The sequence below is a fragment of the Bos grunniens genome, chromosome 9 (genome assembly GCF_055505025.1).
Source record: "Bos grunniens cultivar Pamir isolate PY7600 chromosome 9, Bosgru_T2T1.0, whole genome shotgun sequence".
In the NCBI taxonomy this organism is placed as follows: Eukaryota; Metazoa; Chordata; class Mammalia; order Artiodactyla; family Bovidae; genus Bos; species Bos grunniens.
Window position 1 is genome coordinate 1,262,680 of NC_141173.1, and position 72,089 is coordinate 1,334,768.

Here is a 72,089-nt window from a genome sequence, read left to right on the forward strand (position 1 = left end):
AAGGAATTATCTTGGTTTGTTTCCAAGGCAAACCATTCAGTATCACAGTAATCCAAGTCTATGCCCCAACCACTAGTGCCAAAAGCTGGAGATGAATGGTTTTATAAAGATATACAAGACCTACTATAACTAACACCACACACACAAAAAAAAGTCCTTTTAATCATAGGGGACTGGAATGCAAAAGTAGGAGATCAAGAGATACCTGGAGTAACAGGCAAGTTTGTCCTTGGAGTACAAAATGAAACAGGGTAAAGGGTAACAGTTTTACCAAGAGAACTCATTGGACTTGTAAGCACCCTCTTTAAACAACACAAAAGATGACTCGAAACACGGACATGACCAGATAGTCAACACCGAAATCAGATTGATTATATTCTTCGCATCCAAAGATGGAGAAGCTCTATACAGTCACAAAAACAACACGTGGAGCTGCCTGTGGCTCAGATCATGAACTCCTTATTGCCAAATTCAGACTTAAGTTGAAGAAAGTAGGGAAAACCACTGGAACATTCAGGTGTGACCTAAATCAAGTCCCTTATGATTATACAGTGGAAGTGACAAATAGATTCAAGGAATTAGATCTGACAGACAGAGTGCCTGAAGAACCATGGACAGAGGTTTGTGACATCATATGGTAGGATATGATCAAAACCATCCCCAGGAAAAAGAAATGCAGCAAGGCAAAATGACTGTCTGAGGAGGCCTTACAAATAGCTGAGAAAAGAAGAGATGTGAAAAGCAGAGGAGAAAAGGAATGATATACCTATCTGAATGCAGAGTTCCAAAGAATAGCAAGGAGAGAAAAGAAAGCCTTCCTAAGTAAGCAATGTAAAGAAATAGAGGAAGACAATAGAATGAAAAAGACTAGAGATCTCTTCAAGAAAATTAGAGATACCAAAGGAACATTCCTTGCAAAGATGAGCACAATAAAGGAGAAAAATGGTATGGACCTAACAGAAACATAAGCTATTAAGAGGTGACAAGAATACACAGAAGAACTATACAAAAAAGATCTTTATGACCAGATAACCACCATGGAATGATCCTTCGCCTAGAGCCAGACATCTTGGAGTGCGAAGTCAAATGGGCCTTAGGAAGCATGAACAAAGCTAGTGACGTTAATGAAATTTCAGCTGAGCTATTTCATATCCTAAAAGTGATTCTGTTAGAGTCCTGCACTCAATGTGATAGCAAATTAGGAAAACTCAGCGGTGGCCACAGGACTGGAAAAGTTCAGTTATCATTCCAATCCCAAAGAAGGGCAATGCCAAAAAAATGTTCAAACTAATGCCCAATTGCACTCATTTCACATGCTAGCAAAGCAATGCTCAAAATTCTTGAAGCTAGGCTTCAACAGTACATGAACTGAGAATTCCAATGTACGAGCTGGATTTAGAAAATGTGGAGGAACCAGAGATCATATTGCCAAAACCCATTGGCTCATATAAAAAGCAAGAGAATTCCAGGAAAACACTTACTGCTGCTTCATTGACTAGACTAAAGCCTTTGACTGTATGGATCACAACAAACTGTGGAAAATTCATCACGAGATGGGAATACCAGACCACCTTACCTGCCTCCTGTGAAACCTGTATGCAGGTCAAGAAGCAACAGTTAGAACTGGATGTAAAACAGTGGACAGATTCCAAATTGGGAAAGGAGTATGTCAAAGCTGTTTATTGTCACCCTGCTTATTTAACTTATTTGCAGCGTACATCATGCAAAATGCTGGGCTGGATGAAGCAGAGCTGTAATCAAGATTCCTGGAGAAATATCAATAACCTCAGATATGCAGATGACACCACCCTTATGGCAGAAAGTGAAGAGGAACTAAAAAGCCTCTTGATAAATGTGAAAGAGGAGAGTGAAACAGCTGACTTAAAACTCAACATTCAAAAAACAAAGATCGTGATATCGGGTCCCATCACTTCATGGCAAATAGATGGGGAAACAATGGAAGCAGTGACAGACTTTATTTTCTTGGGCTCCAAAATCACTGCAGATGGTGACTGCAGCCATGAAATTAAATGACACTTGCTCCTTGGAAGAAAAGCTATGACAAACCAAGACAGCATATTACAAAGCAGAGACATAACTTTGCTGACAAAGATCTGTACAGACAAAGCTATAGTTTTTCCTGTAGTCATGTATAGATGTGATATTTGAACCATAAAAAAGGCTGAGCACCAAAGAATTGATGGTTTTGAACTGTGGTGTTGGAGAAGACTCTTGAGAGTTCCTTGGACTCCAGGGAGATCAAACCAATCCTAAAGGAAATCAGTCCTGAATATTCATTGGAGGGACTCATGCTGAAGCTGAAACTCCAATATTTTGACCACCTGATGTGAAGAGCCGACTCATTGGAAAAGACCCTGATGCTGGGAAAGATTGAAGGCAGGAGGAGAAGGGGATAACAGAGGACGAGATTGTTGAATGGCATCACCGACTCAATGGACATGATCAAGCTCTGGGAGATGGTAAAGGATAGGGAAGCCTGGTGTGCTGCAGTCCATGGGGTTGCAGAGTCAGACACGATTGAGTGACTGAAAAACACCTCAGAAAACCACTTAGCCTTCTTACATTTCTTTTTCTTTGGGATTGTTTTGGTCACCACTTCCTGTACAAAGTTATGAAACAGCAATGCAGTTGAAATCACCTATAAATCTTCCCAGATCCATTCCTCTTCCAACTCCAACTCTAGGAATAATCGATATCCTTCATGTTTACTTGTTATTTTTTATGTTTTTCAGAGAATTTCCACAAATCAACAAGAAACAGGAAATATTTTTTTTAAAGTAGATGAATAGCTGATTTTCAGAAGGAACCCATAAGGTCAGTAAATATATGAAGAAGTGTTCAAACTCATTAATAATCAGGGAGAGAGTGAAGTGGAGGCAGGATAAATATATTAAGAGGTATAAGCTACTGTCCATAAAATAAATCAGCTACAAATCTATATTGTACAGCTCAGGGAAATATAGCCATTATCTGGTAGTAACTTTAAGTGAAATATAGTTTTAAAATTTTGAATCATTTTGTTCTTCACCTTTTCTCATATAATATTATAAATCAACTATATTTCAATCTAAAGATTTTTCAAATTTAAATATAAAATACATCACATTGTATATCTTAAATATATGCAATTTTATTTATACTTCAATAAAGCTGATGCTGGGAAAGATTGAGGGCAGGAGGAGAAGGGGATGACAGAGGATGAGATGGTTGGATGGTATCACTGACTCAATGGACATGGGTTTGGGTGGACTCCAGGAGTTGGTGATGGACAGGGAACCCTACGGAGGTCACAAAGAGTCAGACACGACTGAGTGACTGAACTGAAAGCTGAAATGTTTTTGTCTCATTTAATTACTTTTAAAAAATAACCACATATAGGTAGCCTATATTTATTGCCTTTTAAACCTACTGAATGGATCCAGTGACAAAGGATTCTGCAGACCCCTCTCTAGAATACTATTAAGAGAGGTATGGAAACAAGATAATCCAATCATTGAAAGGTTTATCCACTCCCTGGAGAGTATAAAAGTAGTGAGAGAGGCTGGGAGAGATGCAACCTGAGAGTGAAGCTATAAGAGTGGACCTTTCACAAAAGCACAGGGCCAAATGGCCTCACAGGAGAATTCTATCAAACATTTAGAGAAGAGCTAAAGCCTATCCTTCTAAAACTCTTTCCAAAAATTGCAGAGGAAGCAATACTTCTAAATTCATTCTATGAAGCCACCATTACCCTGATACCAAAACCAGACAAAGACAACACAAAAAAAGAAAACTACAGGCCAATATCACTGATGAACATAGATGCAATAATCCTCAACAAAATTTTAGCAAACAGAGTTCAGCAAAACATCAAAAAGCTCATACACCGTGATCAAGTTGGGTTTATTCCTGGGATGCAAGGATTTTTCAATATATGCAAATCAGTCAATGTGATACACTATATTAACAAATTGAAAGATAAAAACCATATAACAATCTCAATAGATGCAGAAAAAGCCTTTGACAAAATTCAACACCCATTTATGATTAAAAGTCTTCAAAAAATGGGCATAAAAGGAACCTATCTCAACATAATAAAGGCCATATATGATAAGCCTACAGGAAACATTATTCTCAATGGTGAAAAACTGAAAGCATTCCCCCTAAGATCAAGAACAAGACAAGGGTGTCCACTTTCACCACTATTATTCAACATAGTTCTGCAAGTCCTAGCTACAGGAATAAGAGAAGAAAAAGAAATAAAAGGAATCCAGGTCAGGAAAGAGGAAGTAAACTTTCACTGTTTGCAGATGACATGATACTGTACATAGAAAACCCTAAAGATAGTATCAGAAAATTACTAGAGCTAATCAGTGAATTTAGCAAAGTTTGAGGATACAAAATCAATATGCAAAAATCACTTGCATTTCTATATACTAACAATGAAAAATCAGAAAGAGAAATTAAGAAATCAGTCCCATTCACCACTGCAACAAAAAGAATTAAATATCTAGGAATAAACTTAGCTAAGAAGACAAAAGAATTGTACACAGAAAATTATAAGACACTAATGAAAGAAATCAAAGGCTACATAAACAGATGGAGAGATATTGCATGTTCCTGGGTAGGAAGAATCAATATTGTGAAAATGACTATACTACCAAATGCAATTTACAGATTCAATGTCATCCCTATCAAATTACCAATTGAATTTTTCACCGAGCTAGAACAAAAAAATTCACAATTCATATGGAAACACAAAAGACTCTGAATAGCCAAAGCAGTCTTGAGAAAAGAATGGAGCTGGAGGAATCAACCTTCCTGACTTCAGATTATACTCCAAAGCTACGGTAATCAAGATGGTACGTACTGGCACAATAATAGAAATATAGACCAATGGAACAAGAGAGAAAGCCCAGAAATAAACCCATGCACCTATGAGTACTTTATTTTCAACAAAGGAGGCAAGGATATACAATGGTAAAGACAGCCTCTTCAATAAATGGTGCTGGGAAAACTGGACAGCTACAGGTAAAATAATGAAATTAGAACACTTCCTAACACCATACACAAAATGGATTAAAGACCTAAATGTAATACCAGAAACTAGAAAACTCTTAGAGGAAAAACATAGAACACTCAAAGACATAAATCAAAACAAGATCCTCTATGACCCATCTCCTAGGGTAATAGAAATAAAAACAAAAGTACTGATTCAAATGTATTCTTTTTAATGGCTGAGTAATACTCCATTGTGTATATGTACCATAGCTTTCTTATCCATTCATCTTCTGATGGACATCTAGGTTACTTCCATGTCCTGGCTATTATAAACAGTGCTGCGATGAACATTGGGGTACACGTGTCTCTTTCCCTTCTGGTTTCCTCAGTGTGTATGCCCAGCAGTGGGATTGCTGGATCATAAGGCAGTTCTATTTCCAGTTTTTTCAGTTCTAATGAGGTGGATGAAACTGGAGCCTATTATACAGAGTGAAGTAAGCCAGAAGGAAAAACACCAATGCAGTATACTAACACATATATATGGAATTTAGAAAGATGGTAACAATAACCCTGTGTACGAGACAGCAAAAGAGACACTGGTATATAGACCAGTCTTATGGACTCTGTGGGAGAGGGAGAGGGTGGGAAGATTTGGGAGAATGGCATTGAAACATGTAAAATATCATGTATGAAACGAGATGCCAGTCCAGGTTCGATGCACGATACTGGATGCTTGGGGCTAGTACACTGGGACGACCCAGAGGGATGGTATGGGGAGGGAGGAGGGAGGAGGGTTCAGGATGGGGAACACAGGTATACCTGTGGCGGATTCATTTTGATATTTGGCAAAACTAATACAATATTGTAAAGTTTAAAAATAAAATAAAATTTTAAAAAAATTTAAAAAAACAAACAAAAGTAAACAAGTGGGACCTAATTAAATTTAAAAGCTTTTGCACAGAAAAGGAAACTATAAACAAGGTGAAAAGACAACCCTTGGAATGGGAAAAAATAATAACAAACGAAACAACTGACAAAGGATTAATTTCCAAAATATACAAGCAGCTCATACAACTCAATACCAGAAAAACAAACAACCCAATCAAAAAGTAGGGGAAAGACCTAAACAGACATTTCTCCAAAGAAGACATACAGATGGCTAACAAACACATGAAAAGATGCTCAACATCACGCATTACTAGAAAAATGCAAATTAAAACTACAATGAGATATCACCTCACACCAGTCAGAATGGCCATCATCAAAAAGTCTACAAACAATAAATGCTGGAGAGGTTGTGGAGAAAAGGGAACTCTCTTGCACTGTTGGTGGGAATGTAAATTGATACAGACACTATGGAAGATGGTATAGAGATTCCTTTAAAAACTAGGAATAAAAGCACCATATGATCCATCAATCCCACTCCTAGACATATACCCTGAGGAAACCAAAATTGAAAGAGACACATGTATCCCATTGTTCATTGCAGCATTATTTACAATAGCTAGAACATGGAAGCAACCTAGATGTCCATCAACAGATGAAAGGATAAAGAAGTTGTGGTACATATACACAATGGGATATTACTCAGCCATAAAAAGAAATGCATTTGAGTCAGTTCTGATGAGGTGGATGAACCTAGAATGTATTATACAGGGTGAAGTGCGTCAGAAAGAGAAAGATAAATACCGTATTGTAACGCATATATATGGAATCTAGAAAAATGGTACTGAAGAATTTATTTACAGGACAGCAATGGAGAAACAGACATAGAGATTAGACTTATGGACATGGGGTGAGGGAAGGAGAGAGTGAGATGTGTGGAAAGAGTAATATGGAAACCTACATTACCACATGTAAAATAGATAGCCAATGGGAGTTTGCTGTATGACTCAGGAAATTCAAACAGGGGTTCTGTATCAATCTAGAGTGGTGGGATAGGGAGGGAAATGGGAGGTTCAAAAGGGAAGGTATATACGGATACTTATGGCTGATTCATGTTGAGGTTTGACAGAAAACAACAAAAATCTGTAACTCAATTATCCTTCAATTAAAAAGTAAATTTAAAAAAATATTGCACAGGAAAAAAAAAACCTATGATGCAGATGAGTGCATGGTATATAAACCAATACTTTAGATTTGATAGATCTTTAGTCAAAAATTTTAAAAATAAATTAAAAAAAAAAAAAAGAACAGACCTTTCCTGGGATAACCAAACCTGCACCAAGAGAACAGACTGGAGGGAAGGTCAGAAGACCATACCAATCTGTGTGAAAGCATCCTCACATCTTAGAAACTATCAATAACCATTCTCTCCAGGGAGATTTGGGGTGCAGATGTGGATGGTGAGTTTAACAACAAACTGGTTCCAAATAGGAAAAGGAGTACGTCAAGGCTGTATATTGTCACCCTGCTTATTTAACTTATATGCAGAGTACATCATGAGAAACGCTGGGCTGGAAGAAGCACAAGCTGGAATCAAGATTGCTGGGAGAAATATCAATAACCTCAGATATGCAGATGACACCACCCTTATGGCAGAAAGTGAAGAGGAACTCAAAAGCCTCTTGATGGAAGTGAAAGTGGAGAGTGAAAAAGTTGGCTTAAAGCTCAACATTCAGAAACCAAAAATCATGGCATCCTGTCCCATCATTTCATGGGAAATAGATGGGGAAACAGTGTCAGACTTTATTTTTGGGGGCTCCAAAATCACTGCAGATTGTGACTGCAGCCATGAAATTAAAAGACGCTTACTCCTTGGAAGGAAAGTTATGACCAACCTAGATAGCATATTCAAAAGCAGAGACATTACTTTGCCAACAAAGGTCCGTCTAGGCAAGGCTATGGTTTTTCCTGTGGTCATGTATGGATGTGAGAGTTGGACTGTGAAGAAGGCTGAGCGCCGAAGAATTGATGCTTTTGAACTGTGGTGTTGGAGAAGACTCTTGAGAGTCCATTGGACTGCAAGGAGATCCAACCAGTGCATTCTGAAGGAGATCAGCCCTGGGATTTCTTTGGAAGGAATGATGCTAAAGCTGAAACTCCAGTACTTTGGCCACCTCATGCGAAGAGTTGACTCATTGGAAAAGACTCTGATGCTGGGAGGGATTGGGGGCAGGAGGAGAAGGGGACGACAGAGGATGAGATGGCTGGATGGCATCACTGACTCGATGGACGTGAGTCTCAGTGAACTCCGGGAGTTGGTGACGGACGGGGAGGCCTGGCGTGCTGCGATTCATTGGGTCGCAAAGAGTCGGACACGACTAAACGACTGAACTGACTGACTGACTGACAGCATTTGACTATTAGAATTATGTGCATAATTTTTCTGTTAAAAAATGCTTCATTTTGTTAGGAAGTAATCTGAATCCTTCATCACCATATTACACGTGGTCATATTTTTATAGCCCAAATATCAATAGAACAAATATTTGACATCAGACATATTCCATATAATTGGGGGAACTATGGTCACAAAATTTATGTTTTGATTATCAAAGCATTGTCAAAGTTTGAAATCAGGTCCAATAAGAGCTTTGCAGTGCCTGCCCTATCACTCAGTCTTGTCCGACTCCATGGACTATAGCCTGCCAGGCTCCTCTTTCCTTGGGATTTTTCAGGCAAGAATACTGGAGTGGATTTCTGTTTCCTCCTCCAGGGGATCTTCCTGACCTAGGGATCAAACCTGAGTTTCTTGGGCCTCAGATTATTTATCAACTATGCCACCTGAGTTGTAATGTCTGGTCATTGGCAAGTTTAAAAATCAGTACTTCTCATAATTAAAAAAAAATCAATCTGATAATTAAAAGGTGAACCATAATTTATTTTCTTAATAATCTGAAATTATCTTTTCTCCGGGAATATAATTATATTAATACAATACTTGATTATGATTACCTGGGTCTGGTTTGTTCGTTTTTTTTGTTTTGGCCATACTGCTTGACTTATGGAATCTCGGCTCCTTGACCAGGGATTGAACCCCAGCTCACTGGGCCACCAGGCAACTCCCAACCTTAGTCTTTTTTTTTTTTTTTTTTTAACATGTGAATAGAGTTTTTCTCATATATGAAAGCAATAAAAGGCACTGTGGGTAATTTGAAAGATAAAAGTATACAATATAGAAAGTCCAAAATCTATACTACTTCAGAAATAGCCATTATATGCAGTTTGATGTATTCCTTTAGACTTTTTCTTTGAATGTACTACAAATATTGTTTCAAAATTAGGATTATGTCATATAAAGTTATGATATACCGTTAACATTGCTTCATGACCATATCTCTTCTCAGTATTCTTGGGTAATGATATATCATACATATAAATATTTTGTTCTTGTTGTTTAGTCACTAAGTTGTATCCGACTCTTTGTGACCCATGGACTGTAGCCTGCCAGGTTCCTCTGTTCATGGGGTTTACCAGGCAGGAATACTAGAGTGGGTTGTCATTTCCTTCTCCAAGGGATCTTCCCGACCCAGGGATGGAACGTAAGTCTTCTGCATTGGCAAGCAGATTCTTTACTGCTGAGCTACCTGAGAAGCCCGTGATATATGATAACTGCATGGGATTCTTCATACAAACTTACCAGATTGTATTTAACTGGTTCCCAAAGCTCAAAGGAAAAATTTGATTAAATTAAAACCGTCTTTTTTCTTAAGAGATACTATTCAACCTGAAACTACAGTTGACCCTTAAGCAATGCAGAGGTTAGGGATACTGACCCTCTTCACAGTTGAAAATCCACCCATAACTTATAGTCAGCATAATGTACAGAGGATGAGATGGTTGGATGGATATGAGTTTGAGTAGGCTCCGGGAGTTGGTGATGGACAAGAAAGCCTGGCGTGCTGCAGTCTATGAGGTCACAAAGAGTCAGACACAACTGAGCAACTGAACTGATGTACCTGTGGTTTTCCTCCATATTTGCAGCTCCAAATCCAGTTTCAACCAACCTGAGACTGAGTGGTACTATTAGTATTTACTATTTTAAAAAACCCTCATATAAGTGGACCCACACGGTTCAAATCTGTGTTGTTCAAGGTTTTTTTGCTAAATCAAGTAAGTATCCAGTAATCATATTATAAGATATAAGAATGGAGCCTTTTGAAGGTATCAATGCCACTCTTGGTTACTCAAGTTTGAACAGAATCTGCTGTGGTAACTGAATGCTGATGTGCTCAGTCATGGCCAACTCTTTGTGACTCCATGGACTGTAGCCTGTTGGGTTCCTCTGTACATGGAATTTTCCAGGCAAGAATACTGCAGTAGGTTGCCATTTCCTTCACCAAAGTTATTGAATGGTGGTGTGTAAAAATGCAGTGTGTTGGCCTCCATGCTCCAAAGTGAAAGCCAAAGGTCAATATACTTCCTCTTTATGAATAACCAATTACGTAAGTAGCCTAAAGAGAGAATTCCTATTGGCTAAGACAAGTTAATGAGACTTGACTTGGAATCCTATCATGTAATATAGCTACTTTAGTGCTACAGTGTAGCTAGATCATCTCTGGCCATTACACATATTTTGATCTTAATGCCCCCAACAAAACCATCTCACCTAAGGAATGTGTCTTTATTGGTGACTGATTGCATTATCTCTGATTACATCATGGGATAGGAATTCAGTGTCTTTGTGTATAAGAACAAGAAGTGTGATTTAAAATTCATACAGCGGTTATAGGGAAGGAAATGAAGGTGTGAACAGCTAAACAAAAGTTTGGCCTCGTTAGAGAATATAATTTTAATGGAGAAATTAATTGATATTGATTTGGATTATTTAAAAGGTAATTGTTACAATTGTTTAAAGTAGAAGATAAGAAAGAATAATAGTAGGGCATTAAAGTTAGTGATATCATATTAGTAGACATTATTTTAAGAAACTTACAAGCCCATTTGGAAGTTCCCAGTTATCAATCTAGAAATGTTCATAGACATAAACTATACTCTTTTTTTCTTGTTCTTTTCTTTCTTCTTCTTTTTTTTTTTTAGTAATTCATTGATTAAAAAAAAAACAAAAACAGCAAAATACTGGAACCACAAATATTCAGAATAGATGATAGACTCCTCTCAGCAGAGACAATTAAAAAAGACTTTACAATTCTTCTCACCAGAAGTGTACTTAGTTACAATTCAGTCTTGCAGTCTTTTTTTGTTTACAAGCACACTTCATTACAATAGAATTTTTCTCTATTCTTGTCAAGTTTTTCATCCCTCTACAAAAAGTCAACCAATATGAAAAGTGTTCATGTTCTTTTCATCTAATTATCATAATACTAGGAGTATTTGATTCAAAATCTGGGACCAGAAATTCTTATACTGTCTTCCAGACTCTAGTCCCTTCTTAAGACTCTTTGCTTTCACTCCCACATTCCAACCCCAGCAGAATTAGGCATCACTTCTTCATATATATATATATATATATATATATATATATATATATATATATATATAGCTATGCCAGGTCTTAGAATCTTTAGTTGCAGCATGTGGGATCTAGTTTCCTGAGGGATCGAACCCAGGTCCCCTGTTCTGAGAGTGCAGCATCCCACTGGGGAAGTCCTAGTCATCACTTCTCAGGGTTCCCATGATGCCCAGCAGAAAACATGTTATACATTTTGTCTTGCCGTACTGTAATTGTTTACACAGGGGTGACTTTTGAGGACAGCATTTTTTCACAGTTGTATTAGTCTCCCCCCCCCCACCAACCCTGATCTCCCTCCCTTAGATCAGTGCATAGTAAATGCTCACAGAAACTTTTGTCAGATCCATCCAAGGACAAGACTGTTCTTAGAGGCAACACAGGCAGTTCTGAAACATATGGTATGGTTTCTGCTAAAGATGTTAACATGTGGCTGATATCAGAACAGAGCCAAGCAAAGCAGTAATTGTTCCAAGTATTCGTAGAAAACTCAGACCTCCATTTCTTTTCATCTTTCCAGTCCCAGAACAATTGCTCATTTCTGGTAATAGAAAGTTATTGCTAACTGACCCTTCCTTCTTCAGTGGAAAACACAGTTGTCTTAGCAAAGAAAATGGACTGCATAGAACTCAGAACATCTTAAGAAACTGCCCTGAGACAGGTGAAGACACAGGTGTGACTCATCATAGCAACCATCTCCACCATTAGAGGATTAAGTCAGATTTTCACTGTAAAAATATGAACATTGGAGAATTAACTGGAAATCAGAGCATTTAAGAATTCAATCTTCATACCATTAAAGCACATTTAGACCTATAGGAGGTAAAATCCTTGAAATTGTGTCCCCCTCTCTTCTGTCTCTTCAGATACCAATTTGTATAAGTGGCATGGGCCTCAGAAATTTCAGTTACCAGAAATATTATTATGCCTGCTGAGCTGCTACTGCAATCATAATTCTTGGAACCACAGGGACTTTTGTGGGCCCCATTGCACTAGAAATAGATGATTTTGTCTTCCTGTGTGACATACTACCAAAGACATGGTTGCACTCTGCCTAATGATAAGCTACCCTAGAGCAGCCGCACGTAGGAGCTTTTAGCATTCACAGATCCTAACTTGTGAATCAGAATCCCAGGTGCCTCTAAAGAGTTTGATATCCACAGCCTCAGAGGATATTTGAGCATTTGTTTAACCTGTGGATCTTGATTTTCTGAGAAAAATAATGAGTCTGGGAGAAGGTTTTAGTTTTTACTAGCTTAGTTACAAGTGTTTCAACCTCTTTTTATGGAAGATGGGGTAGCCAACTCTCCTTCCAATACCTTATTACAATCAGTAATAGATGCAATCAGATAATATAAAGAAAACCATTTGTGAGTTACATTGCATGGAGATACAAGTTATTTTCCTGTTAGGACTTCCCCTTGGCTCTGATATGACTTTACGACATTCTGTGAGCATTTGGTGAGTCACTTATTCTCTCTAGGGCTCTGTTCCCTGAGGTATAATTGGATAATCTTCTATGCCTTTCAAGTTCCATCTTGATATGGCTCTAAAATTCTCTCATCTTCTTATATTTGGAAAAACATCCTCCATCCCCTGAATGTATTTGCTGCCTCTCATCATTCTAACAGCTTCTGAATCTCAGCTGCTTCAAAAAGGCACGCAGATAAAAACACTTTACAATAACCTTATGCAATAACCATGGGAGACAGACAGGCTGGGCCACATAGAGTCATTTGTAAAGATAAAAAGCCCCTATAAGAATGAAACATTTTGTTATGCAGAATCAAGGGATCCAAGAATTAAAAAAAAAAAAAAAAACACCTTGAAGGGCCATGTTTAATGATTTCATAATCATAAATTATGTGCATGGTTATAGGATAAAATCCTAAATAGGATACAACTACCACAAGATGTTTGCCATCCTGAATGAAATCTTACATGTCCAGTAGCCAGGATTTTCCCCTCTCAAAAAGGATTTAAGGAAAACTATTATAAATATTATAAAATCTGTTCTTAAATAACTATCATTACCAATGATTCGTCAGTACCTTCATTATATGTAGCGATTCCCCACCAGTCAACAGAACACATGCCACATTCTTCTCAAACTTTATTTTTTTTAATATAAATTTATTTATTTTAATTGGAGGCTAATTACTTTACAATATTGTATTGGTTTTGCATACATCAACATGAATCCTAGTTAACATTCCTTTGGTACAACAGGCAAGACAAAGGAAAACTTTCCTTAAATTTTAAAAAAGTTAACTCCATCTTCAAGTACACATTTTGGCAAATCTAAAATCTTAATCACACTAATAGGACAACTAAAAATTATTATAAGTTTGCTTTAGGTTTTCCATGTTGAGTGTTTTTCTCAGACCATGACTCCTCTCTGCCTTACAGTGCACCAAAGGGAGGATGGCACCAATAGGGAACTCAAGTCTAGAATCCTCTGTGCAAGTTCAGTCAGTTCAGCCATACAGTCGTGTCTGACTCTTGGTGACGCCATGGACTCCAGCACGCCAGGCTTCCCTGTCCATCACCAACTCCTGGAGCTTACTCAAACTCATATCCATCAAGTCAGTGATGCCATTCAACCATCTCATCCTCTGTCGTCCCCTTCTCCTCCTGCCTTCAATCTTTCCCAGCATCAGGGTTTTTTCCAATGAGTCAGTTCTATGAATCAGGTGGCCAAAGTATTGAAGTTTCAGCATCAGTCCTTCCAATGAATATTCAGGACTGATTTCCTTTAGGATTGACTGGTTGGATCTCCTTGCAGTCCAAGGGACTCTCAAGAGTCTTCTCCAACATCACAGTTCAAAAGCATCAATTCTTCAGCGCTCAGCTTTCTTTACCATCCAACTCTCACATCCATACATGACAACTGGAAAAATCATAGCTTTGACTAGACAGACCTTTGTTGGCAAAGCCCTCTCTGTGCAAAGGCTCTGCCAAAGAGATTAGTGTGTCACTATCACTTTAGGTGAATCTGTACTCAATCAATAATTTACTTCTGAGTCACTGATACTACTTGTGAGTTCTTTTGTTATTCTTTATAAGGAATAAAAAATAAGATTATTCTAAACAGTAATGTAAAACTGAGTTATTAATAATCGTTTAGGAAAAATACTCAAATATAGCAATAACAATCAAAAAAGATAGTAAACAATCTGTCTTTGATACTATCCAAGATAAGCCAGCCTGCTATCATGACTTTCTTGATTTCACATTCTAACCTCATTGTTTGTTGCTAGACCCTATTTTTGGGGTTCTGTGTCCTACCAACCACCAGCACTGTCTTCTAAACATCTTTAAATCAAGTATGAAGCAATACCACAAAATATGGGATTGTTCATTAAATACTATGTGCCAAGTAATGTGTTAGGCACAGGGAAATTAATAGGACCTAGCTTCTGCCTTGTAAAGTTTCATGGGGTATGAGTCAGACAGATGGAGTTTACAAAAATGGCTATCGTAATGCAATGAATGCTTGCACAATAGAGGTATGCACAAGATACTGTGGAAGCACAGGGAAGGGGGTACAGACATTGATATGCAACCAGGAAAACTTCATAAGCTAATTAATTGTAGTGTTTTAGGGGACGTGGAAAGAGAACTTTTGGGTAAAAGGAATTGCAGACCATGCCATGAGAAAGCATGGCAAACATTTCGGAAACCACAATTGATTTCAAAGACTAGAGAGTAACAGTAGAGAAGGAAGTAGCACTGGGAAGTCAAAGGCATAATTTGGAGAGTCTTAAGTGTCAGCTAATTTGGACTTTCTCTAAAAGTTAATACAGGGCCATTGAAGAATTCTAAGTAGGAGAATGACAAGATCATATTAGCTTTTCTTTAAAAGGCATTGAATTTTTAAAAAATACAGGATGGATCAGATGGAGACAAGACTAGAATCATAGAATCAAGCTATTTCAGTACATCTTAGCATAAATTGTTAAAGGGATGAGTGAAGGAAGGGAGAACAAATGAAGGAACGTTGACAGTAAAAAATGGAGGGAGAAGGCCACTTTCTGAGATTTTTAGTAGATAGACTCAATAGAAATTGGCAGCCAATTATAATTGAAGTAATCCTTCAGCAATCCAAGTCTCTGCCCTAACCAGTAATGCTGAAGAAGCTAAAGTTGATTGGCTCTATGAAGACCTGCAAGACCTTCTAGAACAAACACGGAAAAAATTACGTCCTTTTCATCATAGGGGACTAGAATGCAAAAGTAGGAAGTCAAGAGATACCTGGAGTAACAGACAAATTTGGCCTTGGAGTACAGAATGAAGCAGGGCAAAGGCTAAGAGAGTTTTGCCAAGAGAATGCACTGGTCATAGCAAACACCCTCTTCCAACAACACAAGAGAAGACTCTACACATGGACATCACCATGATCAATACCAAAATCAGATTGATTATATTCTTTGCATCCAAAGATAGGGAAGCTCTATACAGTCAGCAAAAGCAAGACTGGGAGCTGACTGTAGCTCAGATCATGAACTCCTTATTGCCAAATTCAGACTTAAATTGAAGAAAGTACAGAAAACCACTAGACCATTCAGGTATGACCTAAATCAAATCCCTTACGATTATACAGTGCAAGTGACAAATAGATTCGAGGGATTAGATCTGATAGATAGAATGCCTTAAGAACTGTGGACAGAGGTTTGTGACATCATACAGTAGGATATGATCAAAACCATCCCCAAGAAAAGAAATGCAAAAAGGCAAAATGGTTGTCTGAGGAGGCCTTAAAAACAGCTGAGAAAAGAGAAGCTAAAGGCAAAGGAGAAAAGGAAAGACATACCCATTTGAATGCAGAGTTCCAAAGAATGGCAAGAAGGGATAAGAAAGCCTTCCTCAGTGATCAATGCAAAGAAATAGAGGAAAACAATAGAATGGGAAAGACTAGAGCTCTTTCAAGAAAATTAGGGATAGCAAGGGAACATTTCATGCAAAGAAGGGCACGATAAAGGACAGAAATGGTGTGGACCTAACAGGAGCAGAAGATACTAAAAAGAGGTGGCAAGAATACACAGAAAAACTAAACAAAAAAGATCTTCATGACCCAGATAATCATGATGATGTGATCTCTCACCTTGAGCCAGACATCCTGGAATGGGGAGTCAAGTGGACCTTAGAAAGCATCACTACCAAAAAAGCTGGTGGAGGTGATGGAATTCCAGTTGAGCTAGTTCAAATTCTAAAAGATGACTCTGTGAAAGTATTGCACTCAATATGCCAGCAAATTAGGAAAACTCAGCAGTGGCCAGAGGACTGGAAAAGTTCAGTTATCATTCCAATCCCAAAGAAGAGTAATGCCAAAGAATATCCTAACAACCACACAATTGCACTTATCTCACATGCTAGCAAAGTAATGCTCAAAATTCTCCAAGCCAGGCATCAACAGTACATGAACTGTGAACTTCCAGATGTTCAAGCTGGATTTAGAAAAGGCAGAGAAACCAGAGATCAAATTGCCAACATAAGTTGTATCATCAAAAAAGCAAGAGAATTCCAGAAAAAACATCTACTTTTGCTTTACTGACTATACCAAAGCCTTTGACTGTGTGGATCACAACAAACTGTGGAAAATTCAAGAGATGGGAATACAGACCACCTTACCTGCCTCCTGAGAAATCTGTATGCATGTCAAGAAGTAACAGTTAGAACCAGACATGGAACAATAGACTGGTTCAGAATTGGGAAAGGAGTACATCAAGGCTGTGTATTGTCACCCTGCTCATTTAACTTATATGCAGAGTATATCATGCGAAATGCTGGGCTGGATGAAGCAGAAGCTGGAATCAAGATTGCTGGGAGAAATATCCATAACCTCAGATATTCAGATGCCACCACCCTTATTGCAGAAAGCAAAGAAGAGCTAAAGAACCTCTTGATGAAAGAGGACAGTGAAAAAGTTGCCTTAAATCTCAACATTCAGAAAACTAAGATCATGGCACCCAGTCCCATCACTCCATGGCAAATAGATGGGGAAACAATAGAAACAGTGAGAGACTTTATTTGGGGGGGCTCCAAAATCACTGCAGATGGTGATTGCAGCCATGAAATTAAAAGACGCTTACTCCTTTGAAGGAAAGTTATGACCAACCTAGACAGCATATTAAAAACCAGAGACAATACTTTGCTGACAAAGGTCCATCTAGTCAAACCTATGGCTTTTCCAGTAGCCATATATGGATGTGAGAGTTGGATTATAAAGAAGCCTGAGCACCGAAGAATTGATGCTTTTGAACTGTGGTGTTGAAGAAGATGCTTGAGAATCCCTTAGACTGCAAGATCAAACCAGTCAATCCTAAAAGAAATCAGTCCTGAATATTCATTGGAAGGTCTGATGCTGAAGCTGAAACTCCAACACTTTAGCCACCTTTGTCAGATGCGAAGAACTGACTCCTTGGAAAAGATCCTGATGCTGAGAAAGATTGAAGGGAGGAGGCGAAGGGGACAACAGAGGATGAGATGGTTGGATAGACTGATTTGATGGACATGAGTTCCGGGAGTTAGTGATGGATAGGGAAGCCTGGCGTGCTGCAGTCCATGGTGTCGCAAGAGTCAGACATGACTGAGCAACTGAACTATAAGTGAATAGAAGGAAGGAGGCTAGTATGACTGCCAGGTTTCTGGCTGGGGCATCTGATGGCCTGAGACAAAAGTCACATGTATCAAGACCAAAAAAAAAAAAAAACTGGTCTCATAGGGAAGGGAGATTATTGGCTCAGCTTTGGCCATGAAGTATGAGGTACTTGGAGTTCATACCATGAAAATATGTATCTGGTACTTAAGACAAAAGTCTACTGGAAGCACAGGTAATGTTTGGAAGTTGAAACCAAAGAAATCTTCTAAATAACTCTGAGACTGTAGAGTATAAGAGTATACCAGAGAAAAAATAATAAATATCCTTAAAAATATCAACACTTGGAGATTAGGAAGACAGGGGGAGATAAACCAGGATTCCCCCAGAGTGATAGACAAAACAAGAGGGTTTCAAAAAGAAAATAAAGAATGTGTTTTCTCATCTGCCAAGTATGTTGTCACATAATTTTCATAAAGTATTTATCACAAAGCCTGTCCATAGAGCAGGATGGGCTTTGGACAAGACATATCCAAGACAGTAAGACTCCATAGCAGTGTGAGGTTAGATGGTTTTGCTCACCTTTGTTCCTTTTCTCATTGGAAAGAACACTGGAGAGAAAAGACATTGATCATTGATATTCACAATGTCCATCAGTGAGGAATTAACCAGTTGAATTTCATCAAAATCAATTCAGGTCTACAAATAACATGCTAATGAAGAAAAATATATAGTTTTTAATTTTTTTAACTGGAGGCTAATTACTTCTTGTAACTATAAATACTCCTCTGTAACAACTTTTCAAAGCCATTTAAAATTAATTGAAAGGATCATATGACATGTAAACATCAGGAACTTGTATAGAGTTATCTGGGGAAGCAACAGTGCATAAAACAATTCAACAGAGTTCCATTTCCATCGTTACTTGTGAAAAATAGTGAACTTACTTTACACAGTGAATACTAAATATAAGCAGAAGGGCTTAAATAGCAGTAAAAAGCAATCTGGGTTAAAGAACAAATTTCCCAAAGACTATAAAAAGTCTGTAAGTTTGTTGTTGACATACTTTTCCTCGCTGTCATCTGATGTTGTAAATATTAATAACATTTGCAGTTTCCTTTTTAACTCTATGGAAGTGTGCTGCAGTAACTCTAAGTTGTCCTGACTGGCATAGGCCCATATGTCCATAAACATATTTATATATTTGTAAAATCACAATCATAGTTCTTAAAGCTTATTAAAGGAAGCTGAGAAATAGTATGAATGGTTTTTTTCCTCTTGATGACAGCAACCCAGGAGGGACAGACAAGGAATAAATAATATTGTAAGGTATCAGTCCCCAATCATCTTGCTACCAGGGATTGATTCCTTGGAAGGCAATTTTCTGCCAGACAGTGGAGGGGTGGTGGTGGTGTGGGGATGATTCAAGTGCATACATTTATTGATTTCATTGAGCAGGATGCAGAGTTCAGGCAGTAATGTGAATGATGCAGAGTGGCTATAAATACAGATGAGGATTCACTTGCTTGCCTGCCAATCGCCTCCTGCTGTGCAGCCTGGTTATTAGCCCTGCTGTGCAGAACTGGTACTGGTCTGTGGCCTGTTGCAAGAGATCATGGAGCAGCCTCATGCATCAAAGACTAAAGGAAGGTACCCATAGCAATTCTTTTCATTAAATAACTAATCCATTTCCAAAGTTTTCAGCAGTATTTCTTAATAAAAGTGAATTAATTAAAAATGAAAATTTCAAATACTTAAAAATACAAGCTTAATTTATAAAATTAAATTCAATAGACATAAAGTTACCCTATGAAATTGCTATAAAGGTTTTAAATATTTTTATACTTATCTTTCTCAGACCAGCAACAAAGAGTGTGTAGGTTGGTTGGTTCTAGATCACAAACCAAACTTTTAGTAGGATTGGTCTAGAGAACAATTTCTCTTGAAATATTCATGAGAATGAGAAGGGAGGATGGAACTTCAGTAACTTATTACATATTTTGTGATTCCCTTTCACCAAACTCATAAAAGATAACATATAGACCAGAACACAAAACAGCCAATATGTTCACTGTATACAGATTTAGCACCTCTTCCCTAGACAGTGTTGGATAAATACTGACAACCCTCAAATCTTTAGGCTCTACTGTTCTATGTATCTGGTTATCATCTTGCTTCAGTTCTCATAATCTTCCTCCAGACAGATATAATAAAACTGATTTAATTTCTGCTTACACTCACGTTCCAGTTTGACCTCTCTTACATGATACAAAAATTACCTTTGACTCAAGTTTTAGATGTTTCCAAATGTCAATCATATATTTACAAGTAATCTTTCGGTTTATAACCACAGATATGGTATATAGACACCCTCATTGTGGCAGAGTTTCTGGTGCAATTTTCTAAAGAATTTTTTAAGCAAAAAAAAGAAAGAAAAGAAAATGGAAGATTTCTTTTTATTTAAATTCTCAGGGATTTTCTCACTGGTTGACCATTATATTCCAGAAGTGATGGCAAATAAGTTCACCTTAAAAGTAAATTATAGTGGGATTAAATCCCTGGGAATGTGGATTCAGAAAAAGACGGTTGTTATATTTTGACAACTGGAGTCAGATTAGGATAACCTGGTTCCTCCATCTCTGCTGAAGAGATTATAACAAGGCTACAGACCTATCAGAACAACCTCTTCTGGGACAAATTCTAGCTCCCTGTTTCAAATTGCCACACAAATGTCCCTTCCTTTCTTTTTCTGTAATGACTATTAATACATGTATCACAAATGCTCACAATATCAGTGCATCTTGTTGGCATATGAGACAGAGGCATTATTTTTTAAGATCTTTTTAAAATATTTTGACTTTTGTTCCCTCTTCATACAATGAAATGTTTCAGATTTCTTCCATGTAAATAACATTTCAGACATTCATTTTCTAAAAATAGTCCCTGAGATTCAGAAAATATTAAGAATATTGGATATGACTTAAATCCGCTAAGTGTTCATTTGATATTCCCCACCCCCAACAATAAGCGGTTATAAAACTGCTGACATTTGGTTTATTTCTATTTTTAACTTGTATTTTTACAATGTTGTAGTTTTGTAGTTGTACAAATTATAACTTGTACCCTTTTTTCATTTAATATTACCAAGTATTTTCTTCATTAAATTCAACTAGTTAATTCCTCACTAACAGACATTGTGAAAAATATGCCAAATGTAGATCTCTCAAGTGATATCACCTATTGTATGTTAATTTTTTAACCAATTCCTATCACAGAGCCTGATTTTTTTCTAAGTTCAAGAAAAAAGGCAAATGTGTTTAGCACAGATTGAAAAATAATGAGCACAATATATTTTAGCTTTTCTTACTAATATAATCAGGACTTCGTTCTATAAATACTTAAATATACAATTTTTAGGCATTTCCACACATCTGTATCCCTGAAATATTCAGAAATAGTGCCTTTCTCCAAGCATAATTTGAGGATCTTTGTTTCTTTTATGCTTTTGATTTACTCTTTACAAACATTTGACAGTGAAAATGGATATGTGAATTATGAAACATGTCAGTGTGCCTACAAAGTTCAGCACCATAGGATAAAATAAAATAGACTTTTACTGGTCTTATATTGGAGAAAGTGAAAGTGTTAGTTGCTCAGTCCTACCCGACTCTTCAGGACCCCATGGACTGCTGCCCACCAGGCTCCTCTGTCCATGGGATTTTCCAGGCAACAATACTGGAGTGGGTAGCCATTTTCTTCTCCAGGGGATCTTCCCGACCCAGGGATCAAACTCAGGTCTCCTACACTGCAGGCAGATTCTTTACCGACTGAGCTACCAGGAAGCCCAAGGAAATGGCGACCCACTCCAGTATTCTGGCCAGGAAAACCCCATGGACAGAGGAGCCTGGAAGGCTGCAGTCCATGTGGTGGAAAAGAGTGGGACATGACTGAAGAGACTAAGTGTGTGCATGGTAAGGCACACACTTACCATGGACTACAAGGTTGCTGCATGATCCAGCCTCCACCAGATGGCAAAACTGCCTCCCGCCTTTCTTCCCTTTGATTTTGCTGCAGCCCCTCAAGCCTATCAGCTTCTTGAGGACAACCAAACTTTTCCCACCTTGGGTATTTCTACTGTCATTTCCTCCACCAAGAATCTCTTTCCTCCTCCTCCTCCACCAAATGAGTAATTCTTACCATTTAGGTCTGGGTCTCCTGGGAGACACTGCCCCTTGACTTCTCTGTCTGAAGTAACTGCCCCAGCTATTGTTAAACTCCTTCATAGCACCTATTACTATATATTATTCACTTAGTAACTTTTTTCTCTTTCCTCATTTGTATATAAATTCCATTGGAAGTAGAAATAATGTTTATATTGTCCATCATAAGATAGCAGAGTGCCTGGAATGGGCTAGGCATTTTAACAAGAGGAGAAACATAGGCCAAATAAGTGAAAATGCCAAGGTGCATGCAGTGAAAACCCCGGGTAGCCAGAGACAAAAACCCAGTGAACACCATCATTAAAGGGACTGAGAAAAAAGTAGAAGAAGCCTGCATAGAAAATTTAGGAAGACAGGGAATGGGATACCCAAAAGGATTTCTGGAGGGAAAATAACCTAATCATATTCAGACTAACTGGATATCTACTGTATTAATGTGTCAGAGGACTCCAGAAATACATTACACTATAACTATCTTAAGTAGAAGAAACTTTCCCTCTTACATAAGGTTGACCCTAGTAATGCTGCTTGAGTCAGTGTCTGCCTGGATTATCTGCACTCTAAATGCCAACTCTATAAATTAAGCCTGTCAAGGGACAGTTTTGCCGTAACATGCATAATAAACCTTTAAAATTTATTTATACTCCATTCCTTTTCTCTGGCCAAATTAAATTCTCCTTTCCTAAGGAATGATGCTAAAGCTGAAGCTCCAGTACTTTGGCCACCTCATGAGTTTCCAAAGAGTTGACTCATTGGAAAAGACTCTGATGCTGGGAAGGATTGCGGGCAGGAGGAGAAAGGGACGACAGAGGATGAGATGGCTGGATGGCATCACCGACTCGATGGACATGAGTCTGAGTGAACTCCGGGAGTTGCTGATGGACAGGGAGGCCTGGCATGCTATGATTCATGGGGTCGCAAAGAGTCGGACACAACTGAGCGACTGAACTGAACTGAACTGAACTGAAGCTACTTTTGCCTCACTTCAGACTGTGGCATAATTCAACATGTCCTAAACAATTACATGGAGACTGTGGCCCTCCTGATTTCCAAAAATGATCTAAACATAAGAAGAATTTTCTTAGATTAGTCCAGATACCAGTATGTGAATCAGTCATAATAATGACATGGTATGAAAATGCTATGAAGTTACAGGTTCACAGTAAGTCCTTTATTCAGTATCCCAAGGAAACACTACCTTCCAGTAGGCAAATATAAATATTCTTTTTATTAATCTGTCACACCAAAATATGCATGCTGAACCTCCACAGAAGTAAATACTCATTATATTAAGAGGCAGGGTTTCAAATGTTAAAACAATTTCATCTGATTTGAAGACTTATCTAAATAACTTGAGGGTCTGTATTCAAGTTGATTAAAGTTAGACATAAGTAAAAGGACAGAATACAGACATAATAGAGATTTACTAAAGAGAACCATTTCTTAAAACAGTTTTAAAAGGTTTTTGAAAACTGCCTTAAGTCAATTTTACAGAGAAAAAATACCTCTAAAGATTGGGCTTGATGACTTAATAAAACATTCATTTCTGATCCAGCAGGATTCTTTTATCTAAACATATTTACAGTTTTAGCAGTCACCCGACAGTTTCCATGTCTGACTGCATCAAAACATAATAGCCCAAGTATAGGAACTAGCCTATACAGACTTTGAACTTGAAAGGCTTGTAACAAGCTTAATTGCTTGCTGGAAATTTCTGTGACTAAAAATTGCATAGAAATGATGATGCATCACTGTTGTTGAAAGACTTGAAATCCTCATCCCAAGAAAAATCATACTTTACATATGAGACTTATTCTGTGAAATACAAATATTGAATCATTTCATATACTTGAAGCTAATATAATGTTATATGTCAATCATACCTCAATTAAAAATAATAAATACACAAAATATATAGCTATTAAAAAGACAATAAAACTTCAATAACTTAGGGGAAGAAGACTGTCAGTTTTTAACACAGAGCATGCTTTAAACAACATTCACCCACTGAAAATTATATGTTCACAGAAATTTAAGTATACTATCCATTTTTAACATTTTTTAAAACAAATCTCACAAGAAGATTCACTTTAGATATAAAATAGGCTGTTCCATAACAGAAAAAGGAAAATAAACTGTTACAATGTTAATAGGAGCCATGGTTGTATCCCTGAACTTTCAGGACACTTTTTAAGTTTGAGGATATACTTCAGCTTGCTCTCTTCACTGGTATCCAGACATCCACAGGGATACTTGCCTCTATTAAATACATTTGGTACATCATCATACCTTTCAATATAGTAATTTTTCTAGGTGGTTGTCATGACATTTGATCTATCATTGCAATGGTAATACTCTTGCTTTATTTAAATTTTTTTTCTCAGACTTCATTACAGCCTCAATCTACCATTCATGGCCCTAATAAATCCAAGAATATAGAAAAGAGTTGAAATCCTCCAATTTTTATATGTCTGGTATAAGTGGAATCAATAATTCCTTTATCAGGAGATCTGCCATCCTATAAAGAACTCTCTGTTCTTCTTCAGTTTTTGTTCATTTGTAGTTTTTTGCAGTGTTTCATCTTCCATAAGGATTTTCCTCAATGCTCTTATAGTCTCCTTTACCTCCCAAATGTTGGCGTTTGCATTTTAAATATTTTAAATATGCCTACCATGAATTCAAGGACACGTTTTGCTGAGAAAAATATTAATAACTGCTACATGGGTATTCTGTTCAGCTGGAAAAGAAGTCTTCCATCTTAGGGCTTCTTTCTGGAGCACTGCCTTTTCAGAGGTATTATCTTACTTCTGGATGTCTGGACCACTATTTGCAAGCCTGTTGGCTCAGTGTGAACACTGCTTTAACAAGTTCGGGTGCTGATGCTCCAAGTGCAAATCTATAGAGGTAGGTGAGTTGTACTCTGACCACAGGAGCCTCCTAACCAATGACAGGATGGACCACTGGTCTCTAAGTAGTTTTAATCAGCAGCTTAAAACTACTCGGCTCAGTATAGCACACATGTTTAGCAGTGAACCATAAGACCACAGGACACATATAACCATGGCAGCTGCCAAAGTGGCAGGTCCATGACTACCCTGAGAAAATCTAGTGAGCTGGTGAGCAAGATCACATTTATTAATACATCTTGTTTCAAGTTTTGTTTTTTCTTAAGGGCAAAAACTTCACCTAGTTTTTCATCTGTGTCTTTTCTTTTTTAAAAAATATAAATTTATTTAATTGCAGGCTAATTACTTTACAATATTGTATTGGTTTTGCCATACATCAACATGAATCCGCCATGGGTGTACACGTGTTCCCCATCCTGAAGCCCCCTCCCACCTCCCTCCCCATACCATCCCTCTGGGTCATCCCAGTGCACCAGCCCCAAGCATCCTGTATTCTTCATCGAACCTGGACTGGCGATTCGTTTCACCTATGATATTATACATGTTTCAATACCATTCTCCCAAATCATCCCACCCTCACCCTCTCCCACAGAGTCCAAAAGACTATTCTATACATCTGTGTCTCTTTTGCTGTCTCACATACAGGGTTATCGTTACCATCTTTCTAAATTCCATATATATGCGTTAATATACTGTATTGGTGTTTTTCTTTCTGGCTTACTTTAGTCTGTTTAATAGGCTCCAGTTTCATCCACCTCATTAGAACTGATTCAAATGTATTCTTTTTTTATGGCTGAGTAATATTCCATTGTGTATATGTACCACAGCTTTCTTATCCATTCGTCTGCTGATGGACATCTAGGTTGCTTCCATGTCCTGGCTATTATAAACAGTGCTGCGATGAACACTGGGGTACAGGTGTCTCTTTCAATTCTGGTTTCCTCAGTGTGTATGCCCAGCAGTGGGATTGCTGGGTCGTATGGCAGGCATGTCTTTTCAAAGTAGAACAAGGTGGTACCGCACAGGAGAGGCAAAGACCACACCCTCACCGATCCCCCGGAAAGCTGATTAGTCCACTTGTGAGTCTGAGCCCAGCTTTTAGAGCTTGATGAGCAACAGCTAAGTGTCAGCACTGCTTGTGGTAATTAATTACAGGATCTGGCTCACAAAGCTCAACTTGTATCACAAGTTCTACAAGAAAACTGGTTAATACTGATTTGGCTCTGCTTGGCTAAATTTATGTCTCATCCCACCAAATTCAGTTGTTTAAAAGCTCTCACTCTTCCAAGTAACATCACTGTGCGGACAAACTTTTGGATGGAGAGTCGCAGACTGAACATGTTTTTTAACCACACTCTTGTAAATGTCGCTTAAGTATTTTATTCACTATGGTGTTAATTCTGCCCATGCTACATCACCAATACTTTCAGTGGGCCATTAAATAATTTACGTTTGTCAAAAGCCTTTTGCCATATAAAAGTTTTAAATTTTTACGTAATGAAAGGGTATTATTTCTCAAGCTCTTTAATTTTTCCTGACTTAGATGGAGTCAAAAGTTTCCAAGGCAAGCAATTTCTTTAAAATGAAGACAATTTGACTTTGATTCCTCTAAAACCTTGCGGTCGACCCAAACCTCCTCATTGAAAGGACTTCCTTTATTTATAGAGTATATGTTTATTTAAAAAAGTTGAATAACTATGCAAGCAGCTTCTAAGTAGAAGCTCTAATAAATTCTAAAATCAGTCTGTACACTAAGAAAAAATTTGATCCCTAAAGCCTCTCCAATCTATGCTCAATGAAAACAGCAAACAAAAGGTCTCAATATTAGTAGAAAACCGAGTTCTTCAAAGCAAGTAAAATTTGGGTTTACTCCTTCTAGAAAGTAGAGGAGAAAGTTTCAGATTATAAATGACAGAGCTGCCCTTGTGTAAGAGAACAATGGTGATGGGCCTCAATTATGAAGAGAGTGAAAGAGTTCTGAAAACGAACAAAAAGGAAAGCCGTAGCTTTGACGCAATTTTATCAATCCTTGACCAAGCCGAAGATTAATTTTTAGAACGCTGCCTAACCTTTCATGATCCGTGACAACACATCAAATGAGCAGAGGTACAATGGACGGATGCGATTTCCAAATGCCACGCTCGAACCAACTGCAGTCACCCGCATGCATCGTGTGAAGGCGGGACCAAAGCCGCCTGTGGGGAGCAGGAGCGTTTATGCGCATCCAAGGCACTCTCCCGTCTCCTGTGGGCTGCTCGCTGAATCACGCCAGTCCTGCTCGAGAGCGCCCGCTTCGGCTCGCCCGCAGAACCATTTTCTGGCGATAGGGATCGCGGGGAGCGGTGCCCGAGGAAACCGCGGGCAGAGCGGACTGTGATCTGACTCTCAGCAAAAGGAGCCCGGGCCGGGACTGCGGCTCGGTGCCGGCCCCGCGGGCACTGCGTGCTGAGCCGAGGCCAGCTTCAGGCCTGCTCCGGTGACGAGAGTGTCCTCAGCCCTCTGGGGTTTTAGTCAGGCAGTTGAGCGTCTCCTCCCGTTCCCGGCCTCCCCTCCCGCCCCCGGTCTTCCTCCCGCGCCCTTCCCGGACCTCCCCGCCCCTCCCCCGCCGGCCAGCGCTCCGACCGCGGCCGCCGCCATTCATCAACCGGTTCACGCCGGTAGCCGCCGCCGCGCCGTGACGTCCGCGGGGCCGGGCTTCCGCCCCCTGTCGCCGGCGCCCGGCCTGGAGCCTGGCCGCGATTGGTCACCGGGGCCCTTACGTCACGCCGCGTATAAATGGAAGACCCTATGACGCAAGGGCGCCGCGACGCGCGCATTGGCTGCCTGGGCTGCGGGCGGCGAGGCTGCGCGCTCTTCCCCGGGCCGCTCACAGCAGGACCGACTCCGGTGCCCCTGCCGCCTGCGAAGCCGCCGCCACCGCACGACCCCCGCCGCCGCCCCTGCCCCGCCGCCGCCGCCGCCGCCTCGGGACCGGCTGTATGGTTAGGCCACAATCTTCAATGAGTAGACATATTCCTGTGAGTACGCACGCCCCGCGCCGCCGCCTTTGTTAGCAGCTTGGCGCCCGCCCGCGTCCCGGCCCGAGGCCCGGCGGCGGGCGGGGCGGCCTGCGGCACAGAAGCCGCTTTGTGACCGTCGCCGGCCCTGACGTCCGGCGGGCCGGCCGGTGCCCCAGGCCCCTTTGTTTGCTGCGGGGCTCGGCAGCGGGGACGTGGCCCGGGCGGGGCGCGGGCTGCGCGTCAGTGCTGCGGGCGCGCCCCCGGACGCGGCGGGCGGGCAACGCAGCGCTTGCGGACCGGGCCGGGACTCCGGCGCCGGCCGGCGGGACTCGGCCTGTGCGGCCATCCTGCGCTCCGCGGCCGCGACCGGCGCTCGGACAAAATGGCCTCGGCGCCGGCCTGAAGGCGCGGCGCAGACCCGTGACCCAGGCTGCGCGGCCCCGCCAGGTGAGCCGCCCGCCCCTCCCGGGCGGCGGGAGCAAGTCTGGGCTTGTCGCCGCCCCGAGGCGGGGCGCGCCGGCAGGCGAGGAGCGGCCAGCCTTAGAGCCGTGGGAGCGGCTGGCACGCTCCGCTCAGGCCTCGAGCGACTCACGGCGCTCAGTAATCTGGGCCTTCGGGCTGTTCTTGAAACTCTTCTTCTTGTTGCCTCTCGCCGGCTTGTGGTACCGTGGCCAACCAGACCAGTGAGGTTGAGCTCCCACCCGTGGAACTCTCTAGTATTCCACGAATACTAAGTTGTTTGCACAGTAGTCTGGCACCGTTGATTTCATGAGATCTAGATTATGAGCCTTTTTTTTTTTTTTTGGCCTCAAGGAAAGACTTGTGGGATCTTAGTTTACCGATCAGGGGTTGAACCCTTGACAGTGAGAGCGCAGAGCTTCCCTGGTAGCTCAGCTAGTAAAGAATCCGGCTGCAACGCGGATCCTCGGTTCGATTCCTGGGTCGGGAAGATCCCCTGAAGAAGGATAGGTTACTCAATCCAGTATTTTCGGGCTTCCCTGGTGGCTCGGACTGTAAAGAATCCGCCTGCAATGCGGGAGACTTGGGTTGGGAAGATGCCTGGAGGAGGAGGGCATGGCAACCCACTCCGGTGTTTTTACTTGGAGAATCCCCATGGACAGAGGAACCTGGCGGGCAAACGGTCCGTGGGGTCGCAAAGAGTCGGACACAACAGAGCGACTGAACACACAGCACAGTGAGAGCACGTAGTCCTAACCACTGAACCGCTAGGAAATTCCCATCCTGTTACTCTTTTTCTATGAATTTTTGTGTGATGGCAGTGAAAAAGTTGAAGACAGGAATGCTAGATCATTCTCAGGAGTAAGCAGCATTTTATACATGCACTATTCCAGGTGCATTATAGAAAGTATAAGTTGTGGGAGAAACTCCAATTAACCATTTGTCAAACAGTTACAGAGATATATTGCTTTGACTCTGCAATATGACAAATTTCTGTACAGATATTGCCGCCGCACCCCAACCCCACCCCCAACTCCCCGCCCCGGCCGTGTGTGTTTCTGTGATTATATGCAGTTGATAGTGGGATGGGGAAATTACTTGGGATTTCCAAACTTCCTATCATAGTTTTTGCTGGGAGAAGAAATTGGAAATAGGGGAACGTCTTGGGCAAAACAGAAAGACGTTAGATATTTATGCTTTTGTGGAAATCCATCATCTGTCTTTCCCTCACCCCCCACAATCACAGCGTGGCTCCACTCAGGAAAAAAAAAAAAAAAATCCTAAAATAACCACCGTTTCGTTAAATAAATTATTTCTTTCTGTGATTTCTCCTTAAACAGCCTACTTGGAAAAGATGTGGCCAGACTAGGCAGTAACAGGAGTTTTAGCTGTTAAATATGGAAATCAGTGGTGTGCAATACTGTCTCTATAAAATAACTTGCAATTGAAAGAGGGTAGCACTTGGAAATCAGAATACTGAAATAAGAGCCCTTGACCTTAACAGCTTTGCAGATTGCTTTAATTCACTGTCATTGGAAAAGTGCCAGAATAAACTGTTCATTCTAAGGAAGTAGTATAACGATTTTATTAATTTATCCACTAAAGGTCTGTCTAGTCAAGGCTATGGTTTTTCCAGTGGTCATGTATGGATGTGAGAGTTGGACTGTAAAGAAAGCTGAGCGCCAAAGAATTGATGCTTTTGAACTGTGGTGTTGGAGAAGACTCTTGAGAGTCCATTGGACTGCAAGGAGATCCAACCAGTCCATTCTGAAGGAGATCAGCCCTGCGATCTGGAAGGAATGATGCTAAAGCTGAAACTCCAGTACTTTGGCCACCTCATGCGAAGAGTTGACTCATTGGAAAAGACTCTGATGCTGGGAGGGATTGGGGGCAGGAGGAGTAAGGGGACGACAGAGGATGAAATGGCTGGATGGCTTCACTGACTGGATGGACGTGAGTCTGAGTGAACTCCGGGAGTTGGTGATGGACAGGGAGGCCTGGCGTGCTGCAATTCGTGGGGTCACAAAGAGTCGGACAGGACTGAGCGACTGAACTGAACTGAGAATACCTGTAACGTGTTAGAGGCAGTGGCTGGCTCTTAGTGCTCTTGTTAACCTGCTGTTAATATTTTTTCAGTCCTGTTTACTTCCCACCACACAAGTTCCTTATAAACTACTTGGAAGAAGACTAATGTCAACATCAGTGCTTTTCCTGTATATATTCTGAAAATATCCTGTGAACATTCATATTATGTTTGATGTTAGCATAAAACTCATTTAGGTCTTTAAGAGGAACTTGGGAAAAGTATAATTGGTAACAGTTAACTTGCTTTTTGAGACTTGTGGGCAAAATGTAAGGTAATTCACACCACCCCACCACCAGTTCCCCTTGACACCAGTTCCCCTAGATTACCACCCCAGGAAGTGACAACACACACTGGTATTCTTGCCTGTAAAATCACATGGAGAGAGGAGCCTGATGGACTAGTCAGTGGGGCTGCAGAGTCAGACACAGTGTAGTGACTAAACAACACTACACTTCCCTCTGTTGTTTTCTTTGGATTAGATTTCAGTTTAAGACGGAATTAGTGAAATTTTGATTTTAAAATACAAAGGGAAAGGGAAGTCGCTCAGTCGTGTCCGACTCTTCGCGACCCCATGGACTGCAGCCTACCAGGCTCCTCCGTCCATGGGATTTTCCAGGCAAGAGTACTAGAGTGGGGTGCCATCGCCTTCTCCGATGAATGAGTGTACCTATTTGTAAAAATGTGACTGATGAAAACAGTGCAATCACTAGGTTATCACACTGTGGGAGTTCAGTTGTCAAGAGGGAGCAACTCAAAGGACATCACACAATCTATAAACCAGCTGGAAGGAGCCATCCAGACTTTGCCCTGCTGAACCCTTTCTGGGCAATGATTAGAAAAGTCCTCATAGGTGATGTACTGTGTGCAGAAGCGCTGATCAGAATCAGGTTTGGCATGGTACACGACTGTATTGATGGTTTGAGTCACGTCACTGTCTGGCTTAGGCTTCCTAATGAGGATCAGGCCCCCACCGGCAGCAAGAAGCTTAATAAGGTGGTCCTTTGGATGGTGTTTGAAGGTTCCCCCAAAATACAAACAACAAAAGAGTATTACAATTATGGACATGTTTTTTATAGTTATAAATGGAAGTTCTATGTATGTGTATGTAGTGTGCTTATGTTTCATGTAACCAGTTGATAAACTTCCAGACTCAAATGAGGGATAACTGTTAAAGGGAAATAGTAAGTTAATAGGTTGTGAAGGAATGAATGGGACAGTATATATGGTAGCATTTTGAAAATGAGTTTCTTTTCTTAATGTATTGACCAATATAGTGAATTTTTGTAATATGTAACAATATTTTGCCAGTTGGAAAAAATCAATATAGAAAGTTGTGCATAATAGTTTATAACAGTGTAAAGCAAATAGCTGAGTATTAAAAGGAATAATTAATAGAAGAATGTATATAAGGGATATTCACCAAATGTAACAGTGATATTCTTTGAGCAGTAGTTGTATTAGATCAGTAATTTTAATTTAAAGTAATCTTTGCTTATTGACTTAACCTGTAGTCACCCTGTATTTTTGTGGTTCAAGTGAAAGTTAAAAAGTTAGCTTGGGCCAGAATTTGAAAAGATAGCTATGCAGTTAAATACTGTAAAAACATGTTCCTTTTGAATTGAAAGCAACATTTTTCTCTGTTTTAAACAGCAGTTCTGTGGTGTTCTCGGTCACACATTTATGGAGTTTCTGAAGGGCAGTGGAGATTACTGCCAGGCACAGCACGACCTCTATGCAGACAAGTGAACTGCAGAAATTCATTACTGCTCAACCAAGAAGCCCCCAAAAGACTGGTTAACCTGGACACAGAAGTGTTGAATTGAAATCCACAGAGCATTTTTATACAAGAGTTCTGATCTGGATGGGGTAAACCTCAGTGCACTTCCTTTCTATTGCCTCAGTATTACTGGATTGAAAAATTGCTGCTTCTTGTTAAGAGGTTCATTCATTCATTACTCCCAACTTCATACTTAAAAGCACTGAGAATTTCAAGTGGAGTATATTAAAGTTGACTGTGTTTCTTTGCATCATTTCTGTATTCAATTTTTTAAATTCTTTCATATCCCTATTGAGTGTTTTTTAACTAAATTAACATGGCTCGAATGAACCGCCCAGCTCCTGTGGAAGTTACATACAGGAACATGAGATTTCTTATTACACACAACCCAACTAATGCAACATTAAGCAAATTTATAGAGGTGAGTTTTGATGCTTTTTAATAGCTTAAACTGATTGTAGTGTAATAGTGGAGCTTTTATATAGCAGTGTTTTGAAAATTGTGAGGTGGTTGATGACAATAGCTCCAACTCCCAGAAATATCACTGTCTTCTCTAGGTTAGGTGAATTATTTTATACATTTTTGAGAAGGCCATGTACTTGAAATAGATTAGGTTTATAAGTTAATATCTAATTCTTCATGCCTCACAGTTTTCTTCATTTAAATTTATATGTGAACTGTTACCTGTGGCTGTTGCTTATAAAGTTGTTGGAAGGAGGCTCACTTTGTGGGTTTTTTACATTTTCTAAGCATAATGGCTGACAACTATAAACCAAAGTTAGTTTATGTCTTGGCCCTCTTGACACTTAGGATACAATCTTCAGCCACTGATTTAACTGTGTTTCTGGTGGTTGCTAGATAGTCAAAACTGTCTCACTGCTTAACCTCTTGACTGTCAGAAAGGATTGTAATGTTGAATAATTAATTTGTATGCACATGCATTTCATTTTATAAATATCTATAGATAATCAAATAAAAAATAGCCCCCCCAGATCATAGAAATGCTTTTAAATTTTATTATCATCAATGTATTTTTTAAATGCCAAGTGTTATAATTAGTAATAATACATTGCATTTCAAAGCCTATAATCTTAAATGGTGGGAAGTTTAACACTGCATTTTTGAGATTTTAGATTTTTTAAGTATATTTTTAAGGCTCTAAACTATATACTGTATGCTGCAAATGAGAAGAAGTTTAAAGAATTAATATATGTCAAGTCAGATGACTTTGTCATGAGTTATTCCTTTGGTTCCTGAATGGCTTCTGATTCTCTTTGTCAGTGCCTCAGCCAGCCAGCATTGCCATGACTGTAAACAACTTCAGTAAATGAAGGGTCATGGACTTTTTTTTAACTTAAAATTTATTAAAAATCTGTGGTTTAACATTGCTGTTCAGTGCTATTTTAGTATAGTCATTTAAAGTAAAAGATTGCTTCTCTTTTCAACATATATGATTTTCTGTTAACCAGCAGTACCTATTAGATGATCAAAATGACAAACTGAGCAAGAATAATGTGATTATTTTCCCATCCCATCCTCTAGAGCCCATTAAAAATAAGAACAAAACAAAAGAAAAAACGTTTGTATAAACCCTTCTCTGTTTCCATGTTTTTATCCAGGAACTTAAGAAGTATGGAGTCACCACAATCGTAAGAGTATGTGAAGCAACTTATGACACTACTCTTGTGGAGAAAGAAGGCATCCATGTTCTTGTAAGTGTTTAATGGTTCCTCTGTGTTTATAGTACTGTGCTGCAAGTTTAAGTTGTTATAAAATTATAGTCTTAGTTTCCAATTAAGGTGAAAGCTGACCAGAGATTTAAAGTAATAAAAGATCTTCATAAAGATTCAGCATTTATTTGCATTTCTTTGACTGTGGGGTTTCATAAAGAAGCACTTACTAAAGATAAAATGCTTTTGAAAACATTTGGGTGTTAGAATTTTAGAATTATTAGTGTGGTATTTATATTAAAAATCTAAAATGTATATTCTTTTGACTTAGGATTGGCCTTTTGATGATGGTGCACCACCATCTAACCAGATTGTTGATGATTGGTTAAGTCTTGTGAAAATTAAGTTTCGTGAAGACCCTGGTTGTTGTATTGCTGTTCATTGTGTTGCAGGCCTTGGCAGGTAAGAGGGTTTTGTAAACCCATTTAATGGTGTCGATCTTAATTCTTAGTGAAAGCTTCATTTTTGGCTCCTGTAAAGACAGTCACCAGTTTGTGAATCAATTTGCTTTGTTGGCTTACTGAAAGTAGGTGAGTGTAACAGAGTAATGTATTCCAGTATATTTGGAACTGACGAGTGCTATTGCTAAAATTTATTATACTTGCTTCTATGGGCAGAATTGCTTAATTATGTGTTCTAAGTTGTACCTATAGTCACTGTCCGAGCTTACTGGGAAAATCACTAAGATGGATTTGCATTGAATGTGGTATATTTTTGCATTCTGATTCAGTAGGAACTCATTACCCAGTAGTGCCAAAATACATGTGTCCATATTATTACCAATGCCCTTGGCCCCTGCTGCCCCCAAAAAAGTCCAAGTGGAGAAGAGTGAAATGAAACAGCATGGCCCTGGAGAGGTGGGCATGCAGCTGTGTCTCAGTCTAATTGATCATGAAACAAAGCAAATTTTTCTGGAAGATACTTAAGTGGAAAGTATTTTTCACTGCTAGGAACTTAAGGAAATATTGTCAGCATTTATCAAGATACTGCTCTCCAGTAATAGAAGTCTTAATTTCTAGACTTACTTGTGTTAGTTTATGTAGTTACTAGTTTTCTTTTTGTTATAGATGAAAACCTGGATATGCGAAAGTGATATTTTATTAATGTCCAACATTTTCTATAAATACTAACACAGGAAGTGTGGCATAAATAATAGTGGTTTTGGATAGGGGAATGTTTGGAGTATTGAATTTTCCAGAATTTGACTTTGAAAAATAATATATCAAAAATTCTTCACCAGAGCTCCAGTGCTTGTTGCCCTAGCATTAATTGAAGGTGGAATGAAATATGAAGATGCAGTACAGTTCATAAGACAGTATGTATTTAATAAGTTCTTTTCATTTGCACTTTTTATTTCCTCATTGAATGTTGGTGAATTTAAATATATTAATACTATGAAAGCAATTTGTTTCTAAGAGCCTATTTGACCATTTTGTTCATTATTGAGATAGTATTGACACCAGGAAATCTCTTTCCCATTCACATAGATGTTCATACTATAAAAATTCTAATCCAGTAATAATTCTGTGAATTATTGATTTACTTTAAATTCTTGATGAAGTTGTTTATTTGCCTTTTTATTGAGGTGTAGTTTATATAGAGTAAAATGCACAGATCTCACAGATAGATGACCATAACAGCCAAATACAATAGCTACTCAATGCAGTGTATAGAATATATTAGTGATTCCAGAAAATGCCCTCATGCTCTTTGTAGTCTCCCAGCCACCAGAGGCACTTTCTTTCAGCTACATATTACAGTAAACTAGTTTTGCCTTTTCTTGGACTTTATATGAATGGATTCATAAATTTTGACTATTTTAATCACCATCACCCCAAAGATTGAGAAAATTAACTTTTTACAGCTCTTTTCCCCTTTACACATGTTGCCAGTCCATATTTCTCCATTAAGTCACAATTTAATAATCAGAAGATAAATTGCTACAAGAAAGGTGATAATTGCCTGCTATGGAACAGTAAATGTTAATATGCCAGAAGGACTTTGCTTTAATTACGTCCTTTGTTTTCTTCCTTCTAGAAAGCGGCGAGGAGCTTTTAACAGCAAGCAACTTTTGTATTTGGAGAAGTATCGTCCTAAAATGCGGCTGCGCTTCAAAGACTCCAATGGACATAGAAACAACTGTTGCATTCAGTAAAACCAGGGTGCATGATGCCATTGATTGGAAGTGGAACCTGAGACAGGATGGAATTTGTCATACATAGCAGATAGCCCGGTTGACTTGGTGAATAAGTCTGATGAAGCTTCCATAAGGAGTGTTGAAAAGCAGTTTTACCAGGCCATAGGCCTGGCAGAATTGTAGTCTCTGTTCAGGTTATGATAAACCTATTTGGATACTAGTAAAGAATTCTTGCTGTTCAGCATTTAATATGTGCTTATAATTTGTACCAATTGACCTTTCCTGAAATCATGCAGTATTGAGTCATGTCATTAAATCTGTTTCCATGCCAGAATCTTACCAATATGTAATAAATTTAGAAAGACTAGGTGCCAAAATACCCAGCACAATACTTGTATATTTTTAGTATCATATAGAACAAATCCCAGGAACTATGAACACTCTGGACCTTATGTGGTTTATTCCTTGCATCATTTCAAACATAGAAAATAGGGCCTATGAGGTTTGTTTGCTCACAATATGTTTACATCTCCCACATTCATACCAGTATCCATCAGATTTGCTCCCTTTTTAATTAACCAAGTCTTACAGTGATTATTTAATATCTTTCTATAAATCTCATTTTATGTTGTAGAAGGCCTCCATTTTGAAAATCTACATTGTACAGAAGCACATGTCTTTAATGTCTCCAGACAAAAGCCTTACAGTTCATTTTAATGTTTGCACTTTGGGGTGCAACTTACAGGGAGGGCCTGAAAAAAGAATGGGAGGGGACTATTAAGTATTTTTAGTAAAATGTTGCCTTTGTCTTGTGCAGAACATGTAGAATATGCGCTTTAATTTAGTAAATATTTTTTTAAAAGGTAGAAATACTTTGTTACTGTAACTAAAATAATTCTTAATCAAAATTTCTGAAATTCTTGTAATTTTTTTTCATACTTACCTGAAGTTGTTTACCGACTTAGTTTTAAGTGTGATTCCCAGCCTCTCTTGCAAAATAAAGTGGGTTTCTGCTAATGAATTGAGCAGACGTTTAATATTTTATATACCTTTTGAGCTGTGTAACTTAATATTTGGATACTTGACGATTTGTTTTATTATGTAATTGATAAAATGGTGATGTGTATTAACGTTAGCTCAACCATCTATTTATACTGTCCGGGAACAAGTGGTTATAGTTCTGTGGGAGAAATAATTTGTCAGTGTTCACCAGCTTGTAAAAATCTAGTGCAAGAGCTTAAACATTAAATAAACGATGATATGCGTTTATCGTCACTGAAGTTGTTTTGCTTCTCGTTAACTTATTTTGTAGGACACCATGTGAAAGAATTGGTCTTAGTGCTATTTGAAGTGTGGATTTTGGTTAACAAGTGAAGGATTAAATGAAGTTGACATAAGTTCCTTGCAGACACAGGGAACTTTATTGAAAGTGCTTTCCACTATAAACTTTTTAAGGTTTAGATGACTTTGGACCAATGACCCAATTCTGTTCTGAGGAGAAACTAGTAGAGGAAGGCCATGATTTGAAGCGCAGTTCTACCAACCAAGTGGTTTTGTGCAGCTTACCTTCTGGGCATGTGTTCTCATTTACGTATCAATAATTGCATACCTTTTTAAGTTTTGAAGTTAATTCAAATCTAAGCTTTTGGCATGTGAAGTTAAGTTTCAGCCATCTGAAAAGCTTTTGTATAGTTCAGTGTTAATCTGAAAGAGACACATGTCTGATCTTTTTTTTTTCTTTTTTAATAAAACTGAGTAAAAGCCTCAAAATTTGAGTGAGCAACAGTGCTTCACCTTATGTTTTAAAGAATTAGATTCCATCTCTTCATATACCAATTTAGCGTTTAATATACTCCATTCTTGAAACTTGAAGCCAAAACAAAAGGGGGTCCTGGGGGCCATTGCTTCTTTAAATCTTAGATCTTTTGTGATGGGCTAGTAACTTGACCTGGGTTCTTTTGTTTTGCAGCCTGCTCTTGGGAAGTGTAATTGATCATTACATGATAATTAGTATTATCACTGCTGCTGGTACTGCTGCTAAGTCACTTCAGTTGTGTCCGACTCTGTGCGACCCCATAGATGGCAGTCCACCAGGCTCCCCCGTCCCTGGGATTCTCCAGGCAAGAACACTGGAGTGGGTTGCCATTTCCTTCTCCAATGCATGAAAGGGAAAAGTGAAAGTGAAGTCGCTCAGTCGTGTCCGACTCCTAGCGACCCCATGGACTGCAGCCTACCAGGCTCCTCTGTCCATGGGATTTGCCAGGCAAGAGTACTGGAGTGGGGTGCCATTGCCATCTCCCAGTATTATCACAGAACACATAAAATAGCATCTGTGTTTACTGAGAAGTCCTTCATGATTAGTGAAAAACATTTTGAGTTTGAAACATTTAGTTTGCGGTGTTGGATTGTCAGTTTACTTTATAAACCTCATCTCTGCAATGTTCAGCATGATGAGATTTAATTTTTATCTATTTTGTATCTTGTAAATAAAACTACAGAAATCCTCATATCCTGGGAGATTACATGTATCTAATAGTTGAAATATGAACTGTCTTGAATACATGAAATTATCAGATGGTGTTTTAAAATTCAGTATGTTATTAATCGTAAGAGAAAATACAGTCTAGTTAGAGGAAAAACCTAAAAATAAATGTCAGTGGTCATTTTGCATCACAGAAACTTCTGTTATTCCTTCTAATGCCCCCTTTTCCTGAGACAATGCTCTTATTCCCACAGCTCCATGCCTAGACACATTCAACCCAGGCATGCGACCACATCTGGTCATCCCTCTTCAACCAGAGTACTTAAACATTATATTGTGGTCCCCCAATTTAGCTTCAGAATCTTAATCTCTGGAATCTTTTTAACTGCCATTCTGTTCTTAAATACTATTTGATAAGCATCTAAGAGTATCATGGAGAACATGAAAGACAGTGATGTCAGGTTTTAGTCACTAAAATGAGCACCCCTTTTTTTTCATGTGCAGACAAATTCTTTTAAAGTACAGTTTTGAAGAAACAGTGTTTGCAGTGTATGTTTACACATTCCCTGATACCTTGAGTAAGTCGTGTGTGTGTGTGTGTATATACACCTCCCTACACCTGAATTGAATATGTTAGAGACGGGTTTAAAAAGTGGGGGCTTCACTGGCAGTCCAGTGATTAAGACTCCATACTCAGAATGGTAGAGGGCAAGGGTTTGATCCCTGGTCAGAAAACAGATCCTGCATGCTGTGGAGTCAAAAAAAGTGTCTGACTCAGTGTTTCTGCATTACATTTGGGCTAACTAGCCTGGGAAAGGAAAGGAAAAAATACATATTTACCTTCAATGAATTAGGGCAGTTGTATGCATTAAATTGTGAATGGAAGATTTAGTAATAATTACACAAATTGACAAATATTGTCAGACTAATCAGTTGATTGATGCACCTTTTATGATAGCTACTGCATATTAAGGGTTCTTACCAAGTTTTCATAATTTGATTACCTATGTTGGTTTTCACAAACTTGACACATTAAGGGATATGAGCCTCTAGTTAGGTGACTAGCTGATACATGGTTTAAAACTCAAGGAATGAAACCTGTGTGACTATCTACTATACCACAAAAGTATGTCTATACATGTATGCTTGGCCGTTTTTTCTGTTACCAGTTGTTAAAGAATTTTATATGACTTTTTTTGAATTGAAGGATAATTGCTTTACAGAATTTTGTCTTCTGTCAAACATCAACATGAATCAGCCGTAGTATATGACTTCTTAAACTCTTGCCTGTGGAACTCATTTTGTTTAAGAACAAAGTGTTCTTTGTAAACGCTGTGATTTTGTAAATTTCTTTAGATTGAAACCTGTTTTATCTTTGCAGGAAAAAAGCTTTTTTAATTAAGTCAGGATAATAGAGGTGCCTGGCAGGCTATATATAGTCCGTGGGGTCCCAAAAAATCAGACACCACTGAGTGACTTTCACTTTCACTTTTCACCTCAGGCTAAGATATGCTGCAGAAGCAACCACTCTGAGAATAACTTGGATTTATTTCTCACTTAAGCTTCATACCTACCAGAAGGACCCAAGCTGTTGGAGCATCTACCCTGGGACAGTGCTAGTTGTGAAAGAAGGCAAAAAAGGCTTTGGAGTGTCAAATTTCTTGACTAAGAAATCATACTTCTATTCAACTCATTGGACAAAACTGGCCACTCAGAACGTAAACTGTACTGAAAAAGACAAAAATAGCATTAATCACTACCACATCAGCTTATAAAATGGGTATCTTAAGCAACATCCTACATAACTGGAATAAACATTAGGGGACAATGTTTCCCAACAACCAAAATAGAGGTCATGAAGTTTGTTAAAGTATGTGCATATTAGGGAATCATAGGTGCTTATTTAAACCTATAATTTTAAATAAAACTTTAGCTGTGGTGATTTGGCTTACTAGTTTCATATATGTATATATACGTACATATGTATATATTTGTGTGTGTGTGTGTGTATGACTTGTTACATTTGCTAGGAGCTGCGATTCATGGGATCACAAAGAGTCGGACATGACTGAGTGACTGATCTGATCTGATCTGATCTGACTCAAGTATTAAATGCCAAATTATCAGGTGCTCTTTTGTAACTCCAATACATACATATCCATCTTAGGAAAAAAGTTTTTCATTCTGAAAGTACTAATAATAGTCTCTGTGGTTTGTTGGCAGGGCTGGGGCAAATAAGCAAAATTCTAACTCTGAAAGAGCTATTGAGTTTTTCAATTGACTAGAATCAGGAAATTGTGCAATAGTTTCATAGATGTTCACTGAGTGAACATTATGTACCATGTGTTCGGCACTGAAGACAAAGTGATTAGCACAAACTTGGTCCCTGACTTCATGAAATTTAGACTAGCAGTTTGTCTTCATGGAATTTAAAATGCTGTGTATAGCATAACAAAACCAGTGTATCTAAACCAACACAACCTTTTCCTAAAGGTTCTGGCTTGCAAAAGAAATACGTTAAAATGCCCCTGCTGCAAAAGTATATTCAAATAATTTTCACGGGTAGCTATCAGACAAAAGCCATTAGCACACAGAGTCAAATAAAGCAAATATTTGGTGGCTCAGACGGTAAAGAATCTGCCTGCAATGCAGGAGACCTGGGTTTGATGCCTGGGTTGGGAAGATCCCCTGGAGGAGGGCATGGCAACCCATTCCAATATTATTGCCGGGAGAATCCCCATGGACAGAGGAGCCTGGTGGGCTACAGTCCATGTGGTCACACAAGAGTTGGACAGGACTGAATGACTAAGCACAGCATAGACATTAATTAAATAATCATTGTAGTTATGCCTGTTACATATGCTGTGCATGAAAATACTGCCAGATTTTGGTAGGGCTCATGGGTACTTAATGGCACCCCACTCCAGTACTCTTGCCTGGAAAATCCCATGGACAGAGGAGCCTGGTAGGCTGCAGTCCATAGGGTCACTGAGGGTCGGACACGACTGAACGACTTCACTTTCACTTTTCACTTTCATGCATTGGAGAAGGAAATGGCAACTCACTCCAGTGTTCTTGCCTGGAGAGTCCCAGGGACAGGGGAGCCTGGTGGGCTGCCGTCTATGGGGTCGCACAGAGTCAGACACAACTGAAGTGACTTAGCAGCAGCAGCAGCATGGGTACATCAAACTAAACCCATCACAGAAATGTGGCTCAAACAGCAAAAAATTGACATGAGGAATTTGGCAATGAGTTGTTTGACTGGTCACACATACAAATGGGATTCCCTGGTGGCTCATACGGTAAACCATTTGCCTGTAGTGCGGGAGACCTGGGTTGCGAAGATCTCCTGGAGAAGGAAATGGCAATCCACTCCAGTACTCTTGCCTAGAAAATTCTGTGGACAGAGGAGGCTTGAAGAGTCAGACACAACTGAGCAACTTCACTTCATGTACAAATCAGGTTGTTCTTGTGGAGGATCTAGTGACCAAGAATTTTTACTTGGAAAATTATTCTGCCCACTAATTCTACCTCCTGATGGATGGAAAAAAGGCTCTCATGACTTTGTTCTAACAACCCTGACAGAGAAACAATGAAGGCTGCTTCTCTCATCTATCATTTTTCTTTCTTTTTTTTTTTAATTTGTTTATATTAATTAGAGGCTAATTACTTTACAATATTGTAGTGGTTTTTGCCATACATTGACATGAATCAGCCATGGGTGTACATATGTTCCCCATCCTGAACCCCCCTCCCACCTCCCTCCGCATCCCATCCCTCAGGGTCATCCCAGTGTACCAGCCCCGAGCACTTTGTCTCATGCATTGAATCTGGACTGGCGATCTCTTGCACATATAACATACATGTTTCAATGCTACTCTCAAATCATCCCAGTCTTGCCTTCTCCCACAGAATCCAAAAGACTGTTCTATACATCTGTGTCTCTTTTGCTGTCTCACATACAGGGTTATCATTACCATTTTTCTAAATTCCATATATATGTGTTAGCATACTGTATTGGTATTTTTCTTTCTGGCTTACTTCACTCTGTATAATAGGCTCCAGTTTCATCCACCTCAATAGAATTGATTCAAATGTATTCTTTTTAATGGCTGAGTAATATTCCATTGTGTATATGTGCCACAGCTTTCTTATCCATTCATCTGCTGATAGACATCTAGGTTGATTCCATGTCCTGGCTATTATAAACAGTGCTGTGATGAACACTGGAGTACATGTGTCTCTTTCAATTCTGGTTTCCTCGGTGTGTATGCCCAGCAGTGGGATTGCTGGGTCATATGGCAGTTCTATTTCCAGTTTTTTTAAGGAATCTCCACATTGTTCTCTATAGTGGCTGTACTAGTTTGCATTCTCACCAACAGTGTAAGAGGGTTCCCTTTTCTTCACACCCTCTCCAGCATTTATTGCCTTATTCATTTATTGCATTATTCTCTTGACGTGCTCAGCATATCGGTTAAATAAACAAGATGGCAAAAGAGAGCTCTGTAGTACTCCTTTCTTAATCTTGAACTGGTCAGTGGTTCCATACAGGGTTCTAACTGTTGCTTCTTCACCCGCATACAGATTTCTTAGGAGACAGGTAAGATGGTCTGGTATTCCTGTATCTTTAAGAGCTTTCCACAGTTTGTTATGATCCACACAGTCAAAGGCATAGTCGATGAAACAGAGGTGGATGTTTTTCTGGAATTCCCTTGCTTTCTCTATGATCCAGAGAATGTTGACAATTGGATCTCTTGTTCCTCTGCTTTTTCTAAGCCTAACTTGGATATCTGGAAGTTTCTGATTCACATAATGCTGAAGCATAACATGCAAGATTTTTAAGCATGACCTTACTAGCATGGGAGATGAGTGCAATTGTCCGATGGTTTGAACATTCTTTAGTACTACCCTTCTTGGGAATTGGGATGAGGATTGACCTTTTCCAGCCCTATGGCCACTGCTGGGATCTTCCAGATTTGCTGACATATTGAGTGCAAAACTTTGATGGCATCATCTTTTAGGGTTTTGGATAGCTTTACTGGAATTCCATTGCATTCACTAGCTTTATTGAGAGCAGGGCTGCCTAAGGCCCACTTGACTTCACACTCCAGAATGTCTGGCTCTGGGTCACTGACCACACCATCATGGTTATCTGGTTCGTGAAAATCTTTTTTGTACACTTCTTCCATCTCTTCTTGATCTCTTCAGTGTCTACTATGTCTCTCTCATTTCTGTCCTTTATTATGCCCGTATTTTGGCAAAATATTCCCTTGATATAACCAATTTTCCTGAAGAGATCTCTAAGCTTTCCCCTTCTGTTGTTTTCCTCTATTTTTATGTACTGGTCTTCTTGTCTCTCCTTGCTATTCTTTGGAACTCTGTCTGCATTTAGTTGGATGTACCTTTCCCTTTCTTTCTTGCTTTTCACATCTCTTCTTTCCTCAGCCATTTGTAAGTCCTCCTTAGATAATCACTTTGCCTTCTTGCTTTTCTATTTCTTTGGGTTGGTTTTGTTCACTGCCTGTGCAATATTACAGACCTCCATCCATAGTTCCTCAGGTACACTGTTTACTAGATCTAATCCCTTTAATCTACTCATCACCTCCACTGCATATTCATTGAGGATTTGATCTAAGTTGTACCTAGCTAGCCAATATTTACATTGGTTAGAATGAGGCCAATTTAACTTTTCCTCAGTGTTAGTTGACTCTGTGACCTGAATGAATTAATTACAATTTATTCTAATAATGACTTAATCCTGCTCAAATTACCCTCACAGTTTTAATTGATAGCATTGTCTAAATTTATGCTTGCTTTTCTTTCTTTTTATATCCTTTTATTTTACCATCCAGCTTCAAAAGTAGAAGCCTGCTATTATTTCCCACCTCATTCTATTGAGTAGCTTTAATTCCTATTAATCTTTATTTTCACATTAATCTGCTTCTCTACATTTAATTAATTACACTTCAGGATCTCTTCTTGGGACTTTCCTGGTGGTCCAGTGGCCAGGACTCTGGGTTCCCAGTACAGGTGGCCCAAGTTCCATCTCTGGTCAGGGAACTAGATCTTGCTAAGACTTGGCACAGCCAAATAAATAAATAAATAAATATTTTAAAATTTCTTATTAGGCATTGAATTTTTGTCCCCATCCATTTATTACTTATAGTCTGTGTTTATTACAGATTTATCTGTATAAGAAAGAAGTACTAGAACTTAGTCAAAAAGAGGCATGGACAAGTTTGCAGAAATTGACTTTCACTTTTAATAATGGGGGAAAAGCAGGGTTGTGATTGATAGTCAATTGCTATCATCTCTAAATATGACTTTATTACTGATTTTAACCACCAAAATCTAGACTTTCCAGAAGGATTACAGCTTGTTTACCTCATTTCTTGGCTAAGGTTGAGAGCTACATTTCCCAGAATCCATTTTACTATATGGTTCCAGGCTAGAATTGGACACAAGAATTTGTATGAGATTTGGAAAAATGACAGAAATTGAAGCCTTAATGGTCATTGCTGCCAGACTAGGGGACAGTAGAGACAGAGGTGCCTGATGAGCCCCACGTTTTCCTGTCTCATCTCTTGCCTCTTGCCACCTGCTGGGCCACTGGTAGCCTCTGACCCACCATAGGACACTTAGATGGTGACAGCCACACAAAGGCAACTATTTCCCCAGTGGTGACACTTGAAGAAATCTTTCCACAAGTACTCTTCCTGCAGTCCCACTCTGGCAAGCAGTTGTGTTTATTTTGTTGAATTCCCCCACCATCTTCAATTTGTCCCCTCACACCAGTGCTTCACATGGAGTGTTTGGTACCTATTTCTCTGATCCTGTCTTCCTTTCCAGACTTTCACTTTTGCAACCCTGCTTATGTTTGTTTGAGGTCTAATTGTTATAATAAATCCCTTCTTCTCTTTATATTTGCAGTGGCTCTGTTTTCCTACTGATGCACTTGGGATCTTTTTGCTCTGCCATCTTCAACAACATCATAGCTGCAAAATGGCCAACAACCACCAAGCATTATGCCCTCACAGGACATTGCCAAAGCATGAAGCAGGAGTATTGGTGCTAAAAAAAAATCTATCTCCTTACATTCTTCTCTTCTTTCATGGAGGAAAAATTTTATCTCTGCAGTACTCCCCATCAGTCTCATCAGTCAAAACAGAGTCGTGTATCTTCTACTGATCACTGACATAGGGGCTGCAGGCCATGACTGGCTTGGACCTATCCTTGGCCGAATATCAGGATAACTTAGAAAACTTTCAAAACATGCTTTCACCTGTGCCCAATTTGCAGAGATTCTCTAGATTTAATTGCTCTAGGGTGGTGCCCTGGCATTAAATTAAATATGCAGCCATGGTGGAGAACAACTGCTTGGATCAAACGTGATTCATTTGTTGGATCTATGGCACAACAAACAAAATCAGAGTTCTGTATAAGGTAGAAGGATTAAATGGCTGTGGGAAAGGAAATCAAGAATGTCTTAGGATTTTTTTTTAATCCATCTAGATTATCTCATCTAAGATAGCTAGAAATATGACTAAAATTCCATCTGACTTGCATCATATGACATCACTAAGCACTACCAGGTTCTACATTTAATGTATATGTTCCATTTTGACTAACTTTAGGAGTGGCATAGGGCTTCCCTCATAGCTCAGTTGGTAAAGAATCCTCCTGTAATGCAGGAGACTGTGGTTCAATTCCTGGATCAGGAAGATTCACTGGGGAAGGGATAAGCTGTTGTTGTTCAGTCACTAAGTCATCTCTGACTCTTCTGTGACACCAAGGGCTGCAGCCCACCAGGCTCCTCTTCCATGGGATTCTCCAGGCAACAATATTGGAGTGGGTTGCCATTTCCTTCTCCAAGGAATAGGCTACCTACTCCAGTATTCTTGGGCTTCTCTTGTGGCTCAGCTGGTAAAGAATCCACCTTCAATGCAGGAGGCTTGGGTTGGAAAGATCCTCTGGAGAAGGGAAAGGCTACTCACTCCAGTATTCTGGTCAGGAGAATCCATGGACTGTATAGTCCATGGGCCAAAGAGTCGGGCAAGACTGAGCAACTTTCACTTTCTAGGGATGGCATAGAACAGCCATTCTCCCATCTGTTAGCTACTTGAGGCAAAGCAGTCTGAACCCGCTCCCAAACCAAGTTACACAAAGCTCAAGCTACACACAGACTCTTCGGTGGGGCACATACAATTTTGAAATAAATGTACAAATCACTTATCAAGAGAAATCTTAAGTGATTTCCAGAAATTTCCTAGTCATGTCAAGGATTTGACTAATGGTATTCCAGTCAGATAAACTATAAAATGCTAAGGGAGTCCCAAGATTGGACATTGATCAGAATATTCCAGTCTAGCTGCTGCTGCTGTGGCTAAGTCGCTTCAGTCATGTCTGACTCTGTACGACCCCATAGACAGAAGCCCACCAGGCTCCCCCATCCCTGGGATTCTCCAGGCAAGAATACTGGAGTGGGTTGCCATTTCCTTCTCCAATGCATGCATGCATGCTAAATCGCTTCAGTCATGACCAATTCTGTGTGACCCTATGGACAGCAGCCCACCAGGCTCCTCCATTCACAGGATTCTCCAGGCATGAATACTGGAGTGGCTTGCCATTTCCTACTCCCCAGTGCAGCTATGTATTTGTTAAAAATGCTTTTGCTAAGAGCTGCATGGGGGGAAAATAGCTTTGAATGTAAGAAAATGTGCATTCTAAGAAAAGGAAATACACCAGGTCCTTAGTTTTGCAATCTAATCAGTATTAAAATTATTAGTCACTGTCACATGCACTCCAGGGATCTATCAAATCTAAAGTATTGATTGGTTTATATACCTTGTAGTCATCTACATCATAACTTTTTTTCCTGTGCAATATTTTTTAGAATTTATTTATTTTTTAATTGAAGAATAATTGCTTTACAGAATTTTCTTGTTTTCTGTCAAACCTCAACATGAATCAGCCACAGGTATACATATATACCCTCCCTTTTGAATCTCCTTCCCATCTCCCATCCCAATGCACCATTCTAGATTGATACAGAGCCCCTGTTTGAGTTTCCTGAGCCACTGGCTATCTAGTTTACATGTGGTAATGTAGGTTTCCATATTACTCTTCCCATATATCTCACCCTCTTCTCCCCTCTCTTCATGTCCATAAGTTTAATCTCTATGTCTGTTTCTCCATTTCTGTCCTGTAAATTCTTCAGTACCATTTTTTTAGATTCCATATATATGTATTACAATATGGTATTTATCTTTCTATTTCTGGCTCACTTCACTCTGTATAATATGTTCCAGGTTCATCCACCTCATCAGAACTGACTCAAATGCATTCCTTTTTATGGCAGAGTAATATTCCATTGTGTATATGTACCACAACTTCTTTATCCATTCATCTGTTGATGGACATCTAGGTTGCTTCCATGTTCTAGCTATTGTAAATAGTGCTGCAATGAACAATGGGATACTTGTGTCTCTTTCAATTTTGGTTCCCTCAGGGTATATGTCTAGGAGTGGGATTGATGGGTCATATGGTGCTTTTATTCCTGGTTTTTAAAGGAATCTCCATACCTCTTTCAAAGTGGCTGTATCAATTTACATTCCCACAAACAGTGCACTAGCATTCCCTTTTCTCCACATCTTCTCTAGCATTTATTGCTTGTAGACTTTTTGATGATGCATAGTTTTTGATATACAAGTACTCAAAGGATTGACAAGCAAAGTTCACCATTGTTTTTTCCTTAAAGAAATCATGCTTAATCAGTACTTGAATGTAGGAGCTGCTTCAGGCTGCTGTTTACTAAGGTGACAAGTTTGCTCAGAAGGAATATTGGTTTTAAGATATTTATGCTTGCTTATTTAATCATTAATTGATTTAAATTTAAAAATTGAAGCATAGGTGACTTATCATATTATGTTAGTTTCAGGTGTAGAACATAGGGATCCAAAATGTTTATAGATTACATCTACATATATATACATATATATATGTGGCCCATCTTCTTTATCCATTAATATATAAATGGGCACATAGATTGTTTCCACGTCTTGGTTATTGTGAATAATACTGTTATAAACATTGGGGTACGTGTATTATTTTGAATTTGTGTTTTCTTTTTTTTCTGAATATATATCAATTTTCTGAAATTGCTGGCTTAAAACCCAACATTCAAAAAACAAATTTCATGGCATTCAGTCCTATCACTTCATGGCAAATAGAGGCGGAAACAATGGAAAGAGTGACAGACTTTATTTTCTTGGGCTACAAAATCATTCTGGACAGTGACTGCAGCCACAAAACTAAAAGACACTCTTTGGAAGAAAAGATGGAAGACCTAGACAGTGTATTAAAAAGCAGAGTCATCACTCTGTTGACAAAGGTTTGTATAGTCAATGCTATGGCTTTTCCAATAGTCATATATGGATGTTGGTGTTGGACCATAAAGAAGGCTGAGTGCCAAAGGTGCTTTCAAGCTGTGGTGTTGGAGAAGACTCTTGAGAGTACCTTGGACTGCAAGGCGATCAAACCAATCAATCCTAAAGGAAATCAGTCCTGAATATTCACTGGAAGGACTGATGCTGAAGCTGAGGCTCCAATACTTTGGCCACCTGATGCAAAGAGCTGACCATTAGAAAAGACCCTGATGCTGGGAAAGATGGAGGGCAAGAGGAGAAGGAGGCAACAGAGATTGAGATGGTTGGATGGCATCAACAACTCAATGGGCAAGAGTGGAACGGAGAACAGTTTTCCTTCACCGAAAGCTATACCAAATGGTTTTGGTACCAGTCCACTGACTCCTTCAGCTAGGATATCGGCACTGAACATTGTGGGGGATCTCTTACGGAAAGTAGGAGCTTTAGAATCCAAATTAGCAGCTTGCAGGAATTTTGCAAAGGACCAAGCATCACGAAAATCCTATATTTCAAGGAATGTTAACTGTGGGGTGATGAATAGCAATGGCACGAAGTTCTCTCAATCAGCGCACACGTCTTTCTTCAACAAAGGGGCAGTAAACGGCTTTGACCCGGCTCCTCCTCCTCCTGGTCTGGGCTCCTCGCGCCAGTCGTCAGCACCGGGTATGCTGCCGCTCAGTGTGTGAGTGCCCGGCCTCCAGCTGGGGGCTCCTGCCCCGCTCCAAGCACCAGAACACCCATGCCTCACCCCTCGGTGCCTGGGCCCAGCTCGTGCCCCTCCGCCCGCCTCCCCACGGCTGGCAGAGGGCAGGCTGCATGCAGTGGCGGCTGCTGGGCCCGGTCCAGTTCCAGGACTCTGTGCAATATCAATACTGGCTATTTTCTCTTCTCGCCGTAGTGCCGTTGGTTTCACATGATTGCACTTTTGTGGGTCACAAGGTGATACAGGCGTGTATTACTCGGTCACTGGATGCAGAAGTACCCATTCATCACAGCATCTCCTAGCCCCGCCCTGCTGTACTGATAGGATTTAGTTGTGTTTAGGACATTGCAGATCTTCTAGAAGTTCTTCCCCAAATCAGGTCAACTTGTGGTCTCCTCCTGAGCTCCCAGCCAAGCGTCTCCAGTGCTGATGATCATGTGTTCCCCCCACCCGCCCAGGTTGGGCCTGTGGCTGGTGAAGAGTCAGGAAGGCCACTGAACTAGGGAGCATTTTCTGCACCTTCTGGTTTTCCATTCCATAGACTTGCCTCCCCGAGCCAGCCACAAAGGCCCGTCTGAGATAGCAGGAGCTTTGGGGCCTGGGTGCTCTCAGGGCTGGGCCCTGCCGTCTCCTCCTCCACTGCCTCAGACTTGGGGGAGGGGGTGGCGGCCGCACCCTTGGCAGCTCTCTGGTCCTTCAGTGAAATGACATCTTCAGAGTGCTTTTGTTTTGTCTCCGGAGGGCCTGTCCTGTTGTGTCAGGAAGGGTTGCATGGCCTTATTCCAGGGGCCGGCTGGCGCCAGCTCCAGGGGGCAGACTGACCATAAGTGGTCCTCCCTGTGCATCCTTTGATTACTCTCATGCTGCATTTACTGTTTACATTTGTTTTATTGTACATAGGTTTGTAAACATTATTGCCTAAGATGTTTGTATATAACTTCGGCTTTGTAGCTTTTATTTATTCAGAACTCATATGGCATGTTAAAGACTTACGATGGTGTAAGTCTATGGTGTAACTACTCCAGGCAGCTGTATAGGGTCATCATGTGGTTAAAAAAAAATACTTCCCCTCGAAAAAATCTTTTAATGTGGAAACAATAAATTTCACAGGAAAAAAAAAAAAAAAAAGAAATTGCTTCAAATAACCCAGTGTTTATTTGACTTTATGCATAGACATCTTCAAATGGTCAATACCAAAGTTAAATTGTTTGCATTCTTTGTAGCCTAAAATGGAGAAGCTGTATACAGTCAGCAAAAACAAGATGGGGAGCTGACTGTGGCTCAGATCATCAGCTTCTCACAGCAAAATTCAGGCTTAAACCACTAGGGAAGCCAGGTACAACTTAAATTAAATCCCCTGTGAATATGTAGTGGAAGTAGCAAATAGATTCAAGGGATTAGATCTAGTTAACAGTGTGCCTGAGAGTTATGGATGGAGGTCCATAATATTGTACAAGAGGCAGCAAACAAAACCATTCCAAAGAAATAGAAAAGCAAGAAGGCAAAGTGGTTCTCTAAGGAGGCTTTACAAACAGCTGAAGAAAGGAGAGAAGTTAAAAGCAAGGGATAAAGGGAAAGGTACATACAACTAAATGCAGAGTTCCAAAGAATAGCAAGAAGAGACAAGAAGACCTTCAATGAACATAAAAGAAGTGCATAAAACTAGAAGCAAACAACAGAAGGGGAAAGGCTAAAGATCTTTTCAGGAATATGGGAAATATCAAGGGAACATTTTGCCCAAAGATGAGCACAATAAAAGACAGAAATGGTAGAAATCTGCTAGACACTGAAGAGATCAAGAAGAGATGGAAAGAGTACACAAAAGAACTGTACAAAAAAGATCTTCATGAGCTAGATTACTACCATGGTGTGTGGTCAGTCACCCAGACCCAGACATTCTGGAGTGGCAAGTCAAGTGGGCCTTAGGAAGCACTGATAATTTAATAAAGCTAGTGGATGTGATGGATTCCAGTACAGCTATTCAAAACCCTAAAGGATGAAGCTATCAAGTTGCATTCAGCAAATCGGGAAGACTCAGCAGTGGCCATAGGGTTGGAAAAGGTCAATCCTCATCCCAATTCCCAAGAAGGGTAGTACTAAAGAATGTTCAAACCATCGGACAATTGCACTCATCTCCCATGCTAGTAAGGTCATGCTTAAAAATCTTGCATGTTATGCTTCAGCGTTATGAAAATCAGGAACTTCCAGATATCCAAGCTAGGCTTAGAAAAAGCAGAGGAACAAGAGATCCAATTGTCAACATTCTCTGGATCATAGAGAAAGCAAGGGAATTCCAGAAAAAACATCCACCTCTGTTTCATCGACTATGCTAAAGCCTTTGACTGTGTGGATCATAACAAACTGTGGAAAGCTCTTAAAGATACAGGAATACCAGACCATCTTACCTGTCTCCTGAGAAACCTGTATGTGAGTGAAGAAGCAACAGTTAGAACCCTGTATGGAACCACTGACCAGTTCAAGATTAAGAAAGGAGTACTACAGAGCTCTCTTTTGCCATCTTGTTTGTTTAACCTATATGCTGAGTGCATCATGAGAAATGCTGCACTATATGAGCTACAAGCTGGAATCAAGACAGGTGGGAGAAATATCAGCAAACTTCAGATATGTGGATGATACCACTCTAATGGTAGAAAGTGAAGAGGAACTAAAGAACCTCTTGATGAGGATGAAGGAGGAGAGTGAAAGAGCCAGCTTAAAACTAAATATTAAAAAAACAAAGATCATGGCATCCATCCCATTTATTCATGGCAAATAGAAGGGGAAAATGTGGAAGTCGTGACAGATTTCTTCTTCTTGGTTTCTAAAATCAATGTGGATGGTGACTGCACAATAAAATCAGAAGATCATTGCTTCTTGGCAGGAAAGCTATGACAAACCTAAACAGTGCGTTTAAAAGCAGAGATATTGCTCTGCTGATAAAAGTCATGGCTCTGGTCTTCCCAGGGGTCATGCATGGTTGTGAGACCTGGACTGTAAAGAAGGCAAAATGCCAAAAATTGATGTCTTTGAACTCTGGTGCTGGAGAAGACTTCTGTAAGTTCTTTGGACAGCAAGGAGATCAAAGCAGTCAATCTTAAGGAAAAACAACCCTGAATACTTATTGGATGGACTTATGCTGAAACTGAAGCTCCAGTATTTTGGCCACCTGATGTGAATAGCCGATTCACTGGAGAAGTCCTTTATGCTAGGAAAGATTGAGGACAGAAGGAGAAGAGGGCATCAGAGGATGAGATGGCTGGATGGCATCACCAGGGTAATGGACATGAACTTGGGCAAACTTTGGGAGATGGTGAGAGACAGGGAGGCCTGTTGCATTGCAGTTCATGGAGTTGCAATCAGTCTGACACAACTGGGTGACTGAACAACAACAGCATAACCAGTGTACACAACAATTCTAGTAGAAGTTTCAAGAAGTGCTCATTCTACCAATGTATTTTCATTTAGTATTTTTTTTACAAGACTCCATATAAATTTGTCTCATTTGGAAAACTCACAACAGAAAACTGGAGGGCGTGAAAACTATAAAACTTTTAGAAAATATTTTTTAATTTTTTTAACACTAACTAGCTAATGGAAGTAAGTGGATTGTTGTCTACCTCCAATATTTATTTAAAAATTAGTTTCCTTCAATATATTTTAAGCAAATATTTAAGAATATTGGTTAAAAGGGATGAAATAAATAAAACAGTTGCTTTATTTGAGTAATAAACTAGATTCCAGCAGGCTCTGTTGGGTCTGCCATGCTAATCTCTGGAAATATGTGGAGCATGTCTCACTGTGCAGTGTGAGAAGAGTCTCATTTTAAGATACCCACGGATACACAAGAAAGTGGTAATATTGGTAACCCCCAGGAAAGGGAAATAGCATTTTGGAGAAAAGGGATGAAAGAAACTTCCACTGTTTTCCTTGCTGTATACATTATAAATGTTGCATCATATGAATATATTACCTATTTGTTCTAGTTCTATGAAAAATATCATTGAAAGTTTGCTAGGAATTGCACTGAATTTATAGATTGCTTTGGATAATATTGCAATGCGGGAGACCCAGGTTCGATCCCTGGGTTGGGCAGATCCCCTGAAGAAGGAAATGGCAACCCACTCCAATATTCTCGCCTGGAGAATCCCATGGAGCGAGGAGCCTGGTAGGCTACAGTCCATGGGGTCACAAAGAGTCAGACACGACTGAGCAACTTCACGTTGGATAATATACTCAATTTAACTACACTGATTCTTCCAATCCATGGTATAAGGTATATTTCTCCATCTATTTGTGTCATCTTTTATTTCTTTCATCAGTGTTTTATACTTTTCTATATAAAGGTCTTTTGTTCTTTAGGTAAATTTATTCCTAAGTATTTTATTCTTTTCATTGCAATGGTGAAAGGGATTGTTTCTTTAATTTTTCTTTTTGATTTTTCATTGTTAATGTATACGAATGCAAGGGATTTCTGTGTATTAACTTTATACCCTACAACTTTACTATATCCATTGATTACCTCTAGTAGAGGCATCATGACACCACTGTAATTTTCTGGTGACATCGTTAGGGTTTTCTTTGTAGAGGATCAAGTTTTCTGCAAACAGTGAGAATTTACTTCTTCTTCTTCAATCTGGATACTTTTATTTCTTTTTGTTCTCTAATTTCTGTGGCTAGGACTTCCAAATCTATGCTGAATGGTAGTGGTGAGAGTGGGCAACCTTATCTTGTTCTTGATTTTATAAAAAAAGTTTTCAGTTTTTCACCATTAAGGATAAGGTTTGCTGTGGATTTGTCATATATGACTTTTATTATGTTGAAAGAAGAGAAGTGAAAAGCAAAGGAGAAAAGGAAAGATATAAGCATCTGAATGCAGAGTTCCAAAGAATATCAAGGAGAGATAAGAAAGCCTTTCTCAGTGATCAATGCAAAGAAATAGATGAAAACAACAGAATGGGAAAGACTAGAGATCTCTTCATGAAAATTAGAGATAGCAAGGGAACATTTCATGCAAAGATGGGCTCAATAAAGTACAGAAATGGTATGGACCTAACAAAAGCAGAAGATATTAAGAAGACGTGGCAAGAGTACACAGAAGAATTGTACAAAAAAGATCTTCATGACCCAGATAATCACAATGGTGTGATCACTCACCTAGAGCCAGACATGCTGGAATGTGAAGTCAAGTGGGTCTTAGAAAGCATCACTATGAACAAAGCTAGTGGAGATGATGGAATTCCAGTTGAGCTATTTCAAATCCTGAAAGATGATGTTGTGAAAGTGCTTCACTCAATATGCTGGCAAATTTGGAAAACTCAGTAGTGGCCACAGGACGGGAAAAGGTCTGTTTTCATTCCAATCCCAAAGAATGCTCAAACTACCGCACAATTGCACTCATCTCACACACTAGTAAAATAATGCTCAAAATTCTCCAAGCCAGGCTTCAGCAATATGTGAACCATGAACTTCCAGATGTTCAAGCTGGTTTTAGAAAAAGCAGAGGAACCAGAGATCAAATTGCCAACATCTACTGGATCATCAGAAAAGCAAGAGAGTTCCAGAAAAACATCTATTTCTGCTTTATTGACTATGCCAAAGCCTTTGACTGTGTGGATCACAATAAACTGTGGACAATTCTGAAAGAGATGGGCATACCAGACCACCTGACCTGCCTCTTGAGAAACCTATATGCAGGTCAGGAAGCAACAATTAGAATTGGACATGGAACAACAGACTGGTTCCAAATAGGAAAAGGAGTATGTCAAGGCTGTATATTGTCACCCTGCTTATTTAACTTATATGCAGAGTACATCATGAGAAACGCTGGGCTGGAAGAAGCATAAGCTGGAATCAAGATTGCCGGGAGAAATATCAATAACCTCAGATATGCAGATGACACCACCCTTATGGCAGAAAGTGAAGAGGAACTAAAAAGCCTCTTGATGAAAGTGAAAGAGGAGAGTGAAAAAGTAGGCTTAAAGCTCAATATTCAGAAAGCTAAGATCATGGCATCTGGCCCCATCACTTCATGGCAAATAGATGGGGAAACAGTGGAAACAGTGTCAGACTTTATTTTGGGGGGCTCCAAAATCACTGCAGATGGTGATTGCAGCCATGAAATTAAAAGACGCTTACTCCTTGGAAGGAAAGTTATGACCAACCTAGATAGCATATTCAAAAGCAGAGGCATTACTTTGTTAACAAAGGTCCGTCTAGTGAAGGCTGTGGTTTTTCCAGTGGTCAAGTATGGACGTGAGAGTTGGTCTGTGAAGAAAGCTGAATGCCGAAGAATTTATGCTTTTGAACTGTGTTGTTGGAGAAGACTCTTGAGAGTCCCTTGGACTGCAAGGAGATCCAACCAGTCCATTCTAAAGAAGATCAGTCCTGGGTGTTCTTTGGAAGGAATGATGCTAAAGCTGAAACTCCAATACTTTGGCCGCCTCATGAGAAGGGTTGACTCATTGGAAAAGACTCTGATGCTGGGAGGGATTGAGGGAAGGAGAAGAAGGGGACAACAGAGGATGAGATGGCTGGATGGCATCACTGACTCGATGGACATGAGTTTGCGTAAACTCTGGGACTTGGTCATGGACAGGGAGGCCTGGCGTGCTGAGATTCATGGGGTTGCAAAGAGTCAGACACGACTGAGACTGAACTAAACTGAACTGATCTTTCTTCTATGCCTACTTTTTGGAGAGTTTTTAATAGAAATGTATGTTGAATTTTGTCAAAGGCTTTCTCTGCATCTATTGAAATAATCATATGCTTTTCTCTTTCAATTTGTTGATATGGTGTATCACATTGATTTACAAATATTGAAGAATTCTTGCATCCCTGGAATAAAGCCCACTTGATTATGATGTATGATTATGATATATGATATGTTGTTGGGTTCTGTTTGCTAGAACTTTGTTAAGGATTTTTGCATCTGTGTTCATCAGTGATGTTGGCCTGTAGTTTTCTTTTTCTGTGGCATTTTTATATCAGAATGATGGTTACCTTGTAGAATGAGTTTGGGAGTTTTCCTTTCCCTGCAATTTTCTGGAAGAGTTTGAGTAGGATACGTGTCAGCTTTTCTCTAAATTTATGGTAGAATTCACCCGTGAAGCCATCTGGTCCTGGACTTTTGTTTGTTGAAAGATTTTTTATTATGGTTTCAATTTCCATATTTGTGATTGGTCTGTTCAAATTTTCTATTTCTTCCAGGTTCAGTTTGGAAGGTTATACTTTTCTAAGAATTAGTCCATTTCTTCCAAGTTGTCCATTTTTATTGGCCTATAGTTGCTCACAGTAGTCTCGTATGATCATTTGTGTTTCTATGTTGTCTGTTGTAATTTCTTGATTTTCATTTCTGATTTTATTCATTTGATTCTTCTCCCTTTTTCTCTTGCTGTGTCTGGCTAATGGTTTGTCAATTTTATTTATCTTCTTAAGAACTGGCTTTTAGTTTTGTTGATCTTTGCTATAGTCTCCTTCTTTTCTTTTTCATTTATTTTTGCCCTGATTTTTATGATTTCTTTCCTTCCACTAACTTTAGGATTTTTGGTTCTTTTCCTAGTTGCTTTAGGTGTAAAATTAGGTTGCTTTCTTGATGTTTCTCTTGTTTCTTGAGGTAGGCTTGTATTGCTATGAACTTCCCTCTTAGCACTGTTTTACTGAATCCCATAGGTTTTGGGTAGTCATATTTTCACTATCATTTGTTTCTATGCATATTTTGATTTCCTTTTTGATTTCTTCAGTGTTCTGTTGGTTATTCAGAAGCGTACTGCCTAGCCTACATATGTTTGTGTTTTTTATAATTTTTTCCTGTAGTTGATATTTAACCTTACAGCACTGTGATCAGAAAAGATGCCTGAAATTATTTTATTTAAAAAAAAATTTCCTAAGCCTAGGTTTGTGGCCCAGGATGTGGCCTATCATGGAGAGTATTCCATGTGCCCTTGAAAAAAAGGTTAAATCCGTTGTTTTTCAGTGACATGCCCTGTAGATATCAATTAGGTCTAACTGGTCTGATGTATCATTGAAAGTTTGTGTTTCTTTGTTAATTTTCTGTCTGGATGGTCTGTCCATTGGTGTGGGTGGAGTATTAAAGTCCCTCACTACTATTGTGTTGCTATCAATTGCCTCTTTAATAGTTGTTAGTATTTGCCTTATGTATTGAGGTGCTCCTGTGTTGGGTGCATATATATTTTTAACTGTCTTTTCTTCTTCTTGGATTGATCCCTTGGTCATTATGTAGTGTCCTTCTTTGTCTCTTGTAGACAGCATATATAAGGACCTTGTTTTTGTATCCACTCAGCCAGTTTTTGTCTTTTAGTTGGAGCATTTAACCCATTTACATTAAAGGTAATTATTGATCAGTATAATCCCATTACCATTTACTTTATTATTTTGGGTTTGTTTTTATAAACCTTTTCTGTGTCTCCTATCTAGAGGAGATCCTTTATCATTTGTTGAAGAGCTGGTTTGGAGGTGCTGAATTCTCTCAGCTTTTGCTTGTCTGTTAAGCTTTTGATTTCTCCTTCAAATCTGAATGAGATCCTTGATGTGTAGAATAATCTTGGTTGTAGGTCTTTCCCTTTCATTACTTTAAGTATATCCTGCCATTCCCTTCTGGCCGGCAGAATTTCTGTTGAAAGATCAGCTGTTATACTTATGAGGATACCCTTGTATGTTTTTTGTTGATATTCCCTTGCTGTTTTTGATATTTGTTCTTTGTGTTTAATTTTATTAGTTGGATTAATATGTTTCTTGGTGTGTTGAGCCTTGGGTTTACTCTATATGGGACTCTGAATTTGTGGATTTGGGTGTCTATTTCCTTCCCCTTTTTAGGAAGCTTCCAACTATGGCCTCCTCAAATATTTTCTCATACCCTTTCTTTTTGTCCTCTTCTTCTGGGACACCTGTGATTAGAATGTTGGGGTGTTCAACATTGTCCCAGAGGTCTCTGAGGCTGTCCTCATTTTATTTTAATTCTTTTTTCTTCTTCCTGCTCCGTTTCATTTATTTCCATCATTCTGTCTTCCAGCTCACTTACCCTTAATTCTGCCTCGGTTACTCTATTGTTTATTCCCTCCAGAGTGTTTTTAATCTCAGTTATTGCATTGTTCATTACTGATTGACTCTTCTTTATTTCTTCTAGGCTCTTGTTAAACATTTCTTGCATCTTCTTAATCCATGTCTCTAGTCTCCATTTTTTCCCCAGGATTTTGGATCAACTTTACTATCATTATTCTGAATTCTTTTTCAGATAGACTCCCTATCTCCTTCTCTTTTGTTTGGTTTTGTGGGGTTTTATCATTTTCCTTTACTTGCTGGATACTTCTCTACCTTTTCATTTTGTTTAGTTTGCTGTGTTTGGGGTCCTCTTTCTGCAGGCTAGAGGGTCGCAGTTCTTCTTAATTTTGGAGTCTGCTCCCTGTGGATGGGGTTGGACCAGTGGCTTGTGAAGGTTTTCTGGTTGGGAAACTTCTGTCTGTGTTCTGGTGGATGGATCTGGGTCTCCTCTCTCTGGAGAGCAATGCAGTGTCCAGTAATGAGTTTGGGGTTTCTATGAATTTGGTATGACTTTGGGCACCCTGTCTTTCAATGTTCAGTGTTGTGCTCCTGCTTTGCTGGAGGATTAGCATGGGATGTCTTACACTGGAGCTTGCTGGCTCTTGGCTGGAGGTTGGTCTCAGTGTAGGATGAAGGATTTGGGGTGGACTCTCATCTATTAATGTTCCCTGGGATCAGGAGTTTTATGATGGTCCAAAGTTCTTCTGTTAAGCCTCATGCCTCTGGGTTTCAGTTCCCCTCTTACAATAGCATCAAAACTTCTCCATCCACACAGCATAGAAGACAAAACCCCTAAATGCTGAAATAATTATCCACAAGCAGGAACACCCAAAGAGATTCACAGAGTTATATAGGGAAGAGAAAAGGGAGGAGGGAGATAGAGCTGACCAGGAGGAGATAAGGGAGAGTCAAAAGGGAAGAGAGTAATCAAGTCAGTAATCAAATCCATAAGTGAAAATGGATACTAAAAATTAGACTCTTAAAGGTACAAATTTAATAACAAATATCAGAAAGCAAAAATTAAAAACCTAGAATAAAGATTAGACTCTCAAAAGTACAATAAAAAAAGCACACAAAAATATTTTAATATATTGTGGGATCAGTTCAGTGTCAGATAATCCCTTGTTCTGGATTGTACTTATTCTACAATCCATGTGGTCGCAAAGAGTCAGACATGATTTCACTTTCATTTTATTCTCATAGTCTACAGTGTCCCTCAGATGCACAGTCTCAGCTTAACTGCAGAATTTTAATCGGCTGCATCTGTCACTTCTGAGATGGTTCCCCCTTCTTCTTTGTTTAGGTTTGGCTCCTCTGCTTGCGAGTCTCTTCAGTGTCTAATCTCCGCCCTGACATGACAGGGTAAAAGTGGCCATTTATTCAGGCTCATTTGCTCAGTTGTGCTGTGGAGAGAGAGGGACACTACAAACAAGTACCACTGGCATGTGTGGGCACACTGAGTGGATGGACACATGGGGGTTTCCACAGCCCAAGGTGGCATGCACTTCCCAGTTCCAAGCTGCTCAGGTTCCCAAGTGCTCCAAAAGGGCAGTCTCAGGTGGGCCGGGCATCTCCTTGGGGGAGCTGGTCTCAGGCTGTGACACTGTTGGCAGATAGGAATCATCCAGGATCCCAAGAAGATGTATGTGAGGAAACTAATAAGATGGTTCCAGTCAAGCTGTCTCACCCCACACTCTCAGCCCTTTTGCCCCATGCTCTGTAAACAATGACTATGCATGGTTATGTAACAATTGAGATCACTTGTAGCACTGCACATGTGCGTCATCAGGTACTCGCTTGGTCACGGGCTACTTTGTGCAATACGCCTGAGTGAACTTCACCATGAAAGCCCTGGAATCTGCTGCATTGGGATTACACTGGAGCAACATCATGGCTATGTTCTGTGAGATTATGTTATGGCTACGTTACGGTTATGTTGTGGCTGCTGCTATGGCTGTTGCGCCAGCCAGGAGAAAGGCTGTGTTATGGCCACCATAACATGGATTATTCTCTGGAGAGAATAAACTGTGTCTTCAGTTCCTATGGCTCCTTGCGTCTTCTTCCAGCCTCTTAGCTTGAGCCTTGCCTACTCTGGGTTCAGCAAACAGTGAGCACAGTGTGAACAGCAAGACAATTGGCATTACGCACAGGATCAGCAATACAATGAGGTTAGTGACTTGTCAGCCTGCTCACAGCTGGGTAGGAGATGCAGTTTCTGGGGCCAAGATTGAAGCAGCCCCTTGCTTCCCATCTCTGGCTGTTGTGCACCTGCCTCTCTGCCTCCAGGGAGGGAGGTCCTTAAATACCAGCTGGCTCTCTCCTTTGGTATTCCCTAGGGTGCAATCTTTTGTTCTATGAGTGTGCCAGGGGTCACAATCTGGTGTTAGAGACTTTCTGCAAGAAAAGTCCTTTGTTTTTCTCTGTCTCCCTGGCATTCCCACAGTTTGGGTTGTTTTGTCACTTAAGTCCCCTCAGAGTGTCCTCAGGGTATTCAACCCCAGTCCTTACCCTAAGGACCTAGCATGCAGCCTGCAGCTCCACACCCAGCCCCTACTTGCTGTGGGCAGACAGGAGTGTGTGAACCACTTCTCTGATGGTAATTGCCTGTGGTGCGAATTCTGTGGTTATTTTATTTTATTTTATTTTTATTATGCTGCCCTCTGAGATTTCAAAGTTCCCCCATTGACCCCGCCTGTGAAAGGGTTTCCTATTGTAGTGGAAACTTCTCCTCCTTCAGGATTCCCTCCCCAGGACAGGTATTTGTCCCTAAATCCTTTGTCTCTTTTTCTTTATCTTTTGTCCTATCTTATTTTGAAGAGATTGGTTTGCATCTCTGGGTATCTGGGGTCCTCTGCCAGTGTTCAAAAGTTGTTTTGTGGAAGATACTCTAAATGCAGATATTCTTTTGATGTATTTGTTGGGGGGAAGTGGTCTCTCATCCTATTCCTCCATCATCTTGGGACCACCTCCTGTTACATTCTTAAAAAGAAGAAAGAGGAAGCAAAGGAGGGAAGGGGAAAAGTAGAAAATAAAAGAAACCTGATATAGCACAAAGTAATAATATTAGAAAACTGAGTAAGAACTGAATCTATTTGGCAAAACTAATACAATTATGTAAAGTTTAAAAATAAAATAAAATTAGAAAAAAAAAAAGAAATAAGCCTTAAAAAAAAAAAAAAAAAGAACTGAATCTAACCCTTTAGAACTTTTTGTCTACTGAGGGAGTTGGAGAGCTAAATCCTCATAATAAAAAGTGTTGAATTTGTTTTCCACTCTCATGGTAACCATAGATTTGGAGTCTAACCTCCAGAGAAAATTCAGTAGAACACCCTTGACTTCTGATGCCAAAATTTTAGAATCTTTGTTCCAGGTGAGCAGGGGGAGAACACTTTGATAAGTCTCATTGATGTTCTCAATTTCTAAAATATAATGCCTTTGAACATTTAGATCCAAGTCAGTATTTTTCAGGCTTCCCAGGCAGCACAGTGGTGAAGAATCCACACGCAATGCAGGAAATACGGCAGGAGCCTCCGATTCAATCCCTGAATGGGGAAGATCCAGGAGTAGGAAATGGCAACTCACTCCAGTATGCTTGCCTGGAAAATTCCATGGACAGAGGATCCTGGCTGGCAACAGTCCTTGGGGTCGCAAAGAGTCATCCACGACTGCATGACTGAGCATGCACACACATAATTTTTCAGTTGTATGCATACTTTCTAAAATCTCATGTCCACTAAAACAGATACTAGATTTGAATGTAGTCAGTATTTAAGTGTGCTTGAAGATAATTAACAAAGACAAGTTTCTTTTTTTAATTGAAGTATAATTGATTCCAATATTGTGTTACTTTCAGGTGTATAGTATGCTGATTTATTTTTGCTTTGCAGATTATATTCCAGTATACATTATTACAGATATGAGTACAGTTCCCTGTGCTATGCAGTAAATTCTTCTTGCTTATCTATTTTATGTATAGTAGTTTGTATCTGTTAATATCATACTCTACATTTGTCTCTTACCACACCTTTCCCTTTGGTAACCATAAATTTGTTTTCTATGCCCATGAGTTTGTTTTGTATACAGATTCAATTTTATTATCATTTAGATTCCACATATAAGTGATATCATGTAGCATTTGTCTTTCTCTAACAAAGCATAGTATGCTCTAGGTCCATCTAGGTCCACTGTCGCAAATGGCATTATTTTATTCTTTTTTATGGGTGAGTAATATTCCATTATATATATATATATATATATATATATATATATATAAGAAACACACATTTTCTTTTTTTGTTTGTTTTTGTTTCTCAGAATCTTAATTTTTTTAAATTTTATTTTATTTTTAAACTTTACATAATTGTATTAGTTTTGTTAAATATCAAAATGAATCCGCCACAGGTATACCTGTGTTCCCCATCCTGAACCCTCCTCCCTCCTCCATCCCCATACCATCCCTCTGGGTCGTCCCAGTGCTCTAGCCCCAAGCATCCAGTATCACGCATCGAACCTGGACTGGCATCTTGTTTCATACATGATATTTTACATGTTTCAATGCCATTCTCCCAAATCTTCCCACCCTCTCCCTCTCCCACAGAGTCCATAAGACTGTTCTATACCTCAGTGTCTCTTTTGCTGTCTCGTACACAGGGTTATTGTTACCATCTTTCTAAATTCCATATATATGCGTTAGTATACTGTATTGGTGTTTTTCCTTCTGGCTTACTTCACTCTGTATAATAGGTTCCAGTTTCATCCACATCATTAGAACTGATTCAAATGTATTCTTTTTAATGGCTGAGTAATACTCCATTGTGTATATGTACCACAGCTTTCTTAGCCATTCATCTGCTGATGGACATCTAGGTTGCTTCCAGGTCCTGGCTATTATAAACAGTGCTGCGATGAACATTGGGGTACACGTGTCTCTTTCCCTTCTGGTTTCCTCAGTGTGTATGCCCAGCAGTGGGATTGCTGGATCATAAGGCAGTTCTACTTCCAGTTTTTTAAGGAATCTCCACACTGTTCTCCATAGTGGCTGTACTAGTTTGCATTCCCACCAACAGTGTAAGAGGGTTCCCTTTTCTCCACACCCTCTCCAGCATTTATTATTTGTAGACTTTTGGATCGCAGACATTCGGACTGGTGTGAAATGGTACCTCATAGTGGTTTTGATTTGCATTTTTCTGATAATGAGTGATGTTGAGCATCTTTTCATGTGTTTGTTACCCATCTGTATGTCTTCTTTGGAGAAATGTCTATTTAGTTCTTTGGCCCATTTTTTGATTGGGTCATTTATTTTTCTGGAGTTGAGCTGTAGGAGTTGCTTGTATATTTTTGAGATTAGTTGTTTGTCCATTGCTTCATTTGCTATTATTTTCTCCCATTCTGAAGGCTGTCTTTTCACCTTGCTAATAGTTTCCTTTGATGTGCAGAAGCTTTTAAGGTTAATTAGGTCCCATTTGTTTATTTTTGCTTTTATTTCCAATATTCTGGGAGGTGGGTCATAGAGGATCCTGCTGTGATGTATGTCAGAGAGTGTTTTGCCTATGTTCTCCTCTAGGAGTTTTATAGTTTCTGGTCTTACATTTAGATCTTTAATCCATTTTGAGTTTATTTTTGTGTATGGTGTTAGAAAGTGTTCTAGTTTCATTCTTTTACAAGTGGTTGACCAAATTTCCCAGCACCACTTGTTAAAGAGATTGTCTTTAATCCATTGTATATTCTTGCCTCCTTTGTCAAAGATAAGGTGTCCATAGGTGTGAGGAGGGATTTATCTCTGGGCTTTCTATTTTGTTCCATTGATCTATATTTCAGTCTTTGTGCCAGTACCATACTGTCTTGATAACTGTGGCTTTGTAGTAGAGCCTGAAGTCAGGCAGGTTGATTCCTCAAGTTCCATTCTTCTTTCTCAAGATCGCTTTGGCTATTCGAGGTTTTTTGTATTTCCATACAAATTGTGAAATTATTTGTTCTAGCTCTGTGAAGAATACTGTTGGTAGCTTGATAGGGATTGCATTGAATCTATAAATTGCTTTGGGTAGTATACTCATTTTCACTATATTGATTCTTCCAATCCATGAACATGGCATATTTCTCCATCTATTAGTGTCCTCTTTGATTTCTTTCACCAGTGTTTTATAGTTTTCTTTCCGTTGCAATGGTGAATGGAATTGTTTCCTTAAATTCTTTTTGTTTTTTCATTATTAGTGTATAGGAATGCAAGGGATTTCTGTGTGTTGATTTTATGTCCTGCAACTTTACTATAGTCATTGATTAGCTCTAGTAATTTTCTGGTGGAATCTTTAGGGTTTTCTATGTAGAGGATCATGTCATATGCAAATAGTGAGAGTTTTACTTCTTCTTTTCCAATTTGGATTCCTTTTTTTCTTTTTCAGCTCTGATTGCTGTGGCCAAAACTTCCAAAACTATGTTGAATAGTAATGGTGAAAGTGGGCACCCTTGCCTTGTTCCTGACTTTAGAGGAAATGCTTTCAATTTTTCACCATTGAGGATAATGTTTGCTGTGGGTTTGTCATATATAGCTTTTATTATGTTGAGGTATGTTCCTTCTATTCCTGCTTTCTGGAGAGTTTTTATCATAAATGGGTGTTGAATTTTGTCAAAGGCTTTCTCTGCATCTATTGAGATAATCATATGGTTTTTATTTTTCAATTTGTTAATGTAGTGTATTACATTGATTTGCGGATATTGAAGAATCCTTGCATCCCTGGGATAAAGCCCACTGGGTCATGTTGTATGATCTTTTTAATGTGTTGTTGGATTCTGATTGCTAGAAGTTTGTTAAGGATTTTTGCATCTATGTTCATCAGTGATATTGGCCTGTAGTTTTCTTTTTTTGTGGGATCTTTGTCAGGTTTTGGTATTAGGGTGATGGTGGCCTCATAGAATGAGTTTGGAAGTTTACCTTCCTCTGCAATTTTCTGGAAGAGTTTGAGCAGGATAGGTGTTAGCTCTTCTCTAAATTTTTGGTAGAATTCAGCTGTGAAGCCATCTGGACCTGGGCTTTTGTTTGCTGGAAGATTTTTGATTACAGTTTCAATTTCCGTGCTTGTGATGGGTCTGTTAAGATTTTCTGTTTCTTCCTGGTCCAGTTTTGGAAAGTTGTACTTTTCTAAGAATTTGTCCATTTCTTCCTCGTTGTCCATTTTATTGGCATATAATTGTTGATAGTAGTCTCTTATGATCCTTTGTATTTCTGTGTTATCTGTTGTGATCTCTCCATTTTCATTTCTAATTTTATTGATTTGATTTTTCTCCCTTTGTTTCTTGATGAGTCTGGCTAGTGGTTTGTCAATTTTATTTATCCTTTCAAAGAACCAGCTTTTAGCTTTGTTGATTTTTGCTATGGTCTCTTTTGTTTCTTTTGCATTCATTTCTGCTCTAATTTTTAAGATTTCTTTCCTTCTACTAACCCTGGGGTTCTTCATTTCTTCCTATTCTAGTTGCTTTAGGTGTAGAGTTAGGTTATTTATTTGACTTTTTTGTTGTTTCTTGAGGTGTGCCTGTATTGCTATGAACTTTCCCCTTAGGACTGCTTTTACCGTGTCCCACAGGTTTTGGGTTGTTGTGTTTTCATTTTCATTCGTTTCTATGCAAATTTTGATTTCTTTTTTGATCTCTGTGATTTGTTGGTTATTCAGCAGCGTGTTGTTCAGCCTCCATATGTTGGAATTTTTAATAGTTTTTCTCCTGTAATTGAAATCTAATCTTACTGCATTGTGGTCAGAAAAGATGCTTGGAATGATTTCTATTTTTTTGAATTTACCAAGGCTAGCTTTATGGCCCAGGATGTGATCTATCCTGGAGAAGGTTCCATGTGCGCTTGAGAAAAAGGTGAAATTCATTGTTTTGGGATGAAATGTCCTATAGATATCACTTAGGTCTAACTGGTCTATTGTATCATTTAAAGTTTGTGTTTCCTTGTTAATTTTCTGTTTAGTTGACCTATCCATAGGTGTGAGTGGGGTATTAAAGTCTCCCACTATTATTGTGTTATTGTTAATTTCTCCTTTCATACTTGTTAGCATTTGTCTTACATACTGCAGTGCTCCTGTGTTGGGTGCATATATATTTATAATTGTTATATCTTCTTCTTGGATTGATCCTTTGATCATTATGTAGTGACCTTCTTTGTCTCTTTTCACAGCCTTTGTTTTAAAGTCTATTTTATCTGATATGAGTATTGCTACTCCTGCTTTCTTTTGGTCCCTATTTGCATGGAAAATCTTTTTCCAGCCCTTCACTTTCAGTCTGTATGTGTCCCCTGTTTTGAGGTGGGTCTCCTGTAGACAACATATGTAGGGGTCTTGTTTTTGTATCCATTGGGCCAGTCTTTGTCTTTTGGTTGGGGCATTCAACCCATTTACGTTTAAGGTAATTACTGATAAGTATGATCCCATTGCCATTTACTTTATTGTTTTGGGTTCGAATTTTATACCGTTTTTGTGTTTCCTGTCTAGAGAATATCCTTTAGTATTTGTTGGAGAGCTGGTTTGGTGGTGCAGAATTCTCTCAGCTTTTGCTTGTCTGAAAAGCTTTTGATTTCTCCTTCATATTTGAATGAGATCCTTGCTGGGTACAATAATCTGGGCTGTAGGTTATTTTCTTTCATCATTTTAAGTATGTCTTGCCATTCCCTCCTGGCTTGAAGAGTTTCTATTGAAAGATCAGCTGTAATCCTTATGGGAATTCCCTTGTGTGTTATTTGTTGTTTTTCCCTTGCTGCTTTTAATATTTGTTCTTTGTGTTTGGTCTTTGTTAATTTGATTAATATGTGTCTTGGGGTGTTTCACCTTGGGTTTATCCTGTTTGGGACTCTCTGGGTTTCTTGGACTTGGGTGATTATTTCCTTCCCCATTTCAGGGAAGTTTTCAACTATTATCTCCTCAAGTATTTTCTCATGGTCTTTCTTTTTGTCTTCTTCTTCTGGAACCCCTATGATTCGAATGTTGTAGCGTTTAATATTGTCCTGGAGGTCTCTGAGATTGTCCTCATTTCTTTTAATTCATTTTTCTTTTATCCTCTCTGATTCATTTATTTCTACCATTCTATCTTCTAATTCACTAATCCTATCTTCTGCCTCTGTTATTCTACTATTTGTTGCCTCCAGAGTGTTTTTAATTTCATTTATTGCATTATTCATTATATATTGACTCTTTTTTATTTCTTCTAGGTCCTTGTTAAACCTTTCTTGCATCTTCTCAATCCTTGTCTCCAGGCTATTTATCTGTGATTCCATTTTAATTTCAAGATTTTGGATCAATTTCACTATCATTATTCGGAATTCTTTATCAGGTAGATTCCCTCTCTCTTCCTCTTTTGTTTGGTTTGGTGGGCATTTATCCTGTTCCTTTATCTGCTGAGTATTCCTCTGTCTCTTCATCTTGTTTAAATTGCTGAGTTTGAGGTGTCCTTTCTGTATTCTGGCAGTTTGTGGAGTTCTCTTTATTGTGGCATTTCCTCGCTGTATGTGGGTTTGTACAGGTGGCTTGTCAAGGTTTCCTGGTTAGGGAAGCTTGTGTCGGTGTTCTGGTGGGTGGAGCTGTATTTCTTCTCTCTGGAGTGCAATGAAATGTCCAGTAATGAGTTATGAGATGTCTATGGTTTTGGGGTGACTTTGGGCAGCTTGTATCTTGAAGCTCAGGGCTGTGTTCCTTTGTTGCTGGAGAATTTGCTTGGTATGTCTTGCCCTGGAACTCATTGGCCCTTGTGTGGTGCTTGGTTTCAGTGTCGGTATGGAGGCGTTTGATGAGCTCCTGTCAATTAATGTTCCTTGGAGTCAGGAGTTCCCTGGAGTCAGGGTTTGGACTTAAGCCTCCTGCTTCCAGTTATCAGTCTTATTTTTACAGAAGTTTCAAAACTTCTCCTTCTATACAGCACCATTGATAAAACATCCACGTTAAAGATGAAAAGTTTCTCTACTGTGAGGGTCACTCAGAGAGGTTCACAGCATTACATGGAGAAGAGAAGAGGGAGGAGGGAGTTAGAGGTGACCCAAATGAGATGAGGTGGAATCAATAGTGGAGAGAGTGGGGTAGCCAGTAGTCACTTCCTTATGTGCACTCCACAACTGGACCACTCAGAGATGTTCACGGAGTTATACAGAGAAGAGAAGAAGGAGGGAGGAGACAGAGGTCGCCAGAAGGATAAAAGGGGGGAATGAAAAGGAGGGAGACAGATCCAGCCAGTAATCAGTTCCCTAAGTGTTCTCCACCGTCTGGAACACACAGAAATTCGCAGAGTTGGGTAGAGTAGAGAGGGGTTAGGGAGGAGACACAGGCGACCTGGTGGAGAAAAAGGAGAATCCAAAGGGAGAGAAAGCAGTCAAGCCAGTAATCTCGCTCCCTAGTGAAAAATGGGTCCTGAAGATTGGGTTCTTAAAGGTACAAAATTGGTAACAAATACATAAAAGCAAAAATTAAAAATCTAGAGTAGAGTTTGGAATTTCAAAAATACGATGTTAAAGAAAAGAAGAAGGAAAAGAGAGAAAAAACGAACAAAGAAAAACAAACAAGGTTGCAAAAATTATAAAGAAAATATAGGTACAAAATTGATAACTAATACCAAAAAGCAAAAATTAAAAATCTAGAGTAGAGTTTGGAATTTCAAAAATACAATGTTAAAAGAAAGGAAGTAGAAGCATAAAGAGAGAAAACAAACAAACAAACAAAAACAAACAATATCGCAAAAATCATAAAGAAAATACAGGTACAAAGTTGATATCAAATACCAAAAAGCATAAATTAAAAATCTAGAGTAGAGCTTAGAATTTCAGATATACAATGTTATATAAAAGAAGAAGAGAAAGAAACAGAAAAAAAAAAAAAAAGTCACAGAAATTACAAAAAAAACTATAGGTACAAAATTGATAACATATACCAAAAAGCTAAAATTGAAAAACTAGAGTAGAGTTTGAAATTTCAAAAATACAATGTTAAAGAAAAGAAGAAAAAAAAAAAAAACTAGGTCAAAAAATTATAAAATATATATATATGAAGTTTGCTGAAGAAGCAAAAAATAAGGTCTTTTTTTTTTTGCAAAGTAATAGGTTATAAAAATGAAAATTAAAGTAACAATAGAGGACTTAATTTTTTTTAATTAAAAAAAAAAGAAAGAAAGAAAGAATGATCGTAAAAATAGTAAAAATATATCTAGGACTTTTTCTGGTTTTGTTGTAAGTATTGTGGGTTCAGTTCATTTTTGGCTAGTTCCTTGGTCCAACTTATATTTCTCAAGATCTATAGGCCCCTTCCTATGTAGTCCGTAGTAACCACAGGGTGTTCATCTATTGCCTGTAGCTTCCAGGGCGTTTCCCTCTGTTATAGCTTCTTCTGTTTGCTGGTCTCTTCAGTGTCTGGTTTCCGCCCTGACACAAAGGGGACAGTGGAGGAAACTTTTTTTTTTTAGGCTCACTTGTTCAGTCGCGCTGTGGGGAGGGAGGGAGGGATGCTGCAAACAGATAACACTGGCGTGCGCTCGCAGTGCCTCAGCCACACTGGGTCTGCCCCCGCTCACGGTGCGTGTAGCCTCCCTGCCCACACTGCTCGGGCTCTAGGTTGTTCCGCCGGGATCAATCCGAGGCCGGCCCTGGGCTGCATGCACCTCCCAGGTCCAAGCCGCTCAGGTTCAGGCACTCGAGTAGTCCTCAGAGTCGCAGACTCAGTTGGGCCTGCGTTTTGTGCTCTTCCCAGGTCCGAGCAGCTCAGGTGATGAGGTGTTTGGCGAGCGCCAGTGCTGCGACTTATCGCCTCCCCGCCACTTGGTTATCTGGGTGTAAAACCGGCGCACCTTCTCAGGCAGATGTTAACCGTCCAGACCCCCAAGAAGTTTTAGTTAGCAAAGAAGCCTGCTTACAGTTTTATAGATAATGTCTCTCTGGGGCTGCGATTGCCCCCTTCCGGCTCTGGCTGCCTGTCACCGGAGGGGGAAGCCGGCTATCTCTGTTCAGTCCTTTGTTCCGTGCGCGGGTCTGGGGGTGTCTTAGGTTGGGGCTGGCTTTTTGCGTGGTAGATATCCCACAGTCTGGTTTGCTAGCCCAAATTATTTCGCTCAGATAGCGCTCAGGGTATTCAGGCCAGATTCTTACTCTCAGTGATGCAGCCCGCGCCACGCCTCCCTGCCCAGCCCCCACTTGCTAATGGCGTGTGCAGGCATCTGTGCTGCTTCTCCGCTGGGGGAGTTACCGTAGGGTTCGCAATCTGCAAGTTTTAATTGTTTATTTTTTCTCCCTGTTTATTTTTTCTCCCTGTTATGTTGCCCTCTGTGCTTCCAAAGCTCAGCACAGATTCGGCAGTGAGAAGGTTTCCTGGTGTTTGGAAACTTCTCTCTTTTTAAAACTCCCTTCCCGGGACGGAACCCCGTCCCTCCCTCTTTTGTCTCTTTTTTTGTCTTTTATATTTTTTCCTACCTCCTTTCGAAGAGTTGGGTTGCTTTTCTGGGTGCCTGATGTCCTCTGCCGGCATTCAGAAGTTGTTTTGTGGAATTTACTTGACGTTTAAATGCTCTTTTGATGAATTTGTCGGGGAGAAAGTGTTCTCCCCGTCCTACTCCTCCGCCATCTTGTATAACACATTTTCTTAAGCCAATCATCTGTTGATGGGCACTCGGGTTTTTCCATGTTTAAGCTATTGCCAATAATGCTTAAGTGAACATTGGGGTGCATGCATCTTTTAAATTAGTATTTTCATTTTTTTCCAGATACATATCAGGAGTGGAATTGCTAGATCATATGGTAACTCTATTTTTAGTTTTTAGAGGGACTTCCATATTATTTTCCATAGTGGCTGCACCAATTTACATTCTGACCAACAGTGAACAAGGTTTTCTTTCCTCTACACCCTCTCCAGAACTTATTTGCAGATTTTTGGATGATGGGCACTCTTACCAGTTTAAGATGATACCTCTTTGGATTTTTGATTTGCATCTCCCTGATAACTAGTGATGTTGAGCATCTTTTCATGTGTGGTTAGCCATCTGTATGTCTTTTTTTGAAGAATGTATGTTTAAGTCATCTGCCCATTTTTATTTAGGTTGTTTTTTGATGCTGAGTTATATAAGCTCTTTGTGTATTTTAGA

At 39.4% G+C, this 72,089-nt stretch overlaps 2 protein-coding genes across 2 annotated transcripts; both read left to right on the forward strand.

Moving 5' to 3' along the window:
* Positions 1-27,937: 27,937 nt before the first annotated feature.
* Positions 27,938-32,711, forward strand: LOC147365533 (uncharacterized). The gene is made up of 2 exons (XM_086316185.1): positions 27,938-28,154; positions 32,332-32,711. Exons 1-2 carry the CDS (start codon positions 28,116-28,118, stop codon positions 32,425-32,427), a joined length of 135 nt encoding a protein of 44 aa, XP_086172311.1. The 5' UTR covers positions 27,938-28,115; the 3' UTR covers positions 32,428-32,711.
* A 28-nt stretch (positions 32,712-32,739) lies between these two features.
* Positions 32,740-37,600, forward strand: PTP4A1 (protein tyrosine phosphatase 4A1). Its single transcript, XM_086316184.1, has 5 exons — positions 32,740-32,879; positions 34,078-34,170; positions 34,460-34,590; positions 35,429-35,503; positions 36,226-37,600. The coding sequence occupies exons 1-5, from the start codon at positions 32,775-32,777 to the stop codon at positions 36,341-36,343; spliced, it is 522 nt and encodes a 173-aa protein (XP_086172310.1). The 5' UTR covers positions 32,740-32,774; the 3' UTR covers positions 36,344-37,600.
* The last annotated feature ends 34,489 nt before the right edge of the window (positions 37,601-72,089 follow it).

Bases quoted from the DNA above. Each gene is read 5' to 3' on its own strand.
- LOC147365533 (XM_086316185.1), top strand. From the start codon at position 28,116: ATGGTTAGGCCACAATCTTCAATGAGTAGACATATTCCT. The intron at 28,155-32,331 runs GTGAGTACGCAC...TGTTTTAAACAG, and splicing joins CAATGAGTAGACATATTCCT to CAGTTCTGTGGTGTTCTCGG.
- PTP4A1 (XM_086316184.1), top strand. From the start codon at position 32,775: ATGGCTCGAATGAACCGCCCAGCTCCTGTGGAAGTTACATACAGGAAC. The intron at 34,591-35,428 runs GTAAGAGGGTTT...ATTCTTCACCAG, and splicing joins TGTGTTGCAGGCCTTGGCAG to AGCTCCAGTGCTTGTTGCCC. The intron at 35,504-36,225 runs GTATGTATTTAA...TCTTCCTTCTAG, and splicing joins GCAGTACAGTTCATAAGACA to AAAGCGGCGAGGAGCTTTTA.